Here is a 72,089-nt window from a genome sequence, read left to right as displayed (position 1 = left end):
ATAAGTGAATCTAGCCTGCACATTAATTAAACTTATCAGATGACAAGAGCATGGTTGTTGTAAGGTTTGTAAGATTTACCTGCAGCTTAATGTATTAGTGTGAATACTGGCTTAATAGTCGTTGTTTTACCATATTTAGGTATAAAATATATTTCATAATTAAACTACACTGACTGCCTAGTTGCAGTATGTGTTAGCCTGTTGTTTTGGCATTGTCTTGCAATGATAAATTAGGCATTTGGCAATTTTAATAGTTTGTTACAATTTGGCCTAATCTGCAGGTCAATTCCACATACAGTTATACATTGCTATCATGTGTTAGTTTCTGTCATGTTTTGCATGGCCAATATGAAGTGAATTTATGGATTCGATTAGGCTCATTGTAGGACAGATGATTAAAAAAGGCACTAGGGATATTTTCATGATCTCAAAATATTCTAACAAGTACACTCTCACTTTTCCAAGATACATATAACAATCAAAAAGGGAAATCCCTGCCCGAATTGAAGAGATGCACCACATGCTGCAAGGACTTTCACTTTTCATATATATATATATATATATATATATATATATTCCAGTTGAATATGTTAAACAAATGTTTCTTATTTATTTCTCTCTGTCTCTCGCTCTCTCTTTCTCTAGAGTTGAAGCCTACAGCCATTCTATCCATGCAGCAACCGATGGAAAAGGGGTTCACTTTGGTGCTGTTGTGATTTTGTCACAAAAATGACATGTATATACTGTACAGACTAAGAGTTTGGACACACCTTCTCATTCAAAGAGTTTTCTTTATTTTCATGACTATGAAAATTGTAGATTCACACTGAAGGTATCAAAACAATGAATTAACACATGTGGAATTATATATGGAATTATATACATAACAAAAAAGTGTGAAACAACTGAAAATATGTCATATTCTAGGTTCTTCAAAGTAGCCACCTTTTGCTTTGATTACTGCTTTGCACACTCTTGGCCTTCTCTTGATGAGAGATGCTTAGCACTTGTTGGCCCTTTTGCCTTCTGTCTGCGGTCCAGCTCACCCCTAAACCATCTGGATTGGGTTAAGCTCCGGTGACTGTGGGGGCCAGGTCATCTGGTGCAGCACCCCATCACTCTTGGTCAAATAGCCCTTGATGCCTTCAGTGCGACTCTAAAATTTTCATAGTAATGAAAATAAAGAAAACTCTTTGAATGAGAAGGTGTGTCCAAACTTTTGGGCTGAACTATAATATATATATATATATATATATATATATATATATATATATATATATATATATATATATATATATATATATATATATATATGTGTGTGTGTGTGTAATATGTATATATGTATATAAATAAACATTCTTGAATCATTCTTGTGTCTTGTCTTGCCTCTCAACAACTTTTAAAATATTGGCAGTAATTTAGTGACTCCATATGCTGATTCCAACTTTAACTTACCTGATAATGAGCTAATTCACCTTAAGGAAGTGAATCAATATACTGTATAATTCAAGAGACAATTCAAGACTTTTAAGGTTCTTCATTTTTTACAATTGTTTTAACATTGATATACATCAATTTTACAAAATTGATATTTATATTTTGTGTAAATTCATGTTTAGATTTAAAATTGTGACTCAAAGCACACTTAGTAATTTAACTCTGCTGCATTTTGAATCAAAAATCACATTTAAAAACATGCTACTGAGATTAATATATTGATGCTATATACAAAGTAACGTGACTGCAAACTAAACCAACAGGATACTAGAACTGCGTTCCTGAAACTGCAGCCATCGCTATATTGGCCAGTACGGTAGGTTGCGCTGTCAGGAAAAACTAGGGTCCTAGAACTGCGGCCCAGATCTGCAGTCCTGAATCTGCAGCCTCCGGTTGTGCAGGAACATACTATTGAGATTAACACCTATTCTGCCTACACCTTTAATTTTAACCCGGTCTGGTCCGAGAGGAGCACTCGAAACACACTCAAGAGCAGGAATTACAAAAGAATAACAGTTACACTTTTTAATAACAACAGTAGCAGTCATTTGGCATCATCTCACTTAAATATCCTGATTACTTACACTGGTCATATTATTTCATTAAACCGTGACACACATTTAAAAGAGAACCCAAGTACTCATTCCAAATTCACAGCAAACAATAAATAGCGTGAAATCTCATGCACAGCACACTTAATTAGAAACTCCAAGCCTAAATCACATGCCCTACGTGTAATAACAAGCACAGGCAATCAACATACAATTTGGGAGGACAGTAATCACCAATGGCTGAGCATAACAACAACAACAACAACAACATACAACTCTATAATGAAATCATTTCGGACTTCCCTATCCATGTCCGACGTACGGTGTACATTTTAGGACTTCCTCAGACCACAGTCATCAAATAAAAAGGCGTCATGCCTCAGACTAAAAGGCTTCAGTCATTGGACAAAACGGCATCACGCCTCTGACTGAAAAGCTTCAGGTCTCAGGAAAAACAACGTCAGGGTGTCAGGTCTCATACAATTAACATTAGATATCAGACGAAAAGGACTCGGACAAAAAGTCATCAGACGAAACGGACTCAGAAAAAAAGTCATCAGACGAAACCAAGTATAGGTCTCTGCAGGAAAGTAAAGGAAGTTACCAGATCAGGGTGTTTTTACACCATGATACCTGATTGGTTAACATCATAGTGACGTTAGGTTTAGGGGTGGGTTTGGGTAAGTTGGATCATTTAGATTGCATGATTTAGAAACACCCAGCAGTTTGAAAACACCCACATGGTGATAAACGGACTCAGGTGGAGGTCACATGTGACGTCACATGCACGCCGTTCAGGAAGTGGTACATAATGGTTGATTGATGGCAAAAGGAGGTAAGCAGCGTCTGATATTTATATTTTAACAGTTTTATTCATACGTTACACTAATTAAGTTATATAGGGAAGAGAACATGCTTTTCGAGAGTCTTGTGTGCACGTTTAAAAAGTTAGTTAGCCATATTGCAACTAGTGAGCTTTTATTTTGGCCAAGTAGTAAAATTATCCTTACGAAAAATAACCATGTTTTTACTATATTATATCTAAGGGAAACATTCTATTGTAAGTTAAGTGGATGCATTATATTAATTGCGTATTATAAATCATAATCTTAAATGCTACAACCACAAATAAGTAAACATTATAACACATTAAAACTGTTGTTATGATTACTCATGAGATGATATGACATATTATAAAGTTTTTTTCCCTAATACATTATGCATTCATTATAATGCCATAAGAATACTCTTATATATATATATATATATATATATATATATATATATATATTTTTTTTTTTTTTAAATACGGGCTTAATAGGAAGTGTTACCGTTAAGTTTAATCGATAATGTACTTCTTCACTGATGTTATACAATATCCTTATACAAATGAAAAGAAAATGTTTCCAGCATCTAATGCTTTTATGTTGCAGTGAAACCCATCTAAGAAGATTAATAAAATCAAGTGTGCCACAGAGATGGCATCGTCCAAGAGCACAGGCATGTATTTTTCTTTTCTGCATTGGTAAGAACACTATTAACTCAAAGAAAGTATATGTAAACATTTAAACATCAAAGACTAATAATGAACAAGAGTGCAGATTAAGTAACAAATATATAAATGAAAACCAACCAAGATCAGTAAACGATCTTTAACTTTGACTTTATTAGTTTTATATTAAGGGAGTTCATCCAGAGGCAGTGAGTGAACTTTGTGTCCTGAAGCCAGAATCAGTTGGGAAGAATGGAATCAAGTCTTCCCCATAAAAGGCTTATTCAGGTAATTCACAACTCTGTTTGTTTGTGTGTGTGCGCACAGCTATAGCTTAATGTCTTCACAACTCATAATTTGTGTTCATTTCTTTAGGTCCCCTTCCAGATGCTGATGTCTTGGCTTCTGGTGCAAAACTAAGTCAGATTAATCCCAAGCCTTTGCTGCCACACATACTTGAGGGCATGTCAAAAGTAGAGTTGTACCTCTTGGCAGTCCACTTTCATACCAATGCCCCCCTATAGCTGCAGGTGTTCCTGATCTTAATTTTCCCCCACTACCTGTGCTTGGTTTTCAGTTTGGCTGTAATTTTAAAATAGTCCAGACGGATGAGTGCATGATCCATCTGAAATATTCCAGTTTGGACTAGTGGAGGTAAAAAGCACATCTGCTGAAAACATTGCTCAGGTTCCATTTGTGAAAATTCAAAGAGGACTAGCCAAACTTAAAGAGACCCATAAGTACTACTGGCAGGTACAAGGTCAGACTGCAGTCACTAGTCTACACTGGTCTGGCTTTGTGACTGACACAAAATCAGATTTCATAATACAGATGATCTGGTGAGATGATGCCTTCATAGCATCAATGAAAGTACTATTATAACGTTTACCTGGATGTGTATCTTTCAGTGTTATGAATGGACAGATTCTGTTCATATTATAGTATGAACCTAAGATTTATTTTTACATTCATTGTAAATATATACTTTATGTAGTTGAGTAGTATGTAGCATACTTTGTAGTAGATCTTTTGTAACATATTAGATACATCACAAATTATAACAATAATTAAAGCTGCAAGGAGCGATGAACGGACCCTCGCACACGGGCTCACCGGCAGCGAGTGGCTTTAGTAAATAGGTGAACGGTGAGAAACATGCATTTAAACTTATAAATATAAGTGGAATATATCAAAGTTTACTCCATATTTGTGCCAATCTTTGTGTTGCCAGCAGGTGGTGCTCTCATTATAATGGACTATTGGCCTTCAGATGTGTTCAGGGCAGGACTCTTATCGAACATGTGAAGTTTGGGGAAGATCGAACAAATTATGCCTGAGTTACAACAACTTCTCTTGCTGTGGCGAGACATCAAAATTTGTCATGACGCCATGGACATGCCCTTTAACAAAAACTCAAGATCTCCACAAGTTAACATTGCACAGGCCTTTAGATTAGACTGACTACAAAAAATACATTAATCTCAAAAAAATTCTAGGAGTAGTTTGTCACAGCATACAACATGTCACTTCCTGTTGCCAGCAGGTGGCGCTATGACAATAACTGAATATGGGCATGTAGATCTGTTAAGGGCAGAAGTCTTATCTAACATGTGAAGTTTGGGGCAGATTGGACATTGTAAGTCTGAGTAACAGCAACTTCCTTTTTCATGGCGAAACATCAAATTTTGTCAGGCCGCCATGGACACGCCCTTTAACGAAACCTCAAAATCTTCGCAATTTAACATCGCAAACGCCTTTAGATTTAACTGATCAAGTTTGGTGTTGATCTGAATATATCTCTAGGAGTAGTTGTCAAAGTACAACCCCTGAAAATGGCAAAAACAACGCCAATTTTGCAGAGAAAATTCTAAATAACCGACTTCCTGATGGGATTCGGATTTCGTAACATGGGACTTTTTTGTAGGTATTGGTGTTGTTACATGTGTGTACCGATTTTTGTACATGTACGTGAAAAATAGCTTGAGGCGCAGTCCATTGAATGTGCATATGCACTCCGTTGAAAGTTTATAGGTGGCGCTATCGAGCCATTTTGCCACACCCAATGGAATATTGGCCTTCAGATCTGTTCAGGCCAGGACCCTTATCACACATGTGAAGTTTGGGCAAGATCGGACACTTTATGCCGGAGTTATAACATCTTTTATTCCCATGGCGAGACATCGAAATTCGTGACGGCGCAATGGACACGCCTTTTAACGAAAACTCAAGATCTTCACAACTAAACATCACACAGCTCTTTAGATTAGACTGACCACAAAAAAGACATTGATGTCATAAAATTTCTAGGAGTAGTTCATCGCAGTGTAAAATATGTCACTTCCTGTTGCCAATAGGTGGCGCTATGACTATAACTGAATATGGGCATGTCAATCTGTTCAGGTTCAGAGTCTCATCAAACATGTGAAGTTTGGGGCAGATTGGTCATTGTATGTCTGAGTTATAGCAACTTCCTGTTTCATGGCGAATCATCAAAATTTGCCAGGCCGCCACGGACACGCCCATTAACGAAAACTCAAAAGCTTCGCAATTTAACATCGCAAAGGTCTTCAGATTAGGCATACCAAATTTGGTGTTGATCTGAATGAATCTCTAGGAGGAGTTTGTTAAAATACAACGCATGGAAATGATAAAAATGACACAAAATTTGCTCATAATATTAGAAATAACCGACTTCCTGTTGGGTTTCGGATTTTGCTCCAAGAGACTTTTTTGTAGGTATTGGAGAGTTACATGTGTATACCGATTTTCATACATGTACATGAAACGTAGCTCGAGGCGCACACCGTTGAACGTGTATAGGTGGCGCTGTTGAGCCATTTTGCCACACCCACTTCTGAAACCCATATCAGACGTAAATTTTCGCCAGTTCTGAGGTGTGTGCAAAGTTTCATGACTTTTCGAGCATGTTTAGGCCCTCAAAAATGCGATTCATTTCGGAGAAGAAGAAGAATAATAATAATTAAAGCTGCAAGCAGCGATGAACGGGCCCTCGCACCCGGGCTCACCGCCATAGTGTGGCTTTAGTAAAAAGGTGAACGTTGAGAAATATGCATTTAATGTCCTAAATATAAGTGGAATATATCAAAGTATATCCCATATATGTGCCAATCTTACCGTTGCCAGCAGGTGGCGCTATCATTATAATGGAATATTGGCCTTCAGATGTGTTCAGGCCAGGACTCTTATCAAACATGTGAAGTTTGGGGAAGATTGAACATTTTATGCTTGAGTTACAACAACTTCTCTTGCTGTGGCAAGACATCAAATTTTGTCATGGCGCCATGGAAACGCCCTTTAACAAAAACTCAAGATCTCCAAAAGTTAACATTGCACAGGCCTTTAGATTAGACTGACCACAAAATATATGTTAATCTCAAAAAAATTATAGGAGTAGTTTGTCGCAGCGTAAAACATGTCACTTCCTGTTGCCAATAGGTGGCGCTATGACTATAACTGAATGTGGGCATGTAGATCTGTTAAGGGCAGAAGTTTTATCTAACATGTGAAGTTTGGGGCAGATTGGACATTGTATGTCTGAGTTACAGCAACTTCCTTTTTCATGGCGAAACATCGAAATTTGTCAGGCCGCCATGGACACGCCCTTTAACGAAATCTAAAGATCTTCGCAATTTAACATCGCAAAAGGCTTAAGATTACACTGACCCGGTTTGGTGTTGATCTGAATAAATCTCTAGGAGGAGTTCGTTAAAGTACAACCCCTGAAAATGGCAAAAACAACGCCAATTTTGCAGAGAAAATTCTAAATAACCGACTTCCTGTTGGGATTCGGATTTCATACCAAGAGACTTTTTTGTAGGTATTGGTGTGTTACATGTGTATACCGATTTTTGTACATGTACGTGAAACATAGCTCGAGGCGCACTCTGTTGAAAGTGTATAGGTGGCGCTATCGAGCCATTTTGCCACACCTGATGGAATTTTGGCCTTCAGATGTGTTCAGGCCAGGACTCTTATCACACATGTGAAGTTTGGGGAAGATCGGACATTTTATGCCTGAGTTATAACATCTTTTATTCCCATGGCGAGACATCGAACTTCGTGACGGCGCCATGGACACGCCTTTTAACGAAAACTCAAGATCTTCACAACTTAACATCGCACAGGGCTTTAGATTAGACTGACCACAAAAAATACATTGATGTCATAAAATTTCTAGGAGTAGTTCATCGCAGTGTAAAATATTTCACTTCCTGTTGCCAATAGGTGGCGCTATGACTATAACTGAATATGGGCATGTCAATCTGTTCAGGTCAGGAGTCTCATCAAACATGTGAAGTTTGGGGCAGATTGGTCATTGTATGTCTGAGTTATAGCAACTTCCTGTTTCATGGCGAATCATCGAAATTCGCCAGGCCGCCAAGGACACGCCCAATAACGAAAACTCAAAAGCTTCGCAATTTAACATCGCAAAGGCCTTCAGATTAGGCATACCAAATTTGGTGTTGATCTGAATGAATCTCTAGGAGGAGTTCGTTAAAATACAACGCATGGAAATGACAAAAATGACACAAAATTTGCTCATAATATTAGTAATAACCGACTTCCTGTTGGGTTTCGGATTTTGCTCCAAGAGACTTTTTTGTAGGTACTGGAGAGTTACATGTGTATACCGATTTTCATACATGTACATGAAACGTAGCTCGAGGCGCACACCGTTGAACGTGTATAGGTGGCGCTGTTGAGCCATTTTGCCACACCCACTTCTGAAACCCATATCAGACGTAAATTTTCGCCAGTTCTGAGGTGTGTGCAAAGTTTCATGACTTTTCGAGCATGTTTAGGCCCTCAAAAATGCGATTCATTTTGGAGAAGAATAATAATAATAATAATAATAATAATAATAATAATAATAATAATAATAATAATAATAATAAACGGAGCAATTCCAAGAGGGTCCTCACACCATCGGTGCTCGGGCCCTAAATATAGCTGCAAGCAGCGATGGCGGGCTCAAGCCACCAATGCCATAACCCCCCCGTGGCATCAGGTAAACTGTGCCCAGCGGGCACATGCATCCACAATATCCCTCTGGCAGTGAGGTTTTAAAGGATACGGCAGTTAAAGGGTTAATCCGAATCATCTAGACTTTAAAATCACATTCACAGAACAATGTATATATATATATATATATATATATATATATATATATATATATATATATATATATATATATGTATATATATATATATATATATATATATATATATATATATATATATATATATATATATATATATATAACTTTAGTAACACTGTACAATAAGATTTTATTTATAAACATTATGTTAACATGAACAATATTTATATAGCATTCATTCATGTCAGTTAATATTCCAAACTTAAACATTAAAACATTGTTTTATTGTGATTTTTTTCCAAGTACATTTTACCAATTCCAAACCATATCAATCTTAATAACTACCATTATTTTTTATTTAATCATTTATGAGTGCTATACAATAGTCCAGGAAAGCTGGAAGAGAAAAACTCCTTATATTCATGTGTGCAGAATTATTAGGCATGTTTTCTTTTACAGATGAAATGCGCTAAAATAGAGTTTTAACTCAAACTGTAAGGTCGAAAATTATGAAATAGCCATGAGAAATATCAAACACAAATGCAATACAGAAATGGATAAGTTAAGACTTGACCATTGTACAAAAAATGCTGACTGGGTCATGAGGTCAGAAAAGAAGAAGAAAAAAGCAGGTCAAGAAGAACTGACAAAAAGAATTGCAAAATAATTAGGAATTAATGTGAAGATTAATTTTTTGTCAATTCTGCAAGACAGACTTTTCAGGAAAGGAGGTGGAATAAAAATGAGCTCCTAAATCTTAATCCCAGATTCTGGAAGATATATTCCTCAAACCATCGAACAAGAGGAGGTGGTGCTGGTCCTTCACGAGTCACTCTAATCTGTTCATAAAGCCGATATATAAAGCCGATATATATAGTATTTCACAATACTTCATGGTATTCTAATTAAATAATTTTTTGGAATCTTAAGTCTCTCAGAGCCTGACACCGAGTAATTCTGGAGACTCCAGGAAAGTGGCAGTTCTGTAAAATGTTGGCGCTGGAGACTAAATGCTCAAGAATGCTCTAAACCTTCAAGAGTCACTCAAAACGTATCTGTCCATAAAGCCTATAAAGAATTATTCTTAATATACAGTTCACAATACTTCAGCTTGTTATTCTAATTAAGTGAGGGTCATTTTATCAGTAAAATTCCTAAAATACATATTATTTAATTTGAAAGATTTCTATAAATTATTTAAATCATACTCGTTTCTACAATAATTATTTAAAAGTAATCCTATAGCTCCCTCTGGTGACCATTATTGGTACTAAGAATTGCAAGCTTGATTTATAAGTTATGATAGTTTTAATTTTAGGCTGGCTCTTGAAAATGAAAAAGCTATGAAACTTACTGTGCTTCCTTCAAATGAGAACTTCTACTTAAATAAAAAATTATGAAGAGTTAGAATGAAAAATTTTAAAGATATAGTAAAATAACTATTGTATTTTTTTATGTTACATTAATAAATCTATATGGCAACACCATTTAAGCTATCCTAAACCCATTCACAATTTAACATCTCAGTATATTGGCATCATGTTGAAAAAGGAGTATGGAGTAGTATGAGGAGGAGTATGAATTCATTTACAGGCTGATTTTATCATAAATCCACAATAAAATTTATTTTTCTGTTCTGTATCAATCTGTGTTGTTGTTTGTTTATTTTTATCTTTTATTTTTCATAGGAAGATAACTGATCCTTTACTCTCCCTTTTAATAAATGTGCTTATAAACCAAAAACAAGCTATTTATAGCTGTATTTATAAACTGCTTACTACTGACTATTAATATTGGGACAAGGCTTTATAAAGCATGAACTGACTATTTACTTTTTGAGTTTGAAATTATTATTTGCAGCACAAATTAGGGTTTTTTAGGATTTTTAAAAATCCCTAAAACTGTCAGAAAAGGATAAGGCCTAAGATTTCTATGTGAGTGGCTACATTTATTTGTTTTATAACTATAATGCATAAACTATGAAATTATACAAAATGTATAAAAAAGTACAACAGTCGTTGTTTTCCAATGTTTTTTTTTTTTTTTTTTTTTTTTCAAATTAGCCTACTGCAATCATTCTAAACAGCTTGAATAAAACCTGTTAATATTTATTATAGACCACTGTAACTGTGTATAATCTAACAAACAAGTTTATTATGAAAATAAAAGTGTGTACACCAGATAAATTGGACGATAAAGAAATTGCTAACAATAGTATAATAGAGCATGTTTTAGGTTTTTAGGCATTTAGATGCAGAAATGGACAAATCAAATGTAAAATAAAATGTAATTGATTTAATTAAATATAGATTAATTCTTGTTAGAGCAAAATAATAAATAAATACGTACACACATTAAAAAAGCCGCCAAGATGAATGAGTTTCCTTTTTAATATGTAGATTAAAATTGAAGACAGAAGCAGCTGGTATATGCGGTCACTTAATATTCAAATCCAGTAGATCCACTTCAGATTTATTTCTCAACAGTTTATGTCTACGTGGCTGTTTTCGTTTATATTCGCCAAGCTATTATGTATTTTGAAATAATCTTGTCCGTGATGTGTTCGTTCTTACGACGAAAGGCAGAATCCTGCAGCTCGAGAGATATATGTTATTCTGCCAGTCGCGCTTTCAAATAGTCTTGCACACTTAAACGGGTCACAAACACCTGCATTTAGCTCGTGTTGTGTTATAATGGATGTATTGTGTGCATTTATGGCAATAATTTATTTTGAAAAGCTCTTAAACAAGAATAAATTCGTTTGTTTTGAACTTGTGACACTGTGCGCGCTGATCGGAGGCAGTGATTTCAGATTCAGATTTCATTTTCACACAAACAGTTCAAAAACATCTTAATTTAGCCCTTGGTGTGCTCTTATTGGTGAATTGTGTGATATCGCTGGAATACTTTATTTTTAATAGCTATAAAACAATAATAAACTCGTTTTTTCTGAGCTCATCATTCCACACGCTCCTGCTCAGAGCGGTGATTCATCTCTCGTGTTTCTCACGTATCACTGACCACACATCAATTATTAATGAGCAATGACCTTATAATAATCATATATGTTGGTTTAGCTTGTCAGTGTGAATTAAATCCAAGTATTTATTTGTATTTTAACCGATTTAAAATCGAAACCAAAAGACAGTCTCCTCCCTTTTTTATTCCGGTAACTGCACCTGTAGGGGCGCTATTTCTCTCAGACAATGGAAGTCTAAGCACACACACTCAAACAGATGGACAGAGTGATATGAGATGTCTGACAGTTTTTTAATTTTCTGTTATCCATACAGTGTTGTAAAGTCATGAAACTATGCATATTTACTCAGAATAACTTTTTTTCTGTATGAAAAAAGGTTTTGAAGTGTTTGGAATTTAAAAATGCAGGAAAATTAATAATTCCATCTTTATTGTCATTTTAAAAAATCCCCACGACAAAACCATCCAAGCTATCCAAAACCCATTCACAATTTAAGTTCCTCAATGTTTTTTCAACATGTACACCAAGTTTGGTGTGTATAGTGTTACTCTCCTCTGAGCAGTATGCATTAATTCACAGCTAAATGTAAAAAACAATCCACATTCAAATCAAAATAGCCAGCTTCCTGTTGGTCGTAGCTGATGACTGTGAATTAGAAAGTTGTCCGTCTTGATAAGAACAATTTTTGTACTGAGTTTGGTGTCTGTAGCTAAAACTAACCCCCCCACTTTTGACAAAAGGTGGCGCTATAGAGTGCCTCTTCCACGCCCTCTTATGAAATTTTGCCAGTGTCTAGCTGTCACTAATACTGATATGTGTTCTGAGTTTGATGAAATTCTAAGCATGTTATATGCCTCAAAATCACCTGAGAAGTATTCCAGTTTGACATGTTGCCACGGCAACAATATTTTTAGATATCAATATCCCCCCAGCAGATTTATATCGGCTGTGTTTTAACATTATTCTGATGAAGTTTGAAGCAAATCGAGTAAAAATAAGATGCTAAATTCAAAGCATTTTGAAAATGACACACTTCCTGCTGCCACTTGGTGGCGCTATAACTTTGACTCCTAATAGTCACATATATGCGATCGACATCATACAATGAATAATCTGATGAAGTTTGATTAAAATTAGGAAATGTATGTGGATGGTATTAGACACTTCCTGTTTCTCATTTCTCGCCATAATTTCAAAGCCTCGCCACGAGCAAACCGTTTGAGATATCAAAAATCCCCTGGCAATTTTTCATCCCCAATGTCTTGAGATCATGTTGACCGAGTTTGGCGGCAATCGAGTAAAAAACCTATGACAAGTATTTCAAATTCCAGAGCATGCGCTTTTTACATAACTCTAAATAGCTGACTTCCTGTTGGGCGGAGCCTATGATATGCAATACGAAAGTTGTTCGGCACGATGAGATCTATATGTGTACTGAGTTTCATATTAATACGTGCATGTATGTGTGAGCTATACATCAACATTTATAACTGTGATCCAGGGGGCGCCGTAGAGCCCCTGTGCCACGCCCAGGTCTCAGCCTCTGCAGGCTCCTTCAGGCCACAGATTCCAAAGTGTGCGCAAATTTTCAAGAGTTTTTGAGTATGTTAAGGACCCCAAAAGCCCCCACAACTTTGACGACAAATATGAATAATAAACCCCAAATAGCCAACTTCCTGTTGGGCGGAGCCTATGATATGCAATACGAAAGTTGTTTGTATTGATGAGTTCTATATGTGTACCGAGTTTCGTATGTCTATGTGCAAGTATGTATGATATATGGCCCTCCATATTCCAGGGGGCGCTGTAGAGCCCCTGTGCCACGCCCGTGTATCAGTCTCTGCCCGGCCCTAATGGCCGCAGGTTCCAATGTGTGTGCCAATTTTCAAGACTTTTTAAGCATGTTAAGGGCCCCAAAAGCCCCCGAAACCTTGAAGAAAAATAATAATAATAAATAATAATAATAAATATAGCTGCAAGCAGCGATGGCGGGCTCAAGCCGTCAGTGCAACGCCACCCCGGTGGCATCGGGAAAACTGTGCCCAGCGGGCATAAGCATTTATAAAAAATGTATGCATTTGAAAATTAGTGCATTGTAGCTGACACCTAAATTAACACATTAAAATTGTTTTGTGACTGCAAGTCTTTCTCCTCAAATGCTATTGAGCTTCAAATTTGCATTTGAGCCCATGTGAAAAAGTAGCATAATTTACATTTGACTTACAGTTTGTTTTAATAAACATAAAACATTCAATTTAATTGTGCATTATAGCTGTCACCTAGATGAACAATTACAGTTGTTTTTATGACTGTAAGTCATTCTCTTCAAATGCTACTGACGTTAGAAAAGTGTATAACAATATCACATGTAACTTTAGAGACGGTCCCTAAATTTGAGACTCTCGAATGTCCAATGTCAAGCCAAATTTATGCCTGTTTTTTTTGTTGTTTTTTTTTTTACTTTCTTTAGTTTTCTTTTCTCTGTCAATTACGAACATTCAGCCGCAAACATGAGGTGTGAGTGATTACGAGCGCAGATGGGAGAATGGTGCAGGTTTTTTTTTGTTTGTTTTTTTTAGCAACTGGGATGGTGTCCCCTCTGGAAGTTGGTGCCCTATGAAGACTGCATACTCTGCATATAGGGAGTCACGGTACTATCTGGAAGATATATTCCTCAAATTGTCGTACAAGAGGAGGGGATGCTAGTCCTTCAAGAATCACTCAAAATATTCTGTTCATAAAGCCAATATATAAAGTCTTAATATATAGTATTCCACAATACATCATGCTATTCTAATTAAGTCATTTTTTGGGATCTTTTACGTCTCTCAGAACCTGACACATTGTAATTCTGAGACTCCAGGAAAGTTGCAGTTCTGGAAAATGGTGGCACTGTAGACTAAATGCTCCCTGATAGTGTCACACCTAATTCTTCACTTTAATTCTTAATTCTTTTGCAGTTTAGGTGTTTCTGTTCTTCTCCACCTGTTTTTTTATCTTTCTGACCCTTCTGACCCAGTGAGCATTTTGCTGTCCAGTGGTCATGTCTTTACTTTGTAATTACTGTAGTGATCTAATTTTGAATATTTCTCATGAGGATCTAATAATTTTGGGTTTTTTTCAGTCTGAGTGAAATGTCTTTTTTTTGGCTCATTTTATCAGTAAAGGAAAAGTGCCTTTATAGTTATTTTTTTCTCTTCCAGTCTTCATGGTCAACTACGTATATATCACACTCGTTGCATTCTCTAGTGCAGCTCAACCAATTCACATCCCATTCGTCAATATTTGTGATTTCACAAATCCCGGAAAATGCTTGTTGTAGTCCAAACAATTCTTGTTGTAGTTTTTAAAAAGTGATTTTTGTATAATTGCGCATGTTTATATTACACATATATATATATATATATATATATATATATATATATATATATATATATATATATATATATATATAGCTTTCCAATGCCGTTGCTGTTGATAATAGGATTAAGCAAGTGTAGAACACGTACAAAGACAGACGTAGATGCATAACAAATGTCTTTCTTTATTTCTTGAGCTCCATTAAACATGATCTCAAACTTCTTGTGGCCTCTCCTTATTCACATGTACACACAAAGCCATACCTTATGGACCGAATACAACTAGAATCCACCTTACGGGCTAATATGCCATGTGCTCAAAAACTGTGCTTCCCAGTTACCAACACTGCAACACACACAGTTCTTGCTTAGGTGCTCTAATTAAACATAACCACAGCACCACCAAGTGGACAAAACCTTTACCATCCCCAAAATGTCTCCTACTATATATATATATATATATATATATATATATATATATATATATATATATATATATATATATATATATATATATATATATATATATACACACTTGATAAAAAAATGAAATATAGACGTATGCAGATATATATATATATATATATATATATATATATATATATATATATATATATATATATATATATATATAATTAAAGTGTACAGTTTACTTTTATTGCATATTGAAATAAATATTTCTGAGTTCTGTATCAATATGTGTTGTTGTTTGTTTATTTAAATTTTTCTTAGGAAGATAACTGACCTTTTCCTTTGTAATAGATGTGCTGTTAATGTTAAGACAAGACTTTATAAAGCATAAACTGACTATTTACTAATGAGTGCAGTTATTATAAAGTGTTACCAATGCATTTACTAATGTTAACAAATTAGACATTATTTTACAGTGTGATCAAATCCTTAAATGATTTATATGTGTTTTGTAATGATTTTATTGACCTATAAGCATTTGTGAACGTTCTGCTTGCATTGCAGCTTACTCTTCATCTGTGAGCTGAACAGATTTACTGTTACATCCATGAGATTATGTAAATTCAAATAATATCATGTCACAGGATGTCATAGGTCAGTATCAAATGAGTTTGAAATTATTATTTGCAGCACAAATAAGGTTTTTTAGGATTTTTAAAAATCCCCTAAAACTGTCAGAAAAGGATAAGGCCTGAGATATTTCTATGTAAGTGGCTAAATGTATTTATGTTTTTATAATTATAATACATAAACTATGAAATTATACAAAATGTATAAAAAAGTAAATAAATAAATACGGCACACACATTTAAAAAAAGCAGCCAAGACAAATTAATTTCCTTTTTTATATGTATAGATTAAAATTGAAGACCGAAGCAGGTAAATGCGGTCACTTAATATTCTCAACAGTTTATGTTCACGTGGCTGTTTTCGTTTATATTCGCCAAGCTATTATGTATTTTGAAATAATCTTGTCCGTGAAGTGTTCGTTCTTACGACGAAAGGCAGAATCCTGCAGCTCGAGAGATCAATGTTATTCTGCCAGTCGCGGTGTCAAATAGTCTTGCACACTTAAACGGGTCACAAACACCTGCATTAAGCTCTAGTTGTGTTATAATGGGTGCATTGTGTGCATTTGTGGCAATATTCTATTTTAAAAAGCTCTTAAACAAGAATAAATTCGCTTGTTTTGACATCGTGACACTGTACGCGCTGATCGGAGCGGTGATTTCAGATATAGGCAGCCGCAAATATTTCATTTTCACACAAACAGTTCAAAAACATCTGAATTTAGCTCTTGGTGTGTTCTAATTGGTGAATTGTGTGATATCGCTTTAATATTTTAATTTGAAAAGCTATAAAACAAGAATAAACTCGTTTTTTTCTGAGCTCGTCATTCCACACGCTCATCCTCAGAGCGGTGATTAATCTCTCGTATTTCTCACGTATCACTGACCACACATCCATTATTAATGAGCCATGACCTGGTAATAATCATTTATGTTGGTTTAGCTTGTCAGTGTGAATTAAATCTAAGTATTTATTTGTATTTTAACCGATTTAAAAGTGAAAATAAAAGAGAGTCTCCTCCCTTTTTTTTTCTTTTTTTTTTGCGGGAATTGCACCTGTAGGGGCGCTATTTCTCTCAGACAATGGAAGTCTAAGCACACACACTCAAACAGAGGGACAGAGTGAGATGAGATGTCTGACAGTTTTTTTAATTTTCTGTTATCCATACAGTGTTGTAAAGTCATGAAACTATGCATATTTCCTCAGAATGACATTTCCATCTGTATGAAAAAAAGTTTTGAAGTGTTTGGAATTTAAAAATGCAGGAAAATTAATAATTCCATTTTTACTGTCATTTAAAAAAATCACCACGACAAAACCGTTCAAGCTATCCAAAATCCATTGGCAATTTAAGTTGTTTAAAATGTTTTGGCATCATGTAGACAAAGTTTGGTGTGTATAGTATTACTCTTCTCTGAGCAGTATGCATTAATTCACAGCTAAATGTAAAAAAAAATCCACATTCAAATCAAAATAGCTGACTTCCTGTTGATCGTAGCTGATAACTGTGAATTAGAAAGTTGTCCGTCTTGATAAGAACAATTTTTGTACCGAGTTTGGTGTCTGTAGCTAAAACTAACCCCCCCACTTTTGACAAAAGGTGGCGCTATAGAGTGCCTCTTCCACGCCCTCTTATGAACTTTTGCCAGTGTCTAGTTATCATAAATACTGATATGTGTTCTGAGTTTGATGAAATTTTAAGCATGTTATATGCCTCAAAATCACCTGAGAAGTATTCCAGTTTGACATGTTGCCACGGCAACAATATTTTTAGATATCAATATCCCCCCAGCAGATTTATATCGGCTGTGTTTTAACATTATTCTGATGAAGTTTGAAGCAAATCAAGTAAAAATAAGATGCTGAATTCAAAGCATTTTCAAAATGACACACTTCCTGCTGCCAGTTGGTGGCGCTATAACTTTGACTCCTAATAGTCACATATATGCGATCGACATCATATAACGAATAATCTGATGAAGTTTGATTAAAATCAGGAAATGTATGTGGATGGTATTAGACACTCCCTGTTTCTCATTTCTCGCCATAATTTCAACGCCTCGCCACGAGCAAACCGTTCGAGATATCAAAAATCCCCTGGCAATTTTTCATCCCCAATGTCTTGAGATCATGTTGACCGAGTTTGGTGGCAATCGACAAAAAAACCTATGACAAGTATTTCAAATTCCAGAGCATGCGCTTTTTACATAACTCTAAATAGCTGACTTCCTGTTGGGCGGAGCCTATGACATGCAATACGAAAGTTGTTCGGCACGATGAGATCTATATGTGTACTGAGTTTCATATTAATACGTGCAAGTATGTGTGAGCTATACATCAACATTTATAACTGTGATCCAGGGGGCGCCGTAGAGCCCCTGTGCCACGCCCAGGTCTCAGCCTCTGCAGGCTCCTTCAGGCCACAGATTCCAAAGTGTGCGCAAATTTTCAAGAGTTTTTGAGTATGTTAAGGACCCCAAAAGCCCCCACAACTTTGACGACAAATATGAATAATAAACCCCAAATAGCCAACTTCCTGTTGGGCGGAGCCTATGATATGCAATACGAAAGTTGTTTGTATTGATGAGTTCTATATGTGTACAGAGTTTCGTATGTCTATGTGCAAGTATGTATGATATATGGCCCTCCATATTCCAGGGGGCGCTGTAGAGCCCCTGTGCCACGCCCGTGTATCAGTCTCTGCCCGGCCCTAATGGCCGCAGGTTCCAATGTGTGTGCCAATTTTCAAGACTTTTTAAGCATGTTAAGGGCCCCAAAAGCCCCCGAAACCTTGAAGAAAAATAATAATAATAAATAATAATAATAATAATAATAATAATAATAACAAATAATCCTAAGGAAAACAATAGGGCTCTCGCCCTCCAGGCTTGAGCCCTAATAATAATAATAATAATAACAAATAATCCTAAGGAAAACAATAGGGCTCTCGCCCTCCAGGCTTGAGCCCTAAATATAGCTGCAAGCAGCGATGGCGGGCTCAAGCCACCAATGCCATCACCACCCCGGTGGCATCAGGTAAACTGTGCCCAGCGGGCACATGCATTCACAATATCCCTCTGGCAGTGAGGTTTTAAAGGATAGAGGGGAGCGTAGAGGGGAGCGTGCATTTGCAGTGGCTGGGCCACGACTCTGGAATACCCTGCCTTTAGAGATCAGACTGGCCCCTTCCTTGTCTATTTTTAAATCTTTGCTAAAAACTTTTTTATTTTCCTTAGTGTACTGACTACTGTGTTATGCTACATTTTGAAATGGGTGGTTTTAAATTTTTTGTCTGGTCTATTTTTATGTATGTGTAATATTCTTGCTCTTATGTTAAAGCACTTTGGTCAGCCAGGAGGCTGTTGTAAATGCGCTATACAAATAAATTGAACTTGAACTAGAACTTTAGTAACACTTTACAATAAGATTTCATTTATAAACATTATGTTAACATGAACAATATTTATATAGCATTCATTCATGTCAGTTAATATTCCAAACTTAAACATTAAAACATTGTTTTATTGTGATTTTTTTCCAAGCACATTTTACCAATTCCAAACCATATCAATCTTAATAACTACCATTATTTTTTATTTAATCATTTATGAGTGCTATACAATAGTCCAGGAAAGCTGGAAGAGAAAAACAGGTCAAGAAGAACTGACAAAAGAATTGCAAAAGAATTAGGAATTAATGTGAAGATTAATTTTTAGTCAATTCTGCAAGACAGACTTTCAGGAAAGGAGGTGGAATAAAAATGAGCTCCTAAATCTTAATCCCAGATTCTGGAAGATATATTCCTCAAACCATCGGACAAGAGAAGGTGGTGCTGGTCCTTCACGAGTCACTCTAATCTGTTCATTAAGCCTATATATAAAGTCTTAATATATAGTATTTCACAATACTTCATGGTATTCTAATTAAATAATTTTTTGGAATCTTAGATCTCTCAGAACCTGACACATTGTAATTCTGAGACTCCAGGAAAGTGGCAGTTCTGTAAAATGTTGGCGCTGGAGACTAAATGCTCACTGATAGTTTCACACCTAATTCACTTAAAACACACACAAACACACACACACAGTGACAGAGGGACAGAGTGACATCAGATGTATGTTTTTTAATTTTCTGTCATCCATATAATGTTGTATAGTCATGAAACTATGCATATTTCCTCAGAATGACTTGTCTTCTATGTGTACATTTTTTTGAAGTGTTTAGAAGCTGCACTTTTTTTTACTGGTTCCTTTTTTACTATTATTTCAAAAAATCACCACGACAAAACCATTCAAGCTATCCAAAATTCATTCACACCTGTTCTGTAAGATTAATTCTTTAAACAGTGGTAAAAGAGGATGTGGTGCTGAACCTTCAAGAGTCACTTAAAACGTATCTGTCCATAAAGCCTATTAAGAATTATTCTTAATATACAGTTCACAATACTTCAGCTTGTTATTCTAATTAAGTGAGGGTCATTTTATCAGTAAAATTCCTAAAATACATATTATTTTATTTGAAAGATTTCTATAAATTATTTAAATCATACTCGTTTCTCCAATAATTATTTAAAAGTAATCCTATAGCTCCCTCTGGTGGCCATTATAGGTACTAAGAATTGCAAGCTTGATTTATAAGTTATGATAGTTTTAATTTTATGGTGGCTCTTGAAAATGATAAAGCTATGAAACTTACTGTGCTTCCTTCAAATGAGGACTTCTACTTATATAAAAAATTATGAAGAGTTAGAATGAAAAATTTTAAAGATATAGTAAAATAACTATTGTATTTTTTATGTTACTTTAATAAATCTCTATGGCAACACCATTTAAGCTATCCTAAACCCATTCACAATTTAACATCTCAGTATATTGGCATCATGTTGAAAAAGGAGTATGGAGTAGTATGAGGAGGAGTATGAATTCATTTACAGGCTGATTTTATCATAAATCCACAATAAAATTTCTGAGTTCTGTATCAATCTGTGTTGTTGTTGTTTGTTTATTTTTATATTTTATTTTTCATAGGAAGATAACTGACCCTTTACTCTCCTTTTTAATAAATGTGCTTATAAACCAAGGACAAGCTATTTATAGCTGTATTTATAAACTGCTTACTACTGACTATTAATATTGGGACAAGGCTTTATAAAGCATGAACTGACTATTTACTAATGAGTGCAGTTATTATAAAGTGTTATCAATGAATTTGCTAATGTTAACACATTAGACATTATTTTACAGTGTTATCAAATCCTTAAATGACTCATAAGCATTTGTGAAAGTTCTGCTTGCATTACAGCTTAGTATTGATCTGTGAGCTGAACAGATTTACTGTTACATCTATGAGATTATGTAAATTCAAATAAATATAATGTCACAGGATGTCATAGGTCAGTATCAAATGAGTTTGAAATTATTATTTGCAGCACAAATAAGTTTTTTTTAGGATTTTTAAAAATCCCTAAAACTGTCAGAAAAAGGTTAAGGCCTAAGCTATTTCTATATGAGTGGCTAAATTTATTTTTGTTTTCATAATTGTAATACACAAACTATGAAATTATACAAAATGTATAAAAAGGTAAATAAATAAATACGCACACATTAAAAAAGCAGCCAAGTCGAATGAGTTTCCTTTTTTATATAGATTAAAATTGAAGACAGAAACAAGTGGTAAATGTGGTCACTTTAATATTCAAATCCAGTAGATCCAGTTTATGTTCACGTGGCTGTTTTCGTTTATATTCGCCAAGCTATTATGTATTTTGAAATAATCTTGTCCGTTATGTGTTCGTTCGTACGACGAAAGACAGAAACCTGCAGCTCGAGAGATATGTTATTCTGCCAGTCGCGCTTTCAAATAGTCTTGCACACTTAAACAGGTCACAAACACCTGCATTTAGCTCTTGTAGTGTTACAATGGGTTTATTGTGTGCATTTGTGGTAATATTTTATTTAAAAAAGCTCTTAAACAAGAATAAATTCGTTTGTTTTGAGCTCGACACTGTACGCGCTGATCGGAGGCGTGATTTCAGATAGGCAGCCACAAATATTTCATTTTCACACAAACAGTTCAAAAACATCTGAATTTAGCTCTTGGTGTGTTCTAATTGGTTGATTGTGTGATATCGCTGTAATAATTTATTTTTAAAAGCTTTAAAACAGGAATAAATTCGTTTTTTCTGAGCTCTTTACTCCAGACGCTCGTGGTCACAGCGGTGATTCATCTCTCCTATTTCTCACGTATCTCTGGCCAGAAATAATTTATCCATGAGCCCTGAACCGGTAATAATCAGATATGTTGGTTTAGCTTGTCAGTGTGAATTAAATCTAAGTATTTATTTGTATTTTTAACCGATTTAAAAGTGAAAGTAAAAGTTCGGGAATTGAACCTGTAGGGGCGCAATTTCTCTCAGACAATGGAAGTCTGAAGCACATATACTAAAACAGAGGGACAGAGTGAGATGAGATGTCTGACAGTTTTTTAATTTTCTGTTATCCATACAGTGTTGTAAAGTCGTTAAACTATGCATATTTCCTCAGAATGACTTTTTCATCTGTATGAAAAAATTCTTTGACGTGTTTGGAAGCTGCAATTTAAAAATACAATAATGATTCCCTTTGTAAGGTCATTTAAAAAAATCACCACGGCAAAACCATTCAAGCTATCCAAAATCCATTCACAATTTAAGTTCCTATCAGAAATACTGATGTGTGTTCAGAGTTTTGTGAAATTCTAAGTATGTTATTTGCCTCAAAATCACCTGAGAAGTATTCCAGTTTGACATGTTGCCACGCCAACAATTTTTTAGATATCAATATCCCCCTTGCAGATTTATATCGGCTGTGTTTTAACATTATTCTGATGAAGTTTGAAGCAAATCGAGTAATAGTAAGATGCTGAATTCAAATCATTTTGAAAATGACACACTTCCTGCTGCCAGTTGGTGGCGCTATAACTTTGACTCCTAATAGTCACATATATGAGATCGACATCATACAACGAATAATCTTATGAAGTTTGATTAAAATCAGGAAATGTATGTGGACGGTATTAGACACTTCCTGTTTCTCATTTCTCGCCATAATTTCAACGCCTCGCCACGAGCAAACCGTTCGAGATATCAAAAATCCCCTGGCAATTTTTCATCCCCAGTGTCTTGAGATCATGTTGACCAAGTTTGGCGGCAATCGAGAAAAAAACCTATGACAAGTATTTCAAATTCCAGAGCATGCGCTTTTTACATAACTCTAAATAGCTGACTTCCTGTTGGGTGGAGCCTATGACATGCAATACGAAAGTTGTTCGGCACGATGAGATCTATGTGTGTACTGAGTTTCATATGAATATGTGCAAGTATGTGTGAGCTATACATCAACATTTCTGACTGTGTTCCAGGGGGCGCCGTAGAGCCCCTGTGCCACGCCCGGGTCCCAGCCTCTGCAGGCTCCTAAAGGCCACAGATTCCAAAGTGTGCGCAAATTTTCAAGAGTTTTTGAGTATGTTAAGGACCCCAAAAGCCCCCACAACTTTGAAGAAAAATTTGAATACTAAACCCTAGATAGCCAACTTCCTGTTGGGCGGAGCCTATGATATGCAATACAAAAGTTGTTTGGATTGATGAGATTTATATGTGTACCGAGTTTCATTCGTCTACGAGCAAGAATGTATGATATATGGCCCTCCATATTCCAGGGGGCACTGTAGAGCCCCTGTGCCACGCCCGTGTATCAGTCTCTGCCCGGCCCTAATGGCCGCAGGTTCCAATCTGTGTGCCAATTTTCAAGACTTTTTAAGCACGTTAAGGGCCCCAAAAGCCCCCGAGACGTTGGAAAAAAAATAAATAATAATAATAATAATAAATATAGCTGCAAGCAGCGATGGCGGGCTCAAGCCACCAATGCCATCGCCACCCCGGTGGCATCAGGTAAACTGTGCCCAGCGGGCACATGCATTCACAATATCCCTCTGGCAGTGAGGTTTTAAAGAATATGGCAGTTAAAGGGTTAATTCGAATCATCTAGACTTTAAAATCACATTCACAGAACAATATATATATATATATATATATATATATATATATATATATATATATATATATATATATATATATATATATATATAAAACTTTAGTAACACTTTACAATAAGATTCCATTTATAAACATTATGTTAACATGAACTATATTTATATATCATTCATTCATGTCAGTTAATATTCCAAACTTAAACATTAAAACATTGTTTTATTGTGATTTTTTTCCAAGCACATTTTACCAATTCCAAACCATATCAATCTTAATAACTACCATTACTTTTTATTTAATCATTTATGAGTGCTATACAATACTCCAGGAAAGCTGGAAGAGAAAAACAGGTCAAGAAGAACTGACAAAAGAATTGCAAAAGAATTAGGAATTAATGTGAAGATTAATTTTTAGTCAATTCTGCAAGACAGACTTTCAGGAAAGAAGGTGGAATAAAAATGAGCTCCTAAATCTTAATCCCGGATTCTGGAAGATATATTCCTCAAACCATCGGACAAGAGGAGGTGGTGCTGGTCCTTCACGAGTCACTCTAATCTGTTCATTAAGCCTATATATAAAGTCTTAATATATAGTATTTCACAATACTTCATGGTATTCTAATTAAATAATTTTTTGGGAATCTTAGATCTCTCAGAACCTGACACATTGTAATTCTGAGACTCCAGGAAAGTGGCAGTTCTGTAAAATGTTGGTGCTGGAGACTAAATGTTTCCTGATAGTTTCACACCTAATTCACTTAACACACACACACACACACACACACACACACATTAACCACAGTGACTGAGGGACAGAGTGACATCAGATGTATGATAGTTTTTTAATTTTCTATCATCCATATAATGTTGTATAGTCATGCAACTATGCATATTTCCTCAGAATGACTGGTCTTCTATGTGTAAATTTTTTTGAAGTGTTTAGAAGCTGCACTTTAAAAAAATAAAAGACATTTACTGGTTCCTTTTTTACTGTTATTTCAAAAAATCACCACGACAAAACCATTCAAGCTATCCAAAATTCATTCGCACCTGTTCTGTAAGATAAATTCTTTAAACAGTGGTAAAAGAGGATGTGGTGCTGAACCTTCAAGAGTCACTCAAAACGTATCTGTCCATAAAGCTTATAAAGAATTATTCTTAATATACAGTTCACAATACTTCAGCTTGTTATTCTAATTAAGTGAGGGTCATTTTATCAGTAAAATACATAAAATACATATTATTTTTCTTTGAAAGATTTCTATAAATGATTTAAATCATACTTGTTTTACAATAATTATTTAAAAGTATTCCTATAGCTCCATCTGGTGGCCATTATTGGTAGTAAGAATTGCAAGCTTGATTTATAAGTTATGATAGTTTTAATTTTATGCTGGCTCTTGAAAATGATAAAGCTATGAAGCTTACTGTGCTTCCTTCAAATGATGACTTCTACGTATATAAAAAATTATGAAGAGTTGGAATGAAAAATTTTAAAGATATAGTAAAATAACGATTGTATTTTTTTTTTTGTTACTTTAATAAATCGCTATGGCCACACCATTTAAGGTATCCTAAACCCATTCGCAATTTAACATCTTCAGTATATTAGCTTCATGTTAAAAAAGTTTGGTGTGAACTACTTGTGTCTTCTTGGAGGAGTATGAATTCATTTACAGGCTGATTTTATCATAAATCCACAATACAATTTCTGAGTTCTGTATCAATCTGTGTTGTTGTTTGTTTATTTTTATTTTTTTATTTTTCATAGGAAGATAACTGACCCTTTACTCTCCTTTTTAATAAATGTGCTTATAAACCAAGAACAAACTTTTTATAGCTGTATTTATAAACTGCTTACTACTGACTATTAATATTGGGACAAGGCTTTATAAAGCATGAACTGAATATTTACTTTTTGAGTTTGAAATTATTATTTGCAGCACAAATAAGGTTTTTTAGGATTTTTAAAAATCCCTAAAACTGTCAGAAAAGGATAAGGCCTTTAAGATTTCTATGTGAGTGGCTAAATGTATTTGTTTTTATAACTATAATGCATAAACTATGAAATTATACAAAATGTATAAAAATGTACAACAGTTATTGTTTTCCAATGTTTTTTATTTATTTAATTAATTTTTTTAATTTTATTTTATTTACATTTAAAAAAATTGGCCTACTGCAATCATTCTAAACAGCTTGAATAAAACCTGTTAATATTTATTATAGACCACTGTAACTGTGTATAATCTAACAAACAAGTTTATTATGAAAATAAAAGTGTACACCAGATAAATTGGACGATAAAGAAATTGCTAACAATAGTATAATAGAGCATGTTTTAGGTTTTTAGGCGTTTAGATGCAGAAATGGACAAATCAAATGTAAAATAAAATGTAATTGATTTAATTAAATATAGATTAATTGTTGTTAGAGCAAAATAATAAATAAATAAATAAATAAATAAATACGTTCACACATTAAAAAAAGCAGCCAAGATGAATGAATTTAATTTTTTATATAGATTAAAATTGAAGACAGAAGCAGCTGGTATATGCGGTCACTTAATATTAAAATCCAGTAGATCCACTTCAGATTTATTTCTCAACAGTTTATGTTCACGTGGCTGTTTTCGTTTATATTCGCCAAGCTATTATGTGTTTTGAAATAATCTTGTCCGTGATGTGTTCGTTCGTACGACGAAAGCCAGAATCCTGCAGCTCAAGAGATATATGTTATTCTGCCAGTCACGCTTTCAAATAGTCTTTCACACTTAAACGGGTCACAAACACCTGCATTTAGCTCTTGTTGTGTTACAATGGGTTTATTGTGTGCATTTGTGGTAATATTTTATTTAAAAAAGCTCTTAAACAAGAATAAATTCGTTTGTTTTGAGCTCGACACTGTACGCGCTGATCGGAGGCAGTGATTTCATATAGGCAGCCACAAATATTTCATTTTCACACAAACAGTTCAAAAACATCTGAATTTAGCTCTTGGTGTGTTCTAATTGGTTGATTGTGTGATATCGCTGTAATAATTTATTTTTAAAAGCTTTAAAACAGGAATAAATTCGTTTTTTCTGAGCTCTTTACTCCAGACGCTCGTGATCACAGCGGTGATTCATCTCTCCTATTTCTCACGTATCTCTGGCCAGAAATAATTTATCCATGAGTCCTGAACCGGTAATAATCAGATATGTTGGTTTAGCTTGTCAGTGTGAATTAAATCTAAGTATTTATTTGTATTTTTAACCGATTTAAAAGTGAAAGTAAAAGTCCGGGAATTGAACCTGTAGGGGCGCAATTTCTCTCAGACAATGGAAGTCTGAAGCACATACTCAAACAGAGGGACAGAGTGAGATGAGATGTCTGACAGTTTTTTAATTTTCTGTTATCCATACAGTGTTGTAAAGTCGTGAAACTATCCATATTTACTCAGAATGACTTTTTTTCTGTATGAAAAAAGGTTTTGAAGTGTTTGGAATCTAAAAATGCAGGACAATTAATAATTCCATTTTTACTGTCATTTAAAAAAATCACCACGACAAAACCGTTCAAGCTATCCAAAATCCATTGGCAATTTAAGTTGTTTAAAATGTTTTGGCATCATGTAGACAAAGTTTGGTGTGTATAGTGTTACTCTCCTCTGAGCAGTATGCATTAATTCACAGCTAAATGTAAAAAAAAAATCCACATTCAAATCAAAATAGCTGACTTCCTGTTGATCGTAGCTGATGACTGTGAATTAGAAAGTTGTCCGTCTTGATAAGAACAATTTTTGTACCGAGTTTGGTGTCTGTAGCTAAAACTAACCCCCCCACTTTTGACAAAAGGTGGTGCTATAGAGTGCCTCTTCCACGCCCTTTTAAAAGCTTTTTCCATTGTCTAGCTATCAAGAATACTGATATGTGTTTTGAGTTTCATGTAAATCTGAGGTTGTTATCTGCCTCAAAATCACCATAACAGAATATTCAAGTTTGACACGTTGCCATGGCAACAATATATAAGATATCAATATCCCCACAACAGATTTACATCGGCCATGTTTTGACATTATTCTGATGAAGTTTGAAGCAAATCGAGTAAAAATAAGATGCTGAATTCAAAGCATTTTGAAAATGACTCACTTCCTGCTGCCAGTTGGTGGCGCTATAACGTTGACTCTTAATAGTCACATATATACGATCGGTATCATACATCGAAAAAAACGATGAAGTTTGATCAAACTCAGGCAATGTATGTGGATGTTATTAGGCATTTCCTGTTTCTCACTTTTTGCCCTAATTTCAACGCCTCGCCACGGGCAAACCGTTCGAGATATCAAAAATCCCCTCGCAATTTTTCATCCCCAATGTCTTGAGATCATGTTCACCGAGTTTGGTGGCAAACAAGTAAAAAACCTATGACAAGTATATCAAATTCCAGAGCATGCTTTTTTTAAACAGCCATGAATAGCTGACTTCCTGTTGGGCGGAGCCTTTGACATAGAGCGCGAAAGTTGTTAAGCTCAATGAGATCTACAAGTGTACTGAGTTTCATATAAATATATGCAAGTGTGTGTGAGCTATGGTTCAAGATTTCTGACTGTGTTCCAGGGGGCGCTGTAGAGCCCCTGTGCCACGCCCGGGTCCCAGTCTCTGTGGCGTCCTAATGGCCGCAGATTCCAATGTGTGTGCCAATTTTCAAGAGTTTTTGAGCATGTTAAGGCCCCCAAAAACCCCCGGAAGGTTTAATAAAAAATAAAAAAAATAATAATAATAATAAGAAAAAGAATAATCCTTAGGGGAACAATAGGGCTCTTCGCCCCTTCGGGCTTGAGCCCTAATAATAAAAAATAATCCTAAGGAAAACAATAGGCCTCTCGCCCTTTGGGCTTGAGCCCTAAATATAGCTGCAAGCAGCGATGGCGGGCTCAAGCCACCAATGCCATCGCCACCCCGGTGGCATCAGGCAAACTGTGCCCAGCGGGCACATGCATTCACAATATCCCTCTGGCAGTGAGGTTTTAAATGATATGGCAGTTAAAGGGTTAATCCGAATCATCTAGACTTTAAAATCACATTCACAGAACAATATATATATATATATATATATATATATATATATATATATATATATATATATATATATATATAACTTTAGTAACACTTTACAATAAGATTTCATTTATAAACATTATGTTAACATGAACAATATTTATATAGCATTCATTCATGTCAGTTAATATTCCAAATTAAACATTAAAACATTGTTCTATTGTGATTTTTTTCCAAGCACATTTTACCAATTCCAAACCATATCAATCTTAATAACTACCATTATTTTTTATTTAATCATTTATGAGTGCTATACAATAGTCCAGGAAAGCTGGAAGAGAAAAACAGGTCAAGAAGAACTGACAAAAAGAATTGCAAAATAATTAGGAATTAATGTGAAGATTAATTTTTAGTCAATTCTGCAAGACAGACTTTCAGGAAAGGAGGTGGAATAAAAATGAGCTCCTAAATCTTAATCCCGGATTCTGGAAGATATATTCCTCAAACCATCGGACAAGAGGACGTGGTGCTGGTCCTTCACGAGTCACTCTAATCTGTTAATTAAGCCTATATATAAAGTCTTAATATATAGTATTTCACAATACTTCATAGTATTCTAATTAAATAATTTTTTGGAATCTTAGATCTCTCAGAACCTGGCACATTGTAATTCTGAGACTCCAGGAAAGTGGCAGTTCTGTAAAATGTTGGCGCTGGAGACTAAATGCTCCCTGATAGTTTCACACCTAATTCACTTAACACACACACAAACACACACACACACACACACATTAACCACAGTGACAGAGGGACAGAGTGACATCAGATGTATGATAGTTTTTTAATTTTCTATCATCCATATAATGTTGTATAGTCATGGAACTATGCATATTTCCTCAGAATGACTTGTCTGCTATGTGTACATTTTTTTTAAGTGTTTAGAAGCTGCACTTTAAAAAAATAAAAGACATTTACTGGTTACTTTTTTACTGTTATTTCAAAAAATCACCACGCAAAATCATTCAAGCTATCCAAAATTCATTCACACCTGTTCTGTAAGATAAATTCTTTAAACAGTGGTAAAAGAGGATGTGGTGCTGAACCTTCAAGAGTCACTCAAAACGTATCTGTCCATAAAGCTTATAAAGAATTATTCTTAATATACAGTTCACAATACTTCAGCTTGTTATTCTAATTAAGTGAGGGTCATTTTATCAGTAAAATACATAAAATACATATTATTTTTCTTTGAAAGATTTCTATAAATGATTTAAATCATACTTGTTTTACAATAATTATTTAAAAGTAATCCTATAGCTCCATCTGGTGGTCATTATTGGAACTAAGAATTGCAAGCTTGATTTATAAGTTATGATAGTTTTAATTTTATGCTGGCTCTTGAAAATGATAAAGCTATGAAACTTACTGTGCTTCCTTCAAATGATGACTTCTACGTATATAAAAAATTATGAAGAGTTGGAATGAAAAATTTTAAAGATATAGTAAAATAACGATTGTATTTTTTTATGTTACTTTAATAAATCGCTATGGCCACACCATTTAAGCTATCCTAAACCCATTCGCAATTTAACATCTTCAGTATATTAGCTTCTTGTTAAAAAAGTTTGCTGTGAACTTGTGTCTTCTTGGAGGAGTATGAATTCATTTACAGGCTGATTTTATCATAAATCCACAATAAAATTTCTGAGTTCTGTATCAATCTGTGTTGTTGTTTGTTTTTTTTTTTGTTTTTTTTTTTATTTTTCATAGGAAGATAACTGACCCTTTACTCTCCTTTTTAATAAATGTGCTTATAACCCAAGAACAAGCTTTTTATAGCTGTATTTATAAACTGCTTACTATTGACTATTAATATTGGGACAAGGCTTTATAAAGCATGAACTGAATATTTACTGTTTGAGTTTGAAATTATTATTTGCAGCACAAATAAGGTTTTTTAGGATTTTTAAAAATCCCTAAAACTGTCAGAAAAGGATAAGGCCTATAAGATTTTATGTGAGTGGCTAAATTTATTTGTTTTTATAACTATAATGCATAAACTATGAAATTATACAAAATGTATAAAAATGTACAACAGTTATTCTTTTCCAATGTTTTTTATTTATTTATTTATTTAAATTTTTTTTATTTTATTTACATTTCAAAACATTTGCCTACTGCAATCATTCTAAACAGCTTGAATAAAACCTGTCAATATTTATTATAGACCACTGTAACTGTGTATAATCTAACAAACAAGTTTATTATGAAAATAAAAGTGTACACCAGATAAATTGGACGATAAAGAAATTGCTAACAATAGTATAATAGAGCATGTTTTAGGTTTTTAGGCGTTTAGATGCAGAAATGGACAAATCAAATGTAAAATAAAATGTAATTGATTTAATTAAATATAGATTAATTCTTGTTAGAGCAAAATAATAAATAAATAAATAAATAAATAAATACGTACACACATTAAAAAAAGCAGCCAAGATGAATGAGTTTCATTTTTTATATGGATCAAAATTGAAGACAGAAGCAGCTGGTATATGCGGTCACTTAATATTAAAATCCAGTAGATCCATTTCAGATTTATTTCTCAACAGTTTATGTTCACGTGGCTGTTTTCGTTTATAGTCGCCAAGCTATTATGTATTTTGAAATAATCTTGTCCGTGATGTGTTCGTTCGTACGACGAAAGGCAGAATCCTGCAGCTCGAGAGATATATGTTATTCTGCCAGTCGCGCTTTCAAATAGTCTTGCACACTTAAACGGGTCACAAACACCTGCATTTAGCTCTTGTAGTGTTACAATGGGTTTATTGTGTGCATTTGTGGTAATATTTTATTTAAAAAAGCTCTTAAACAAGAATAAATTCGTTAGTTTTGAACTTGTGACACTGTGCGCGCTGATCGGAGGCGGTGGTTTCAGATAGGCAGCCGCAAATAATTCATTTTCACACAAACAGTTCAAAAACATCTGAATTTAGCTCTTGGTGTGTTCTAATTGGTTGATTGTGTGATATCGCTGTAATAATTTATTTTTAAAAGCTTTAAAACAGGAATAAATTCGTTTTTTCTGAGCTCTTTACTCCAGACGCTCGTGATCACAGCGGTGATTCATCTCTCCTATTTCTCACGTATCTCTGGCCAGAAATAATTTATCCATGAGCCCTGAACCGGTAATAATCAGATATGTTGGTTTAGCTTGTCAGTGTGAATTAAATCTAAGTATTTATTTGTATTTTTAACCGATTTAAAAGTGAAAGTAAAAGTCCGGGAATTGAACCTGTAGGGGCGCTATTTCTCTCAGACAATGGAAGTCTGAAGCACATATACTCAAACAGAGGGACAGAGTGAGATGAGATGTCTGACAGTTTTTTAATTTTCTGTTATCCATACAGTGTTGTAAAGTCGTGAAACTATCCATATTTACTCAGAATGACTTTTTTTCTGTACGAAAAAAGGTTTTGAAGTGTTTGGAATTTAAAAATGCAGGAAAATTAATAATTCCATTTTTACTGTCATTTAAAAAAATCACCACGACAAAACCGTTTAAGCTATCCAAAATCCATTGGCAATTTAAGTTGTTTAAAATGTTTTGGCATCATGTAGACAAAGTTTGGTGTGTATAGTGTTACTCTCCTCTGAGCAGTATGCATTAATTCACAGCTAAATGTAAAAAAAAAATCCACATTCAAATCAAAATAGCTGACTTCCTGTTGATCGTAGCTGATGACTGTGAATTAGAAAGTTGTCCGTCTTGATAAGAAAAATTTTTGTACCGAGTTTGGTGTCTGTAGCTAAAACTAACCCCGCCACTTTTGACAAAAGGTGGCGCTATAGAGTGCCTCTTCCACGCCCTCTTATGAACTTTTGCCAGTGTCTAGTTATCATAAATACTGATATGTGTTCTGAGTTTGATGAAATTCTAAGCATGTTATATGCCTCAAAATCACCTGAGAAGTATTCCAGTTTAACATGTTGCCACGGCAACAATATTTTTAGATATCAATATCCCCCCAGCAGATTTATATCGGCTGTGTTTTAACATTATTCTGATGAAGTTTGAAGCAAATCGAGTAAAAATAAGATGCTGAATTCAAATCATTTTGAAAATGACACACTTCCTGCTGCCAGTTGGTGGCGCTATAACTTTGACTCCTAATAGTCACATATATGCGATCGACATCATACAACGAATAATCTGATGCAGTTTGATTAAAATCAGGAAATGTATGTGGATGGTATTAGACACTTCCTGTTTCTCATTTCTCGCCATAATTTCAACACCTCGCCACGAGCAAACCGTTCGAGATATCAAAAATCCCCTGGCAATTTTTCATCCCCAATGTCTTGAGATCATGTTGACCGAATTTGGTGGCAATCGGCAAAAAAACCTATGACAAGTATTTCAAATTCCAGAGCATGCGCTTTTTACATAACTCTAAATAGCTGACTTCCTGTTGGGCGGAGCCGAATGACATGCAGTACGAAAGTTGTTCAGCACGATGAGATCTATATGTGTACTGAGTTTCATATTAATACGAGCAAGTATGTGTGAGCTATACATCAACATTTATGACTGTGTTCCAGGGGGCGCCATAGAGCCCCTGTGCCACGCCCGGGTCCCAGCCTCTGCAGGCTCCTAAAGGCCACAGATTCCAAAGTGTGCGCAAATTTTCAAGAGTTTTTGAGTATGTTAAGGACCCCAAAAGCCCCCACAACTTTGACGAAAAATATGAATACTAAACCCTAAATATCCAACTTCCTGTTGGGCGGAGCCTATGACATGCAGTACAAAAGTTGTTTGGTTTGATGAGATCTACATGTGTACCGAGTTTCGTGTGTCTACGTGCAAGTATGTATGATATATGGCCCTCAGTATTCCAGGGGGCGCTGTAGAGCCCCTGTGCCACGCCCGTGTATCAGTCTCTGCCCGGCCCTAATGGCCGCAGGTTCCAATGTGTGTGCCAATTTTCAAGACTTTTTAAGCATGTTAAGGGCCCCAAAAGCCCCCGAAACCTTGAAGAAAAATAATAATAAATATAGCTGCAAGCAGCGATGGCGGGCTCAAGCCACCAATGCCATCGCCACCCCGGTGGCATCAGGTAAACTGTGCCCAGCGGGCACATGCATTCACAATATCCCTCTGGCAGTGAGGTTTTAAATGATATGGCAGTTAAAGGGTTAATCCGAATCATCTAGACTTTAAAATCACATTCACAGAACAATATATATATATATATATATAACTTTAGTAACACTTTACAATAAGATTTCATTTATAAACATTATGTTAACATGAACAATATTTATTTAGCATTCATTCATGTCAGTTAATATTCCAAATTAAACATTAAAACATTGTTTTATTGTGATTTTTTTCCAAGCACATTTTACCAATTCCAAACCATATCAATCTTAATAACTACCATTATTTTTTATTTAATCATTTATGAGTGCTATACAATAGTCCAGGAAAGCTGGAAGAGAAAAACAGGTCAAGAAGAACTGACAAAAAGAATTGCAAAATAATTAGGAATTAATGTGAAGATTAATTTTTAGTCAATTCTGCAAGACAGACTTTCAGGAAAGGAGGTGGAATAAAAATGAGCTCCTAAATCTTAATCCCGGATTCTGGAAGATATATTCCTCAAACCATCAGACAAGAGGAGGTGGTGCTGGTCCTTCACAAGTCACTCTAATCTGTTCATAAAGCCTATATATAAAGTCTTAATATATAGTATTTCACAATACTTCATGGTATTCTAATTAAATCATTTTTTGGAATCTTTGATTTCTCAGAACCTGACACATTGTAATTCTGAGACTCCAGGAAAGTGGCAGTTCTGTAAAATGTTGGCACTGGAGACTAAATGCTCCCTGATAGTTTCACACCTAATTCACTTAACACACTTACAAACACACACACACACATTACCCACAGTGACAGAGGGACAGAGTGACATCAGATCTATGATAGTTTTTTAATTTTCTATCATCCATATAGTGTTGTATAGTCATGAAACTATGCATATTTCCTAAGAATGACTTGTCTTCTATGTGTACATTTTTTTGAAGTGTTTAGAAGCTGCACTTAAAAAAATAAAAGACATTTACTGGTTACTTTTTTACTGTTATTTCAAAAAATCACCACGACAAAACCATTCAAGCTATCCAAAATTCATTCGCACCTGTACTGTAAGATACATTCTTTAAACAGTGGTAAAAGAGGATGTGGTGCTGATCCTTCAAGAGTCACTCAAAACTTATCTGTCCATAAAGAATTATTCTTAATATACAGTTCACAATACTTCAGCTTGTTATTCTAATAAAGTGAGGGTCATTTTATCAGTAAAATACATAAAATTCATATTATTTTTCTTTGAAAGATTTCTATAAATGATTTAAATCATACTTGTTTCTACAATAATTATTTAAAAGTGATCCTATAGCTCCATCTGGTGGCCATTATTGGTACTAAGAATTGCTAGCTTGATTTATATGTTATGATAGTTTTAATTTTATGCTGGCTCTTGAAAATGATAAAGCTATGAAACTTACTGTGCTTCCTTCAAATGATGACTTCTAGGTATATAAAAATTTATGAAGAGTTGGAATTAAAAATTTTAAAGATATAGTAAAATAACTATGGTATTTTTTTATGTTACTTTAATAAATCTCTATGGCCACACCATTTAAGGTATCCTAAACCCATTCGCAATTTAACATCTTCAGTATATGGCTTCATGTTAAAAAAGTTTGGTGTGAACTACTTGTGTCTTCTTGGAGGAGAATGAATTCATTTACAGGCTGAGTTTATCATAAATCCACAATAACATTTCTGAGTTCTGTATCAATCAGTGTTGTTGTTTGTTTATTTTTATTTTTTTTTATTTTTCATAGGAAGATAACTGACCCTTTACTCTCCTTTTTAATAAATGAGCTATTTATAGCTGTATTTATAAACTGCTTACTACTGACTATTAATATTGGGACAAGGCTTTATTAAGCATGAACTGACTATTTACTAATGAGTGCAGTTATTATAAAGTGTTATCAATGCATTTGCTAATGTTAACAAATTAGACATTATTTTACAGTGTTATCAAATCCCTTAAATGATTTGTAAGTGTTTTGTAATGATTTTATTGACCTACAAGCATTTGTGAAAGTTCTGCTTGCATTACAGCTTAGTCTTGATCTGTGATCTGAACAGATTTACTGTTACATCCATGAGATTATGTAAATTCAAATAAATACCATGTCACAGGATGTCAAAGGTCAGTATCAAATTAGTTTGAAATTATTATTTGCAGCACCAATAAGGTTTTTTAGGATTTTTAAAAATCCCTAAAACTGTCAGAAAAGGATAAGGCCTAAGATTTCTATGTGAGTGGCTAAATTTGTTTGTTTTTATAACTATAATGCATAAACTATGAAACTATACAAAATGTATAAAAAATTACAAGTTATTCTTTTCCAATGTTTTTTATTTATTTACAATTTTTTTTTTTTTTTTGGGATTTACATTTTTAAAAATTTGCCTACGGCAATCATTCTACACAGCTTGAATAAAACCTGTCAATATTTATTATAGACCACTATAACTGTGTATAATCTAACAAACAAGTTTATTATGAAAATAAAAGTGTACACCAGATAAATTGGACGATAAAGAAATTGCTAACAATAGTATATAGAGCATGTTTTAGGTTTTTAGGCGTTTAGATGCAGAAATGGAAAAATCAAATGTAAAATCAAATGTAATTGATTTAATTAAATATAGATTAAGTCTTGTTAGAGCAAAATAATAAATAAATACGTACACACATTAAAAAAGCAGCCAAGATGAATGAGTTTAATTTTTTTATATAGATTAAAATTGAAGACAGAAGCAGCTGGTATATGCGGTCACTTAATATTAAAATCCAGTAGATCCACTTCAGATTTATTTCTCAACAGTTTATGTTCACGTGGCTGTTTTCGTTTATATTCGCCAAGCTATTATGTATTTTGAAATAATCTTGTCCGTGATGTGTTCGTTCTTACGACGAAAGGCAGAATCCTGCAGCTCGAGAGATATATGTTATTCTGCCAGTCGCGCTTTCAAATAGTCTTGCACACTTAAACGGGTCACAAACACCTGCATTTAGCTCTTGTTGTGTTATAATGGATGTATTGTGTGCATTTATGGCAATAATTTATTTTGAAAAGCTCTTAAACAAGAATAAATTCGTTAGTTTTGAACTTGTGACACTGTGCGCGCTGATCGGAGGCAGTGATTTCAGATAGGCAGCCGCAAATATTTCATTTTCACACAAACAGTTCAAAAACATTTTAATTTAGCTCTTGGTGTGCTCTAATTGGTGAATTGTGTGATATCGCTGCAATACTTTATTTTAAATAGCTATAAAACAAGAATAAACTCGTTTTTTTCTGAGCTCATCATTCCACACGCTGGTGCTCAGAGCGGTGATTCATCTCTCCTGTTTCTCACGTATCACTGACCACACATCAATTATTAATGAGCCCTGACCTGATAATAATCATATATGTTGGTTTAGCTTGTCAGTGTGAATTAAATCCAAGTATTTATTTGTATTTTAACCGATTTAAAAGTGAAACAAAAAGACAGTCTCCTCCCTTTTTTAGTCCGGTAACTGCACCTGTAGGGGCGCATTTTCTCTCAGACAATGTAAGTCTAAGCACATAATACTCAAACAGAGGGACAGAGTGAGATGAGATGTCTGACAGTTTTTTAATTTTCTGTTATCCATACAGTGTTGTAAAGTCGTGAAACTATCCATATTTACTCAGAATGACTTTTTTTCTGTATGAAAAAAGGTTTTGAAGTGTTTGGAATTTAAAAATGCAGGACAATTAATAATTCCATTTTTACTGTCATTTAAAAAAATCTCCACGACAAAACCGTTCAAGCTATCCAAAATCCTTTGGCAATTTAAGTTGTTTAAAATGTTTTGGCATCATGTAGACAAAGTTTGTTGTGTATAGTGTTACTCTCCTCTGAGCAGTATGCATTAATTCACAGCTAAATGTAAAAAAAAAAATCCACATTCAAATCAAAATAGCTGACTTCCTGTTGATCGTAGCTGATGACTGTGAATTAGAAAGTTGTCCGTCTTGATAAGAACAATTTTTGTACCGAGTTTGGTATCTGTAGCTAAAACTAACCCCCCCACTTTTGACAAGAGGTGGCGCTATAGAGTGCCTCTTCCACGCCCTCTTATGAACTTTTGCCAGTGTCTAGTTATCATAAATACTGATATGTGTTCTGAATTTCATGAAATTCTAAGTATGTTATATGCCTTAAAATCACCTGAGAAGTATTCAAGTTGGACATGTTGCCACGCCAACAATATTTTTAGATATCAATATCCCCCTAGCAGATTAATATAGGCTGTGTTTTAACATTATTCTGATGAAGTTTGAAGCAAATCGAGTAAAAATAAGATGCTGAATACAAAGCATTTTGAAAATGACACACTTCCTGCTGCCAGTTGGTGGCGCTATAACTTTGACTCCTAATAGTCACATATATGCGATCGACATCATACAAATAATAATCTGATGAAGTTTGATTAAAATCAGGAAATGTATGTGGATGGTATTAGACACTTCCTGTTTCTCATTTCTCGCCATAATTTCAACGCCTCGCCACGAGCAAACCGTTTGAGATATCAAAAATCCCCTGGCAATTTTTCATCCCCAGTGTCTTGAGATCATGTTGACCGAGTTTGGCGGCAATCGAGTAAAAAACCTATGACAAGTATTTCAAATTCCAGAGCATGCGCTTTTTACATAACTCTAAATAGCTGACTTCCTGTTGGGCGGAGCCTATGACATGCAATACGCAAGTTGTTCGGCACGATGAGATCTATATGTGTACTGAGTTTCATATTAATACGTGCAAGTATGTGTGAGCTATACATCAACATTTATGACTGTGTTCCAGGGGGCGCTGTAGAGCCCCTGTGCCACGCCCGTGTCCCAGCCTCTGCAGGCTCCTAAAGGCCACAGATTCCAAATTGTGCGCAAACTTTCAAGAGTTTTTGAGTATGTTAAGGACTCCAAAAGCCCCCACAACTTTGACGACAAATATGAATAATAAACCACAAATAGCCAACTTCCTGTTGGGCGGAGCCTATGATATGCAATACGAAAGTTGTTTGTATTGATGAGTTCTATATGTGTACCGAGTTTCGTACGTCTACGTGCAAGTATGTATGATATATGGCCCTCCATATTCCAGGGGGCGCTGTAGAGCCCCTGTGCCACGCCCGTGTATCAGTCTCTGCCCGGCCCTAATGGCCGCAGGTTCCAATGTGTGTGCCAATTTTCAAGACTTTTTAAGCATGTTAAGGGCCCCAAAAGCCCCCGAAACCTTGAAGAAAAATAATAATAATAAATAATAATAATAATAAATATAGCTGCAAGCAGCGATGGCGGGCTCAAGCCACCAATGCCATCACCACCCCGGTGGCATCAGGTAAACTGTGCCCAGCGGGCACATGCATTCACAATATCCCTCTGGCAGTGAGGTTTTAAAGGATAGAGGGGAGCGTAGAGGGGAGCGTGCATTTGCAGTGGCTGGGCCACGACTCTGGAATACCCTGCCTTTAGAGATCAGACTGGCCCCTTCCTTGTCTATTTTTAAATCTTTGCTAAAAACTTTTTTATTTTCCTTAGTGTACTGACTGACTGTGTTATGCTACATTTTGAAATGGGTGGTTTTAAATTTTTTGTCTGGTCTATTTTTATGTATGTGTAATATTCTTGCTCTTATGTTAAAGCACTTTGGTCAGCCAGGAGGCTGTTGTAAATGCGCTATACAAATAAATTGAACTTGAACTAGAACTTGAACTTGATATGGCAGTTAAAGGGTTAATCCGAATCATCTAGACTTTAAAATCACATTCATAGAACAATATATATATATATATATATATATATATATAACTTTAGTAACACTTTACAATAAGATTTCATTTATAAACATTATGTTAACATGAACAATATTTATATAGCATTCATTCATGTCACTAACTTAAACATTAAAACATTGTTTTATTGTGATTTTTTTCCAAGCACATTTTACCAATTCCAAACCATATCAATCTTAATAACTACCATTATTTTTTATTTAATCATTTATGAGTGCTATACAATAGTCCAGGAAAGCTGGAAGAGAAAAACAGGTCAAGAAGAACTGACAAAAGAATTGCAAAAGAATTAGGAATTAATGTGAAGATTAATTTTTAGTCAATTCTGCAAGACAGACTTTCAGGAAAGGAGGTGGAATAAAAATGAGCTCCTAAATCTTAATCCCAGATTCTGGAAGATATATTCCTCAAACCATCGGACAAGAGAAGGTGGTGCTGGTCCTTCACGAGTCACTCTAATTTGTTCATTAAGCCTATATATAAAGTCTTAATATATAGTATTTCACAATACTTCATGGTATTCTAATTAAATAATTTTTTGGAATCTTAGATCTCTCAGAACCTGACACATTGTAATTCTGAGACTCCAGGAAAGTGGCAGTTCTGTAAAATGTTGGCGCTGGAGACTAAATGCTCACTGATAGTTTCACACCTAATTCACTTAACACACACACACACACACACACACACACACACACACACACATTACCCACTGTGACAGAGGGACAGAGTGACATCAGATGTATGACAGTTTTTTAATTTTCTATCATCCATATAGTGTTGTATAGTCATGAAACTATGCATATTTCCTCAGAATGACTTGTCTTCTATGTGTACATTTTTTTGAAGTGTTTAGAAGCTGCACTTTTTTTTACTGGTTCCTTTTTTACTATTATTTCAAAAAATCACCACGACAAAACCATTCAAGCTATCCAAAATTCATTCACACCTGTTCTGTAAGATTAATTCTTTAAACAGTGGTAAAAGAGGATGTGGTGCTGAACCTTCAAGAGTCACTTAAAACGTATCTGTCCATAAAGCCTATTAAGAATTATTCTTAATATACAGTTCACAATACTTCAGCTGGTTATTTTAATTAAGTGAGGGTCATTTTATCAGTAAAATTCCTAAAATACATATTATTTTATTTGAAAGATTTCTATAAATTATTTAAATCATACTCGTTTCTCCAATAATTATTTAAAAGTAATCCTATAGCTCCCTCTGGTGGCCATTATAGGTACTAAGAATTGCAAGCTTGATTTATAAGTTATGATAGTTTTAATTTTATGCTGGCTCTTGAAAATGATAAAGCTATGAAACTTACTGTGCTTCCTTCAAATGAGGACTTCTACTTATATAAAAAATTATGAAGAGTTAGAATGAAAAATTTTAAAGATATAGTAAAATAACTATTGTATTTTTTATGTTACTTTAATAAATCTCTATGGCAACACCATTTAAGCTATCCTAAACCCATTCACAATTTAACATCTCAGTATATTGGCATCATGTTGAAAAAGGAGTATGGAGTAGTATGAGGAGGAGTATGAATTCATTTACAGGCTGATTTTATCATAAATCCACAATAAAATTTCTGAGTTCTGTATCAATCTGTGTTGTTGTTTGTTTATTTTTATCTTTTATTTTTCATAGGAAGATAACTGACCCTTTACTCTCCTTTTTAATAAATGTGCTTATAAACCAAGGACAAGCTATTTATAGCTGTATTTATAAACTGCTTACTACTGACTATTAATATTGGGACAAGGCTTTATAAAGCATGAACTGACTATTTACTAATGAGTGCAGTTATTATAAAGTGTTATCAATGAATTTGCTAATGTTAACAAATTAGACATTATTTTACAAGTGTTATCAAATCCTTAAATGACTCATAAGCATTTGTGAAAGTTCTGCTTGCATTACAGCTTAGTATTGATCTGTGAGCTGAACAGATTTACTGTTACATCTATGAGATTATGTAAATTCAAATAAATATAATGTCACAGGATGTCATAGGTCAGTATCAAATGAGTTTGAAATTATTATTTGCAGCACAAATAAGTTTTTTTTAGGATTTTTAAAAATCCCTAAAACTGACAGAAAAAGGTTAAGGCCTAAGCTATTTCTATGTGAGTGGCTAAATTTATTTTTGTTTTCATAATTGTAATACACAAACTATGAAATTATACAAAATGTATAAAAAGGTAAATAAATAAATACGCACACATTAAAAAAGCAGCCAAGTCGAATGAGTTTCCTTTTTTATATAGATTAAAATTGAAGACAGAAGGAAGTGGTAAATGTGGTCACTTTAATATTCAAATCCAGTAGATCCAGTTTATGTTCACGTGGCTGTTTTCGTTTATATTCGCCAAGCTATTATGTATTTTGAAATAATCTTGTCCGTGATGTGTTCGTTCGTACGACGAAAGGCAGAATCCTGCAGCTCGAGAGATATGTTATTCTGCCAGTCGCGCTTTCAAATAGTCTTGCACACTTAAACAGGTCACAAACACCTGCATTTAGCTCTTGTAGTGTTACAATGGGTTTATTGTGTGCATTTGTGGTAATATTTTATTTAAAAAAGCTCTTAAACGAGAATAAATTCGTTTGTTTTGAGCTCGACACTGTACGCGCTGATCGGAGGCGTGATTTCAGATAGGCAGCCACAAATATTTCATTTTCACACAAACAGTTCAAAAACATCTTAATTTAGCTCTTGGTGTGTTCTAATTGGTTGATTGTGTGATATCGCTGTAATAATTTATTTTTAAAAGCTTTAAAACAGGAATAAATTCGTTTTTTCTGAGCTCTTTACTCCAGACGCTCGTGGTCACAGCAGTGATTCATCTCTCCTATTTCTCACGTATCTCTGGCCAGAAATAATTTATCCATGAGCCCTGAACCGGTAATAATCAGATATGTTGGTTTAGCTTGTCAGTGTGAATTAAATCGAAGTATTTGTTTGTATTTTTAACCGATTTAAAAGTGAAAGTAAAAGTTCGGGAATTGAACCTGTAGGGGCGCAATTTCTCTCAGACAATGGAAGTCTAAGCACACATACTCAAACAGAGGGACAAAGTGAGATGAGATGTCTGAGAGTTTTTTAATTTTCTGTTATCCATACAGTGTTGTAAAGTCGTTAAACTATGCATATTTCCTCAGAATGACTTTTTCATCTGTATGAAAAAATTCTTTGACGTGTTTGGAAGCTGCAATTTAAAAATACAATAATGATTCCCTTTGTAAGGTCATTTAAAAAAATCACCACGGCAAAACCATTCAAGCTATCCAAAATCCATTCACAATTTAAGTTCCTATCAGAAATACTGATGTGTGTTCAGAGTTTTGTGAAATTCTAAGTATGTTATTTGCCTCAAAATCACCTGAGAAGTATTCCAGTTTGACATGTTGCCACGCCAACAATTTTTTAGATATCAATATCCCCCTTGCAGATTTATATCGGCTGTGTTTTAACATTATTCTGATGAAGTTTGAAGCAAATCGAGTAATAATAAGATGCTGAATTCAAATCATTTTGAAAATGACACACTTCCTTCTGCCAGTTGGTGGCGCTATAACTTTGACTCCTAATAGTCACATATATGCGATCGACATCATACAACGAATAATCTGATGCAGATTGATTAAAATCAGGAAATGTATGTGGACGGTATTAGACACTTCCTGTTTCTCATTTCTCGCCATAATTTCAACGCCTCGCCACGAGCAAACCGTTCGAGATATCAAAAATCCCCTGGCAATTTTTCATCCCCAGTGTCTTGAGATCATGTTGACCAAGTTTGGCGGCAATCGAGAAAAAAACCTATGACAAGTATTTCAAATTCCAGAGCATGCGCTTTTTACATAACTCTAAATAGCTGACTTCCTGTTGGGTGGAGCCTATGACATGCAATACGAAAGTTGTTCGGCACGATGAGATCTATATGTCTACTGAGTTTCATATGAATATGTGCAAGTATGTGTGAGCTATACATCAACATTTCTGACTGTGTTCCAGGGGGCGCCGTAGAGCCCCTGTGCCACGCCCGGGTCCCAGCCTCTGCAGGCTCCTAAAGGGCACAGATTCCAAAGTGTGCGCAAATTTTCAAGAGTTTTTGAGTATGTTAAGGACCCCAAAAGCCCCCACAACTTTGACGAAAAATTTGAATACTAAACCCTAAATAGCCAACTTCCTGTTGGGCGGAGCCTATGATATGCAATACAAAAGTTGTTTGGATTGATGAGATTTATATGTGTACCGAGTTTCATTCGTCTACGAGCAAGAATGTATGATATATGGCCCTCCATATTCCAGGGGGCGCTGTAGAGCCCCTGTGCCACGCCCGTGTATCAGTCTCTGCCCGGCCCTAATGGCCGCAGGTTCCAATCTGTGTGCCAATTTTCAAGACTTTTTAAGCACGTTAAGGGCCCCAAAAGCCCCCGAGACGTTGGAAAAAAAAAAAAATAATAATAATAATAATAATAATAATAAAAAATAATCCTAAGGAAAACAATAGGCCTCTCGCCCTTTGGGCTTGAGCCCTAATAATAATAATAATAATAATAATAACAAATAATCCTAAGGAAAACAATAGGGCTCTTGCCCTCCAGGCTTGAGCCCTAAATATAGCTGCAAGCAGCGATGGCGGGCTCAAGCCACCAGTGCCATCGCCACCCCGGTGGCATCAGGTAAACTGTGCCCAGCGGGTACATGCATTCACAATATCCCTCTGGCAGTGAGGTTTTAAAGGATATGGCAGTTAAAGGGTTAATCCGAATCATCTAGACTTTAAAATCACATTCACAGAACAATATATATATATATAACTTTAGTAACACTTTACAATAAGATTCCATTCATAAACATTATGTTAACATGAACAATGTTTATATAGCATTCATTCACGTCAGTTAATATTCCAAACTTAAACATTAAAACATTGTTTTATTGTGATTTTTTGCCAAGCATTTTTTACCAATTCCAAACCATATCAATCTTAATAACTACCATTATTTTTTATTTAATCATTTATGAGTGCTATACAATAGTCCAGGAAAGCTGGAAGAGAAAAACAACTGACAAAAAGAATTGCAAAATAATTAGGAAATAATGTGAAGATTAATTTTTAGTCAATTCTGCAAGACAGACTTTCAGGAAAGGAGGTGGAATAAAAATGAGCTCTTAAATCTTAATCCTGGATTCTGGAAGATATACTCCTCAAACCATCGAACAAGAGGAGGTGGTGCTGGTCCTTCACGAGTCACTCTAATCTGTTCATAAAGCCTATATATAAAGCCTTAATATATAGTATTTCACAATACTTCATGGTATTCTAATTAAATCATTTTTTGGGATCTTAAGTCTCTCAGAGCCGGACACCGAGTAATTCTGGAGACTCCAGGAAAGTGGCAGTTCTGTAAAATGTTGGCGCTGGAGACTAAATGCTCCCTGATAGTTTCACACCTAATTCACTTAACACACACACAAACACACACACACACACACACTACCCACAGTGACAGTGGGACTGAGTGACATTAGATGTATGATAGTTTTTTTATTTTCTATCATCCATATAGTGTTGTATAGTCATGAAACTATTGTCATGAGACCAGTCATTCTGAGGAAATATGCATCAGAATGACTTGTCTTTTATGTGTACATTTTTTTTAAGTGTTTAGAAGCTGCACTTTAAAAAAAATAAAAAGACATTTACTGGTTCCTTTTTTTACTATTATTTCAAAAAATCACCACGACAAAACCATTCAAGCTATCCAAAATTCATTCACACCTGTTCTGTAAGATTAGTTCTTTAAACAGTGGTAAAAGAGGATGTGGTGCTGATCCTTCAAGAGTCACTCAAAACGTATCTGTCCATAAAGCCTATAAAGAATTATTCTTAATATACAGTTCACAATACTTCAGCTTGTTATTCTAATTAAGTGAGGGTCATTTTTATCAGTAAAATTCCTAAAATACATATTATTTTATTTGAAAGATTTCTATAAATTATTTAAATCATACTCGTTTCTACAATAATTATTTAAAAGTAATCCTATAGCTCCCTCTGGTGACCATTATTGGTACTAAGAATTGCAAGCTTGATTTATAAGTTATGATAGTTTTAATTTTAGGCTGGCTCTTGAAAATGAAAAAGCTATGAAACTTACTGTGCTTCCTTCAAATGAGGACTTCTACTTATATAAAAAATTATGAAGAGTTAGAATGAAAAATTTTAAAGATATAGTAAAATAACTATTGTATTTTTTTATGTTACATTAATAAATCTCTATGGCAACACCATTTAAGCTATCCTAAACCCATTCACAATTTAACATCTCAGTATATTGGCATCATGTTGAAAAAGGAGTATGGAGTAGTATGAGGAGGAGTATGAATTCATTTACAGGCTGATTTTATCATAAATCCACAATAAAATTTATTTTTCTGTTCTGTATCAATCTGTGTTGTTGTTTGTTTATTTTTATCTTTTATTTTTCATAGGAAGATAACTGATCCTTTACTCTCCTTTTTAATAAATGTGCTTATAAACCAAAAACAAGCTATTTATAGCTGTATTTATAAACTGCTTACTACTGACTATTAATATTGGGACAAGGCTTTATAAAGCATGAACTGACTATTTACTTTTTGAGTTTGAAATTATTATTTGCAGCACAAATTAGGGTTTTTTAGGATTTTTAAAAATCCCTAAAACTGTCAGAAAAGGATAAGGCCTAAGATTTCTATGTGAGTGGCTACATTTATTTGTTTTATAACTATAATGCATAAACTATGAAATTATACAAAATGTATAAAAAAGTACAACAGTCATTGTTTTCCAATGTTTTTTTTTTTTTTTTTTTTTTTTTTTTTTGTTTTTTTTTTTTGGATTTACATTAAAAAAAATTAGCCTACTGCAATCATTCTAAACAGCTTGAATAAAACCTGTTAATATTTATTATAGACCACTGTAACTGTGTATAATCTAACAAACAAGTTTATTATGAAAATAAAAGTGTGTACACCAGATAAATTGGACGATAAAGAAATTGCTAACAATAGTATAATAGAGCATGTTTTAGGTTTTTAGGCGTTTAGATGCAGATATGGACAAATCATATGTAAAATAAAATGTAATTGATTTAATTAAATATAGATTAATTCTTGTTAGAGCAAAATAATAAATAAATAAATAAATACGTACACACATTAAAAAAGCAGCCAAGATGAATGAATTTCATTTTTTATATAGATTAAAATTGAAGACAGAAGCAGCTGGTATATGCGGTCACTTAATATTAAAATCCAGTAGATCCACTTCAGATATATTTCTCAACAGTTTATGTTCACGTGGCTGTTTTCGTTTATAGTCGCCAAGCTATTATGTGTTTTGAAATAATCTTGTCCGTGATGTGTTCGTTCGTACGACGAAAGCCAGAATCCTGCAGCTCGAGAGATATGTTATTCTGCCAGTCTCGCTTTCAAATAGTCTTGCGCACTTAAACGGGTCACAAACACCTGCATTTACCTCTTGATGTGTTACAATGGGTTTATTGTGTGCATTTGTGGTAATGTTTTATTTAAAAAAGCTCTTAAACAAGAATAAATTCGTTTGTTTTGAGCTCGACACTGTAAGCGCTGATCGGAGGCGTGATTTCAGATAGGCAGCCACAAATATTTCATTTTCACACAAACAGTTCAAAAACATCTGAATTTAGCTCTTGGTGTGTTCTAATTGGTTGATTGTGTGATATCGCTGTAATAATTTATTTTTAAAAGCTATAAAACAGGAATAAATTAGTTTTTTCTGAGCTCTTTACTCCAGACTCTCGTGATCACAGCGGTGATTCATCTCTCCTATTTCTCACGTATCTCTGGCCAGAAATAATTTATCCATGAGCCCTGAACCGGTAATAATCAGATATGTTGGTTTAGCTTGTCAGTGTGAATTAAATCTAAGTATTTATTTGTATTGTTAACCGATTTAAAAGTGAAAGTAAAAGTCCGGTAATTGCACCTGTAGGGGCGCAATTTCTCTCAGACAATGGAAGTCTGAAGCACACATACTCAAACAGAGGGACAAAGTGAGATGAGATGTCTGAGAGTTTTTTAATTTTCTGTTATCCATACAGTGTTGTAAAGTCTTGAAACTATGCATATTTCCTCAGAATGACTTTTTCATCTGTATGAAAAAATTCTTTGACGTGTTTGGAAGCTGCATTTTAAAAATACAATAATGATTCCCTTTGTAAGGTAATTTCAAAAAATCACCACGGCAAAACCATTCAAGCTATCCAAAATCCATTCACAATTTAAGTTCCTATCAGAAATACTGATGTGTGTTCAGAGTTTTGTGAAATTCTAAGTATGGTATTTGCCTCAAAATCACCTGAGAAGTATTCCAGTTTGACATGTTGCCACGCCAACAATTTTTTAGATATCAATATCCCCCTTGCAGATTTATATCGGCTGTGTTTCAACATTATTCTGATGAAGTTTGAAGCAAATCGAGTAATAATAAGATGCTGAATTCAAATCATTTTGAAAATGACAAACTTCCTTCTGCCAGTTGGTGGCGCTATAACTTTGACTCCTAATAGTCACATATATGCGATCGACATCATACAACGAATAATCTGATGAAGTTTGATTAAAATCAGGAACTGTATGTGGATGGTATTAGACACTTCCTGTTTCTCATTTCTCGCCATAATTTCAACGCCTCGCCACGAGCAAACCGTTCGAGATATCAAAAATCCCCTGGCAATTTTTCATCCCCAGTGTCTTGAGATCATGTTGACCGAGTTTGGCGGCAATCGAGAAAAAAACCTATGACAAGTATTTCAAATTCCAGAGCATGCGCTTTTTACATAACTCTAAATAGCTGACTTCCTGTTGGGTGGAGCCTATGACATGCAATATGAAAGTTGTTCGGCACGATGAGATCTATATGTGTACTGAGTTTCATATGAATATGTGCAAGTATGTGTGAGCTATACATCAACATTTATGACTGTGTTCCAGGGGGCGCCATAGAGCCCCTGTGCCACGCCCGGGTCCCAGCCTCTGCAGGCTCCTAAAGCCCACAGATTCCAAAGTGTGCGCAAATTTTCAAGAGTTTTTGAGTATGTTAAGGACCCCCAAAGCCCCCACAACTTTGACGAAAAATTTGAATACTAAACCCTAAATAGCCAACTTCCTGTTGGGCGGAGCCTATGATATGCAATACAAAAGTTGTTTGGATTGATGAGATTTATATGTGTACCGAGTTTCATACGTCTACGAGCAAGAATGTATGATATATGGCCCTCCATATTCCAGGGGGCGCTGTAGAGCCCCTGTGCCACGCCCGTGTATCAGTCTCTGCCCGGCCCTAATGGCCGCAGGTTCCAATCTGTGTGCCAATTTTCAAGACTTTTTAAGCACGTTAAGGGCCCCAAAAGCCCCCGAGACGTTGGAAAAAAAAAATAAATATAGCTGCAAGCAGCGATGGCGGGCTCAAGCCACCAATGCCATCGCCACCCCGGTGGCATCAGGTAAAGTGTGCCCAGCGGGCACATGCATTCATAATATCCCTCTGGCAGTGAGGTTTTAAAGGATATGGCAGTTAAAGGGTTAATCCGAATCATCTAGACTTTAAAATTACATTCACAGAACAATATATATATATATATATATATATATATATATATATATATATATTTATAACTTTAGTAACACTTTACAATAAGATTTCATTTATAAACATTATGTTAACATGAACAATATTTATATAGCATTCATTCATGTCAGTTAATATTCCAAACTTAAACATTAAAACATTGTTTTATTGTGATTTTTTTCCAAGAACATTTTACCAATTCCAAACCATATCAATCTTAATAACTACCATTATTTTTATTTAATCATTTATAAGTGCTATACAATAGTCCAGGAAAGCTGGAAGAGAAAAACACTTTATATTCATGTGTGTAGAATTATTAGGCATGTTTTCTTTTGCAGATGGAATGCGCTAAAAAAGAGTTTTAACTCAAACTGTAAAGTCGAAAATTATGAAATACCCATGAGAAATATCAAACACAAATGCAATACAGAAATGGATAAGTTAAGACTTGACCATTATACAAAAAATGCTGACTGGGTCATGAGGTCAGAAAAGAAGAAGAAAAAAACAGGTCAAGAAGAACTGACAAAAAGAATTGCAAAATAATTAGGAATTAATGTGAAGATTAATTTTTAGTCAATTCTGCAAGACAGACTTTCAGGAAAGGAGGTGGAATAAAAATGAACTCCTAAATCTTAATCCCGGATTCTGGAAGATATATTCCTCAAACCATCGGACAAGAGTAGGTGGTGCTGGTCCTTCACGAGTCACTCTAATCTGTTCATGAAGCCTATATATAAAGTCTTAATATATAGTATTTCACAATACTTCATGGTATTCTAATTAAATCATTTTTTGGAATCTTAGATTTCTCAGAACCTGACACATTGTAATTCTGAGACTCCAGGAAAGTGGCAGTTCTGTAAAATGTTGGCACTGGAGACTAAATGCTCCCTGATAGTTTCACACCTAATTCACTTAACACACACACACACACACACACACATTACCCACAGTGACAGTGGGACTGAGTGACATCAGATTTATGATAGTTTTTTAATTTTCTATCATCCATATAGTGTTGTATAGTCATGAAACTATGCATATTTCCTCAGAATGACTTGTCTTCTATGTGTACATTTTTTTGAAGTGTTTAGAAGCTGCACTTTAAAAAAATAAAAGACATTTACTGGTTACTTTTTTACTGTTATTTCAAAAAATCACCACGACAAAACCATTCAAGCTATCCAAAATTCATTCGCATCTGTTCTGTAAGATAAATTCTTTAAACAGTGGTAAAAGAGGATGTGGTGCTGAACCTTCAAGAGTCACTCAAAACGTATCTGTCCATAAAGCCTATAAAGAATTATTCTTAATATACAGTTCACAATACTTCAGCTTGTTATTCTAATTAAGTGAGGGTCATTTTATCAGTAAAATACATAAAATTCATATTATTTTTCTTTGAAAGATTTCTATAAATGATTTAAATCATACTTGTTTCTACAATAATTATTTAAAAGTGATCCTATAGCTCCATCAGGTGGCCATTATTGGTACTAAGAATTGCAAGCTTCATTTATAAGTTATGATAGTTTTAATTTTTTGCTGGCTCTTGAAAATGATAAAGCTTTGAAACTTACTGTGGTTCCTTCAAATGATGACTTCTACGTATATAAAAAATTATGAAGAGTTTGGAATTAAAAAAATTAAAGATATAGTAAAATAACTATTGTATTTTTTTATGTTACTTTAATAAATCGCTATGGCCACACCATTTAAGGTATCCTAAACCCATTCGCAATTTAACATCTTCAGTATATTGGATTCATGTTAAAAAAAAAGTTTGGTGTGAACTACTTGTGTCTTCTTGGAGGAGTATGAATTCATTTACAGGCTGATTTTATCATAAATCCACAATAGAATTTCTGAGTTCTGTATCAATCTGTGTTGTTGTTTGTTTATTTTTATTTTTTTATTTTTCATAGGAAGATAACTGATCCTTTACTCTCCTTTTTAATAAATGTGCTTATAAACCAAAAACAAGCTATTTATAGCTGTATTTATAAACTGCTTACTACTGACTATTAATATTGGGACAAGGCTTTATAAAGCATGAACTGACTATTTACTTTTTGAGTTTGAAATTATTATTTGCAGCACAAATAAGGTTTTTTACGATTTTTTAAAATTCCTAAAACTGTAAGAAAAGGATAAGGCCTAAGATTTCTATGTGAGTGGCTAAATTTATTTGTTTTTATAACTATAATGCATAAACTATGAAATTATACAAAATATATAAAAAAGTACAACAGTTATTGTTTTCCAATGTTTTTTAGCCTACTGCAATCATTCTAAACAGCTTGAATAAAACCTGTTAATATTTATTATAGACCACTGTAACTGTGTATAATCTAACAAACAAGTTTATTATGAAAATAAAAGTGTGTACACCAGATAAATTGGACGATAAAGAAATTGCTAACAATAGTATAATAGAGCATGTTTTATGTTTTTAGGCGTTTAGATGCAGAAATGGACAAATCAAATGTAAAATAAAATGTAATTGATTTAATTAAATATAGATTAATTCTTGTTAGAGCAAAATAATAAATAAATAAATACGTACACACATTAAAAACGCAGCCAAGATGAATGAATTACATTTTTTATATAGATTAAAATTGAAGACAGAAGCAGCTGGTATACGCGGTCACTTAATATTCAAATCCAGTAGATCCACTTCAGATATATTTCTCAACGGTTTACGTTCACGTGGCTGTTTTCGTTTATATTCGCCAAGCTATTTTGAAATAATCTTGTCCGTGATGTGTTCGTTTGTACGACGAAAGACAGAAACCTGCAGCTCGAGAGATATATGTTATTCTGCCAGTCGCGCTTTCAAATAGTCTTGCACACTTAAACGGGTCACAAACACCTGCATTTAGCTCTTGTAGTGTTACAATGGGTTTATTGTGTGCATTTGTGGTAATATTTTATTTAAAAAAACTCTTAAACAAGAATAAATTCGTTTGTTTTGAGCTCGACACTGTACGCGCTGATCGGAGGCGTGATTTCATATAGGCAGCCTCAAATATTTCATTTTCACACAAACAGTTCAAAAACATCTTAATTTAGCTCTTGGTGTGTTCTAATTGGTGAATTGTGTGATATCGCTGCAATACTTTATTTTTAATAGCTATAAAACAAGAATAAACTCGTTTTTTCTGAGCTCATCATTCCAGATGCTCATGCTCAGAGCGGTGATTCATCTCTCCTGTTTCTCACGTATCACTGACCACACATCCATTATTAATGAGCCCTGACCTGATAATAATCATATATGTTGGTTTAGCTTGTCAGTGTGAATTAAATCCAAGTATTTATTTGTATTTTAACCGATTTAAAAGAGAAACTAAATCTCCGGTAATTGCACCTGTAGGGGCGCAATTTATCTCAGACAATGGAAGTCTGAAGCACACACACTCAAACAGAGGGACAGAGTGATATGAGATGTCTGACAGTTTTTTAATTTTCTATTATCCATACAGTGTTGTAAAGTCGTGAAACTATCCATATTTACTCAGAATGACTTTTTGTCTGTATGAAAAAAGGTTTTGAAGTGTTTGGAATTTAAAAATGCAGGAAAATTAATAATTCCAGTTTTACTGTCATTAAAAAAAATCACCACGACAAAACCGTTCAAGCTATCCAAAATCCATTGGCAATTTAAGTTGTTTAAAATGTTTTGGCATCATGTAGACAAAGTTTGGTGTGTATAGTGTTACTCTCCTCTGAGCAGTATGCATTAATTCACAACTAAATGTAAAAAAAAATCCACATTCAAATCAAAATAGCTGACTTCCTGTTGATCGTAGCTGATGACTGTGAATTAGAAAGTTGTCCGTCTTGATAAGAACAATTTTTTTACCGAGTTTGGTGTCTGTAGCTAAAACTAACCCCCCCACTTTTGACAAAAGGTGGCGCTATAGAGTGCCTTTTCCACGCCCTCTTATGAACTTTTGCCAGTGTCTAGTTATCATAAATACTGATATGTGTTCTGAGTTTGATGAAATTCTAAGCATGTTATATGCCTCAAAATCACCTGAGAAGTATTCCAGTTTGACATGTTGCCACGGCAACAATATTTTTAGCTATTCAATTTCCCCCAGCAGATTCATATCGGCTGTGTTTTAACATTATTCTGATGAAGTTTGAAGCAAATCGAGTAAAAATAAGATGCTGAATTCAAAGCATTTTGAAAATGACACACTTCCTGCTGCCAGTTGGTGGCGCTATAACTTTGACTCCTAATAGTCACATATATGTGATCGACATCATACAATGAATAATCTGACGAAGTTTGATTGAAATCAGGAAATGTATGTGGATGGTATTAGACACTTCCTGTTTCTCAATTCTCGCCATAATTTCAACGCCTCGCCACAAGCAAACCGTTCGAGATATCAAAAATCCCCTGGCAATTTTTCATCCCCAATGTCTTGAGATCATGTTGACCGAGTTTGGTGGTAAACGAGTAAAAAACCTATGACAAGTATATCAAATTCCAGAGCATGCGCTTTTTACATAACTCTAAATAGCTGACTTCCTGTTGGGCGGAGCCCAATGACATGCAATACGAAAATTGTTCGGCACAATGAGATCTATATGTGTACTGAGTTTCATATGAATATGTGCAAGTATGTGTGAGCTATACATCAACATTTATGACTGTGTTCCAGGGGGCGCCATAGAGCCCCTGTGCCACGCCCGGGTCCCAACCTCTGCAGGCTCCTAAAGGGCACAGATTCCAAAGTGTGCGCAAATTTTCAAGAGTTTTTGAGTATGTTAGGGACCCCAAAAGCCCCCACAACTTTGACCAAAAATATGAATAATAAACCCTAAATAGCCAACTTCCTGTTGGGCGGAGCCTATGACATGCAGTACGAAAGTTGTTTGGTTTAATGAGATCTACATGTGTACCGAGTTTCATGTGTCTACGTGCAAGTATGTATGATATATGGCCCTCAGTATTCCAGGGGGCGCTGTAGAGCCCCTGTGCCACGCCCGTGTATCAGTCTCTGCCCGACCCTAATGGCCGCAGGTTCCAATCTGTGTGCCAATTTTCAAGAGTTTTCGAGCATGTTAAGGACCCCAAAAGCCCCCGTAACGTTAGAAAAAAAAAAAAAAATAATAATAATAATAAAAAATAATCCTAAGGAAAACAATAGGGCTCTCGCCCTCCAGGCTTGAGCCCTAATAACAATAAAAAATAATCCTAAGGAAAACAATAGGGCTCTCGCCCTCCAGGCTTGAGCCCTAATAATAATAATAATAATAAATATAGCTGCAAGCAGCGATGGCGGGCTCAAGCCACCAATGCCATCGCCACCCCGGTGGCATCAGGTAAACTGTGTCCAGCGGGCACATGCATTCACAATATCCCTCTGGCAGTGAGGTTTTAAAGGATATGGCGGTTAAAGGGTTAATCCGAATCATCTAGACTTTAAAATCACATTCACAGAACAATATATATATATATATAACTTTAGTAACACTTTACGATAAGATTTCATTTATAAACATTATGTTAACATGAACAATATTTATATAGCATTCATTCATGTCAGTTAATATTCCAAACTTAAACATTAAAACATTGTTTTATTGTGATTTTTTTCCAAGCACATTTTACCAATCCCAAACCATATCAATCTTAATAACTACCATTATTTTTTATTTAATCATTTATGAGTGCTATACAATAGTCCAGGAAAGCTGGAAGAGAAAAACTCCTTATATTCATGTGCAGAATTATTAGGCATGTTTTCTTTTACAGATGAAATGCACTAAAAAAGAGTTTTAACTCAAACTGTTTTAACTCAAAGTCGAAAATTATGAAATACCCATGAGAAATATCAAACACAAATGCAATACAGAAATGGATAAGTTAAGACTTGACCATTGTACAAAAATGCTGACTGGGTCATGAGGTCAGAAAAGAAGAAGAAAAAAAAAAAAACAGGTCAAGAAGAACTGACAAAAATAATTGCAAAATAATTAGGAATTAATGTGAAGATTAATTTTTAGTCAGTTCTGCAAGACAGACTTTCAGGAAAGGAGGTGGAATAAAAATGAGCTCCTAAATCTTAATCCCGGATTCTGGAAGATATATTCCTCAAACCATCAGACAAGAGGAGGTGGTGCTGGTCCTTCACGAGTCACTCTAATCAGTTCATAAAGCCTATATATAAAGTCTTAATATATAGTATTTCACAATACTTCATGGTATTCTAATTAAATCATTTTTTGGAATCTTTGATTTCTCAGAACCTGACACATTGTAATTCTGAGACTCCAGGAAAGTGGCAGTTCTGTAAAAAATTCTATGTGTACATTTTTTTGAAGTGTTTAGAAGCTGCACTTAAAAAAATAAAAGACATTTACTGGTTACTTTTTTACTGTTATTTAAAAAAATCACCACGACAAAACCATTCAAGCTATTCAAAATTCATCCGCACCTGTTCTGTAAGATACATTCTTTAAACAGTGGTAAAAGAGGATGTGGTGCTGATCCTTCAAGAGTCACTCAAAACGTATCTGTCCATAAAGCCTATGAAGAATTATTCTTAATATACAGTTCACAATACTTCGGCTTGTTATTCTAATAAAGTGAGGGTCATTTTATCAGTAAAATACATAAAATTCATATTATTTTTCTTTGAAAGATTTCTATAAATGATTTAAATCATACTTGTTTCTACAATAATTATTTAAAAGTGATCCTATAGCTTCATCTGGTGGCCATTATTGGTACTAAGAATTGCAAGCTTGATTTATATGTTATGATAGTTTTAATTTTATGCTGGCTCTTGAAAGTGATAAAGCTATGAAACTTACTGTGCTTCCTTCAAATGAGGACTTCTACTTATATAAAAAATTATGAAGATTTAGAATGAAAAATTGTAAAGATATAGTAAAATAACTATTGTATTTTTTTATGTTACTTTAATAAATCTCTATGGCAACACCATTTAAGCTATCCTAAACCCATTCACAATTTAACATCTCAGTATATAGGCATAATGTTGAAAAAGGAGTATGGAGTAGTATGAGTAGGAGTATGAATTCATTTGCAGGCTTTATCATAAATCCACAATAAAATTTCTGAGTTCTGTATCAATCTGTGTTGTTGTTTGTTTATTTTTATCTTTTATTTTTCATAGGAAGATAACTTACTCTCATTTTTAATAAATGTGCTTATAAACCAAGGACAAGCTATTTATAGCTGTATTTATAAACTGCTTACTACTGACTATTGATATTGGGACAAGGCTTTATAAAGCATGAACTGACTATTTAATAATGAGTGCAGTTATTATAAAGTGTTATCAATGAATTTGCTAATGTTAACAAATTAGACATTATTTTACAGTGTTATCAAATCCTTAAATGACTCATAAGCATTTGTGAAAGTTCTGCTTGCATTACAGCTTAGTATTGATCTGTGAGCTGAACAGATTTACTGTTACATCCATGAGATTATGTAAATTAAAATAAATATAATGTCACAGGATGTCATAGGTCAGTATCAAATGAGTTTGAAATTATTATTTGCAGCACAAATAAGGTTTTTTTAGGATTTTTAAAAATCCCTAAAACTGTCAGAAAAAGGTTAAGGCCTAAGCTATTTCTATGTGAGTGGCTAATTTTATTTTTGTTTTTATAATTGTAATACACAAACTATGAAATTATACAAAATGTATAAAAAGATAAATAAATAAATACGCACACATTAAAAAAGCAGCCAAGTCGAATGAGTTTCCTTTTTTATATAGATTAAAATTGAAGACAGAAACAAGTGGTAAATGTGGTCACTTTAATATTCAAATCCAGTAGATCCAGTTTATGTTCACGTGGCTGTTTTCGTTTATAGTCGCCAAGCTATTATGTGTTTTGAAATAATCTTGTCCGTTATGTGTTCGTTCGTACGACGAAAGGCAGAAACCTGCAGCTCGAGAGATATGTTATTCTGCCAGTCGCGCTTTCAAATAGTCTTGCACACTTAAACAGGTCACAAACACCTGCATTTAGCTCTTGTTGTGTTACAATGGGTTTATTGTGTGCATTTGTGGTAATATTTTATTTAAAAAAGTTCTTAAACAAGAATAAATTCGTTTGTTTTGAGCTGGACACTGTACGCGCTGATCGGAGGCGGTGATTTCAGATAGGCAGCTGCAAATATTTCATTTTCACACAAACAGTTCAAAAACATCTTAATTTAGCTCTTGGTGTGTTCTTATTGGTTGATTGTGTGATATCGCTGTAATAATTTATTTTTAAAAGCTTTAAAACAGGAATAAATTCGTTTTCTCTGAGCTCTTTACTCCAGACGCTCGTGATCACAGCGGTGATTCATCTCTCCTATTTCTCACGTATCTCTGGCCAGAAATAATTTATCCATGAGCCCTGAACCGGTAATAATCAGATATGTTGGTTTAGCTTGTCAGTGTGAATTAAATCTAAGTATTTGTTTGTATTTTTAACCGATTTAAAAGTGAAAGTAAAAGTCCGGGAATTGAACCTGTAGGGGCGCTATTTCTCTCAGACAATGGAAGTCTAAGCACACACACTCAAACAGAGGGACAGAGTGAGATGAGATGTCTGACAGTTTTTTTAATTTTCTGTTATCCATACAGTGTTGTAAAGTCGTGAAACTATGCATATTTCCTCAGAATGACTTTTTCATCTGTATGAAAAAATTCTTTGACGTGTTTGGAAGCTGCAATTTAAAAATACAATAATGATTCCCTTTGTAAGGTCATTTAAAAAAATCACCACGGCAAAACCATTCAAGCTATCCAAAATCCATTCACAATTTAAGTTCCTATCAGAAATACTGATGTGTGTTCAGAGTTTTGTGAAATTCTAAGTATGTTATTTGCCTCAAAATCACCTGAGAAGTATTCCAGTTTGACATGTTGCCACGGCAACAATTTTTTAGATATCAATATCCCCCTTGCAGATTTATATCAGCTGTGTTTTAACATTATTCTGATGAAGTTTGAAGCAAATCGAGTAATAATAAGATGCTGAATTCAAATCATTTTGAAAATGACACACTTCCTTCTGCCAGTTGGTGGCGCTATAACTTTGACTCCTAATAGTCACATATATGCGATCGACATCATACAACGAATAATCTGATGAAGTTTGATTAAAATCAGGAAATGTATGTGGATGGTATTAGACACTTCCTGTTTCTAATTTCTCGCCATAATTTCAACGCCTCGCCACGAGCAAACCTTTCGAGATATCAAAAATCCCCTGGCAATTTTTCATCCCCAGTGTCTTGAGATCATGTTGACCGAGTTTGGCGGCAATCGAGAAAAAATCCTATGACAAGTATTTCAAATTCCAGAGCATGCGCTTTTTACATAACTCTAAATAGCTGACTTCCTGTTGGGTGGAGCCTATGACATGCAATACGAAAGTTGTTCGGCACGATGAGATCTATATGTGTACTGAGTTTCATATGAATATGTGCAAGTATGTGTGAGCTATACATCAAAATTTTTGACTGTGTTCCAGGGGGCGCCGTAGAGCCCCTGTGACACGCCCGGGTCCCAGCCTCTGCAGGCTCCTAAAGGCCACAGATTCCAAAGTGTGCGCAAATTTTCAAGAGTTTTTGAGTATGTTAAGGACCCCAAAAGCCCCCACAACTTTGACGAAAAATTTGAATACTAAACCCTAAATAGCCAACTTCCTGTTGGGCGGAGCCTATGATATGCAATACAAAAGTTGTTTGGATTGATGAGATTTATATGTGTACCGAGTTTCATACGTCTACGAGCAAGAATGTATGATATATGGCCCTCCATATTCCAGGGGGCGCTGTAGAGCCCCTGTGCCACGCCCGTGTATCAGTCTCTGCCCGGCCCTAATGGCCGCAGGTTCCAATCTGTGTGCCAATTTTCAAGACTTTTTAAACACGTTAAGGGCCCCAAAAGCCCCCGAGACGTTGAAAAAAAAAAAAAATAATAATAATAATAATAATAAAATATAGCTGCAAGCAGCGATGTCGGGCTCAAGCCATCAGTGCAACGCCACCCCGGTGGCATCAGGATAACTGTGCCCAGTGGGCATAAGCATTTACAGTAACCCTCTGACAATCAGTTTTAAGGGATGCGGCAGTTAAAGGGTTAATCCGACCAATCTAGACTTTGAAATCACATACACAGAACAATATATATAACTTTAGTAACACTTTATTTTAATATTTATAAAAAATGTATAAGGTGTGCATTGTAGCTGACACCTATATGAACACATTACAATTGCTTTGTGACTGCAAGTCTTTCTTCTCAAATGCTATTGAGCTTCAAATTTGCATTTGAGTCCATGTGAAAAAGTTGCATAATTTACATATGACTTACAGTTTGTTGTAATAAATATCAAACATTCAATTTAATTGTGCATTATAGCTGTCACCTAGATGAACAATTACAGTTGTTTTTATGACTGTAAGTCATTCTCTTCAAATGCTACTGACGTTAGAAAAGTGTATAACAATATCACATGTAACTTTAGAGACCGGCCCTAAATTTGAGACTCTAGAAAGTCCAATGTCAAGACAACTTTATGCCTGTTTTATTTTCTTTAGTTTTCTTTTCTCTGTGCCGGATTGCTGATGTCCTATACCCAGGCATAGATGTCCATCCATCAATTACGAACATTCAGCCGCAAACATGAGGTGTGAGCGGTCGCGAGCGCGGATGGGAGAATGACGCATGTTTTTTTTTTTGTTTTTTGTTTTTTGAGCAACTGGGATGGTGCCCCCTCTGGGAGTTGGTGCCCTACGAAGACTGCATACTATGTTATACTGCATAATGTTAACAAATTAGACATTATTTTACAGTGTTACCAAATCCTTAAATAATGTATTAGTGTTTTGTAATGATTTTAATGACCTATAAGCATTTGTGAAATAGTTTTGCTTGCATTGCAGCTTTATCTGTCAGTTGAAGAGTTTTACTGTTACATCCATGAGATTAATAAATGTCATGTCACGTCACAGGTTGTCATAGGTCAGTATCAAATGAGTTTGAAATTATTATTTGCAGCACAAATTAGGGTTCTTAGGATGTTTTTAAATCCCTAAAACTGTCAGAAAAGGATAAGGCCTAAGAGATTTCTTAACCTGTAATGAAAGGAAAAAACACCACCATTAGCAACAACAAAAACAATAACAATTTAAAATACAGATTTTTTTTTTCCTGATTATTAAAGGGATGATTAGGTCTCTCTGTCTCTCTCTCTGCCAGACAGCCCCTCCCTACAGTCCACACACACTGTCACAGTCACCAACCCCCTCACACTCCCCCTCCCTCTCCCCCTCCCTTCCCTCACACAGACAGGGTGGCCAGAGTGAGATCATGTGAGTTGAGAAGTCTGACAGTTTTTTAATTTTCTTTTATCCATACAGTGTTGTAAAGTCGTGAAACTATGCATATTTCCTCAGAATGATTTGATCTTTGTATAAAAAAATGCTTTGAAGTGTTTGGAAGCTGCAATTTAAACATACAAGACAATTAATGTTTCCCTTTTTACTGTCATTTCAAAAATTCACCACGACAAAACCGTTCAAGCTAACCAAAATCCGTTCGCAATTTAAGTTCCTCAATGGTTTTTCTTCATGTAGACAAAGTTTGGTGTGTATAGTGTACTTCCCCTGTGAGGAGTATGCATTAAATCAGAGCTCAATTTAAATATTCAAATCAAAATAGCCGACTTCCTGTTGGTCATAGCTGATGACTGTGAATTAGAAAGTTGTCCGTCTTGAAAAGAACAATTTATGTACCAAGTTTGGTGTCTGTAGCTAAAACTAACCCCCCCACTTTTGACAAAAGGTGGCGCTATAGAGTGCCTCCTTCACGCCCTTTTAAAAGCTTTTGCCATTGTCTAGCTATCACTAATACTGATATGTGTTTTGAGTTTTATGTAAATCTGAGCTTGTTGTCTGCCTCAAACTCACCATAACAGAACATTCAAGTTTGACACGTTGCCATGGCAACACTATATCAGATATCAATATCCCCACAACAGATTTACATCGGCCGTGTTTTGTCATTATTCTGATGAAGTTTTAAGTAAATAGAGTAAAAATAAGATGCTGAATTCAAAGCATTTGGAAAATGGCACACTTCCTGCTGCCAGTTGGTGGCGCTATAATGTTGACTCTTAATAGTCACATATATACGATCAGTATCATACAACGAACAAACCAATGAAGTTTGATCAAATTCAGGAAATGTATGTGGATGTTATTAGACATTTCCTGTTTCTCATTTCTCGCCATAATTTCAACGCCTCGCCACGGGCAAACCGTTCGAGATATCAAAAATCCCCTCACAATTTTTCATCCCCAATGTCTTGAGATCATGTTGACCGAGTTTGGTGGCAATCAAGTAAAAGACCTATGACAAGTATATCAAATTCCAGAGCATGCTTTTTATAAACAGCCCTAAATAGCTGACTTCCTGTTGGGCGGAGCCTATGACATAGAGTGCGAAAGTTGCTCGGCTCAATGAGATCTATAAGTGTACTGAGTTTCATATAAATACATGAAAGTGTGTGTGAGCTATGGTTCAAGATTTCTGACTGTGTTCCAGGGGGCGCTGTAGAGTCCCTGTGCCACGCCCGGGTCCCAGTCTCTGTGGCGTCCTGATGGCCGCAGATTCCAATGTGTGTGCCAATTTTCAAGAGTTTTTGAGCATGTTAAGGCCTCCAAAAACCCCCGGAAGGTTTAATAAAAAATAAAAAAAATAATAATAAGAAGAAGAATAATCCTTAGAAGAACAATAGGGCTCTTCGCCCCTTCGGGCTTGAGCCCTAAAAATAATCCTAAGGAAAACAATAGGCCTCTCGCCCTTTGGGCTTGAGCCCTAATAATAATAATAATAAAATATAGCTGCAAGCAGCGATGGCGGGCTCAAGCCACCAATGCCATCACCACCCCGGTGGCATCAGGTAAACTGTGCCCAGCGGGCACATGCATTCACAATATCCCTCTGGCAGTGAGGTTTTAAAGGATAGAGGGGAGCGTAGAGGGGAGCGTGCATTTGCAGTGGCTGGGCCACGACTCTGGAATACCCTGCCTTTAGAGATCAGACTGGCCCCTTCCTTGTCTATTTTTAAATCTTTGCTAAAAACTTTTTTATTTTCCTTAGTGTACTGACTACTGTGTTATGCTACATTTTGAAATGGGTGGTTTTAAATTTTTTGTCTGGTCTATTTTTATGTATGTGTAATATTCTTGCTCTTATGTTAAAGCACTTTGGTCAGCCAGGAGGCTGTTGTAAATGCGCTATACAAATAAATTGAACTTGAACTTGAACTTGAACTTGATATGGCAGTTAAAGGGTTAATCCGAATCATCTAGACTTTAAAATCACATTCACAGAACAATATATATATATATATATATAACTTTAGTAACACTTTACAATAAGATTTCATTTATAAACATTATGTTAACATGAACAATATTTATATAGCATTCATTCATGTCAGTTAATATTCCAAACTTAAACATTAAAACATTGTTTTATTGTGATTTTCTTCCAAGCACATTTTACCAATTCCAAACCATATCAATCTTAATAACTACCATTATTTTTTATTTAATCATTTATGAGTGCTATACAATAGTCCAGGAAAGCTGGAAGAGAAAAACAGGTCAAGAAGAACTGACAAAAGAATTGCAAAAGAATTAGGAATTAATGTGAAGATTAATTTTTAGTCAATTCTGCGAGACAGACTTTCAGGAAAGGAGGTGGAATAAAAATGAGCTCCTAAATCTTAATCCCGGATTCTGGAAGATATATTCCTCAAACCATCAAACAAGAGGAGGTGGTGCTGGTCCTTCACGAGTCAGTCTAATCTGTTCATTAAGCCTATATATAAAGTCTTAATATATAGTATTTCACAATACTTCATGGTATTCTAATTAAATATTTTTTTGGAATCTTAGATCTCTCAGAACCTGACACATTGTAATTCTGAGACTCCAGGAAAGTGGCAATTCTGTAAAATGTTGGCGCTGGAGACTAAATGCTCACTGATAGTTTCACACCTAATTCACTTAAAACACACACAAACACACACACACAGTGACAGAGGGACAGAGTGACATCAGATGTATGTTTTTTAATTTTCTGTCATCCATATAATGTTGTATAGTCATGAAACTATGCATATTTCCTCAGAATGACTTGTCTTCTATGTGTACATTTTTTTGAAGTGTTTAGAAGCTGCACTTTTTTTTACTGGTTCCTTTTTTACTATTATTTCAAAAAATCACCACGACAAAACCATTCAAGCTATCCAAAATTCATTCACACCTGTTCTGTAAGATTAATTCTTTAAACAGTGGTAAAAGATGATGTGGTGCTGAACCTTCAAGAGTCACTTAAAACGTATCTGTCCATAAAGCCTATTAAGAATTATTCTTAATATACAGTTCACAATACTTCAGCTTGTTATTCTAATTAAGTGAGGGTCATTTTATCAGTAAAATTCCTAAAATACATATTATTTTATTTGAAAGATTTCTATAAATTATTTAAATCATACTCGTTTCTCCAATAATTATTTAAAAGTAATCCTATAGCTCCCTCTGGTGGCCATTATAGGTACTAAGAATTGCAAGCTTGATTTATAAGTTATGATAGTTTTAATTTTATGCTGGCTCTTGAAAATGATAAAGCTATGAAACTTACTGTGCTTCCTTCAAATGAGGACTTCTACTTATATAAAAAATTATGAAGAGTTAGCATGAAAAATTTTAAAGATATAGTAAAATAACTATTGTATTTTTTATGTTACTTTAATAAATCTCTATGGCAACACCATTTAAGCTATCCTAAACCCATTCACAATTTAACATCTCAGTATATAGGCATAATGTTGAAAAAGGAGTATGGAGTAGTATGAGTAGGAGTATGAATTCATTTGCAGGCTTTATCATAAATCCACAATAAAATTTCTGAGTTCTGTATCAATCTGTGTTGTTGTTTGTTTATTTTTATCTTTTATTTTTCATAGGAAGATAACTTACTCTCATTTTTAATAAATGTGCTTATAAACCAAGGACAAGCTATTTATAGCTGTATTTATAAACTGCTTACTACTGACTATTAATATTGGGACAAGGCTTTATAAAGCATGAACTGACTATTTAATAATGAGTGCAGTTATTATAAAGTGTTATCAATGAATTTGCTAATGTTAACACATTAGACATTATTTTACAGTGTTATCAAATCCTTAAATGACTCATAAGCATTTGTGAAAGTTCTGCTTGCATTACAGCTTAGTATTGATCTGTGAGCTGAACAGATTTACTGTTACATCCATGAGATTATGTAAATTAAAATAAATATAATGTCACAGGATGTCATAGGTCAGTATCAAATGAGTTTGAAATTATTATTTGCAGCACAAATAAGGTTTTTTTTAGGATTTTTAAAAATCCCTAAAACTGTCAGAAAAAGGTTAAGGCCTAAGCTATTTCTATGTGAGTGGCTAATTTTATTTTTGTTTTTATAATTGTAATACACAAACTATGAAATTATACAAAATGTATAAAAAGATAAATAAATAAATACGCACACATTAAAAAAGCAGCCAAGTCGAATGAGTTTCCTTTTTTATATAGATTAAAATAAATGTGGTCACTTTAATATTCAAATCCAGTAGATCCAGTTTATGTTCACGTGGCTGTTTTCGTTTATAGTCGCCAAGCTATTATGTGTTTTGAAATAATCTTGTCCGTGATGTGTTCGTTCGTACGACGAAAGGCAGAATCCTGCAGCTCCAGAGATACATGTTATTCTGCCAGTCGCGCTTTCAAATAGTCTTGCACACTTAAACAGGTCACAAACACCTGCATTTAGCTCTTGTTGTGTTACAATTTGTGTGCATTTGTGGTAATATTTTATTTAAAAAAGCTCTTAAACAAGAATAAATTCGTTTGTTTTGAGCTGGACACTGTACGCGCTGATCGGAGGCGGTGATTTCAGATAGGCAGCCACAAATATTTCATTTTCACACAAACAGTTCAAAAACATCTTAATTTAGCTCTTGGTGTGTTCTAATTGGTTGATTGTGTGATATCGCTGTAATAATTTATTTTTAAAAGCTTTAAAACAGGAATAAATTCGTTTTCTCTGAGCTCTTTACTCCAGACGCTCGTGATCACAGCGGTGATTCATCTCTCCTATTTCTCACGTATCTCTGGCCAGAAATAATTTATCCATGAGCCCTGAACCGGTAATAATCAGATATGTTGGTTTAGCTTGTCAGTGTGAATTAAATCTAAGTATTTGTTTGTATTTTTAACCGATTTAAAAGTGAAAGTAAAAGTTCGGGAATTGAACCTGTAGGGGCGCTATTTCTCTCAGACAATGGAAGTCTGAAGCACATATACTCAAACAGAGGGACAGAGTGAGATGAGATGTCTGACAGTTTTTTAATTTTCTGTTATCCATACAGTGTTGTAAAGTCGTGAAACTATGCATATTTCCTCAGAATGACTTTTTCATCTGTATGAAAAAATTATTTGACGTGTTTGGAAGCTGCAATTTAAAAATACAATAATGTTCCCTTTGTAAGGTCATTTAAAAAAATCACCACGGCAAAACCATTCAAGCTATCCAAAATCCATTCACAATTTAAGTTCCTATCAGAAATACTGATGTGTGTTCAGAGTTTTGTGAAATTCTAAGTATGTTATTTGCCTCAAAATCACCTGAGAAGTATTCCAGTTTGACATGTTGCCACGCCAACAATTTTTTAGATATCAATATCCCCCTGGCAGATTTATATCGGCTGTGTTTTAACATTATTCTGATGAAGTTTGAAGCAAATCGAGTAATAATAAGATGCTGAATTCAAATCATTTTGAAAATGACACACTTCCTTCTGCCAGTTGGTGGCGCTATAACTTTGACTCCTAATAGTCACATATATGCGATCGACATCATACAACGAATAATCTGATGAAGTTTGATTAAAATCAGGAAATGTATGTGGACGATATTAGACACTTCCTGTTTCTCATTTCTCGCCATAATTTCAACGCCTCGCCACGAGCAAACCGTTTGAGATATCAAAAATCCCCTGGCAATTTTTCATCCCCAGTGTCTTGAGATCATGTTGACCGAGTTTGGCGGCAATCGAGAAAAAAACCTATGACAAGTATTTCAAATTCCAGAGCATGCGCTTTTTACATAACTATAAATAGCTGACTTCCTGTTGGGTGGAGCCTATGACATGCAATACGCAAGTTTTTCGGCACGATGAGATCTATATGTGTACTGAGTTTCTTATGAATATGTGCAAGTATGTGTGAGCTATACATCAACATTTCTGACTGTGTTCCAGGGGGCGCCGTAGAGCCCCTGTGCCACGCCCGGGTCCCAGCCTCTGCAGGCTCCTAAAGGCCACAGATTCCAAAGTGTGCGCAAATTTTCAAGAGTTTTTGAGTATGTTAAGGACCCCAAAAGCACCCACAACTTTGACGAAAAATGTGAATACTAAACCCTAAATAGCCAACTTCCTGTTGGGCGGAGCCTATGATATGCAATACAAAAGTTGTTTGGATTGATGAGATTTATATGTGTACCGAGTTTCATACGTCTACGAGCAAGAGTGTATGATATATGGCCCTCCATATTCCAGGGGGCGCTGTAGAGCCCCTGTGCCACGCCCGTGTATCAGTCTCTGCCCGGCCCTAATGGCCGCAGGTTCCAATCTGTGTGCCAATTTTCAAGACTTTTTAAGCACGTTAAGGGCCCCAAAAGCCCCCGAGACGTTGGAAAAAAATAATAATAATAATAATAATAATAAAAAATAATCCTAAGGAAAACAGTAGGCCTCTCGCCCTTTGGGCTTGAGCCCTAAAAATAATCCTAAGGAAAACAATAGGCCTCTCACTCTTTGGGCTTGAGCCCTAATTAAAGCTGCAAGCAGCGATGAACGGGCCCTCGCACCCGGGCTCACCGCCATCGTGTGGCTTTAGTAAAAAGGTGAACGTTGAGAAATATGCATTTAATGTCCTAAATATAAGTGGAATATATCAAAGTATATCCCATATATGTGCCAATCTTACCGTTGCCAGCAGGTGGCGCTATCATAATGGAATATTGGCCTTCAGATGTGTTCAGGCCAGGACTCTTATCAAACATGTGAAGTTTGGGGAAGATTGAACATTTTATGCTTGAGTTACAACAACTTCTCTTGCTGTGCCAAGACATCAAATTTTGTCATGGCGCCATGGAAACGCCCTTTAACAAAAACTCAAGATCTCCAAAAGTTAACATTGCACAGGCCTTTAGATTAGACTGACCACAAAATATATGTTAATCTCAAAAAAATTATAGGAGTAGTTTGTCGCAGCATAAAACATGTCACTTCCTGTTGCCAATAGGTGGCGCTAGGACTATAACTGAATGTGGGCATGTAGATCTGTTAAGGGCAGAAGTTTTATCTAACATGTGAAGTTTGGGGCAGATTGGACATTGTATGACTGAGTTACAGCAACTTCCTTTTTCATGGCGAAACATCGAAATTTGTCAGGCCGCCATGGACACGCCCTTTAACGAAATCTAAAGATCTTCGCAATTTAACATCGCAAAGGGCTTAAGATTACACTGACCAGGTTTGGTGTTGATCTGAATAAATCTCTAGGAGGAGTTCGTTAAAGTACAACCCCTGAAAATGGCAAAAACAACGCCAATTTTGCAGAGAAAATTCTAAATAACCGACTTCCTGTTGGGATTCGGATTTCGTACCAAGAGACTTTTTTGTAGGTATTGGTGTGTTACATGTGTTTACCGATTTTTGTACATGTACGTGAAACATAGCTCGAGGCGCACTCTGTTGAAAGTGTATAGGTGGCGCTATCGAGCCATTTTGCCACACCTGATGGAATTTTGGCCTGCAGATGTGTTCAGGCCAGGACTCTTATCACACATGTGAAGTTTGGGGAAGATCAGACATTTTATGCCTGAGTTATAACATCTTTTATTCCCATGGCGAGACATCGAACTTCGTGACGGCGCCATGGACACGCCTTTTAACGAAAACTCAAGATCTTCACAATTTAACATCGCACAGGCCTTTAGATTAGACTGACCACAAAAAAAAATTGATGTCATAAAATTTCTAGGAGTAGTTCATCGCAGTGTAAAATATGTCACTTCCTGTTGCGCCTGTGGCGCTATGACTATAACTGAATATGGGAATGTCAATCTGTTCATGTTAGGAGACTCATCAAACAAGCGAAGTTTGGGGCAGATTGGTCATTGTATGTCTGAGTTATAGCAATTTCCTGTTTCATGGCGAATCATCGAAATTCGCCAGGCCGCCACGGACACGGCCATTAACGAAAACTCAAAAGCTTCGCAATTTAACATCGCAAAGGCCTTCAGATTAGGCATACCAAATTTGGTGTTGATCTGAATAAATCTCTAGGAGGAGTTCGTTAAAATACAACGCATGGAAATGACAAAAATGACACAAAATTTGCTCATAATATTAGTAATAACCGACTTCCTGTTGGGTTTTGGATTTTGCTCCAAGAGACTTTTTTGTAGGTATTGGAGAGTTACATGTGTATACCGATTTTCATCACCTTTATTTATATAGTGCTTTAAACAAAATACATTGCGCCAAAGCACTGAACAACATTCATTTGGAAAACAGTGTCTCAATAATGCAAAATGATAGTTAAAGGCAGTTCATCATTGAATTCATTGATGTCATCTCTGTTCAGTTGAAATAGTGTCTGTTTTAATTTGCAATCAAGTCAACGATATCGCTGTAGATGAAGTGACCCCAACTAAGCAAGCCAGAGGCGACAGCGGCAAGGAACCGAAACTCCATCGGTGACAGAATGGAGAAAAAAACCTTGGGAGAAACCAGGCTCAGTTGGGGGGCCAGTTCTCCTCTGACCAGACGAAACCAGTAGTTCAATTCCAGGCTGCAGCAAAGTCAGATTGTGCAGAAGAATCATCTGTTTCCTGTGGTCTTGTCCTTGTGCTCCTCTGAGACAAGGTCTTTACAGGGGATCTGTATCTGGGCTCTAGTTGTCCTGGTCTCCGCTGTCTTTCAGGGCTGTAGAGGTCCTTTCTAGGTTCTGATCCACCATCTGGTCTGGATACGTACTGGATCCGGGTGACTGCAGTGACCCTCTGATCTGGACACAGACTGGATCTGGTGGCCATGGTGACCTCGGAACAAGAGAGAAACAGACAAATATTAGCGTAGATGCCATTCTTCTAATGATGTAGAAAGTACGGTGTTATGTGAAGTGTTCCGGTTCCAGTTTACCTAATTAATGCAGCCTAAAAATCCTTTAACGGATTTGGATATTAAAAGCATATTAGTATGTTATGTGTATGCCAGGTTAAAGAGATGGGTCTTTAATCTAGATTTAAACTGCAAGAGTGTGTCTGCCTCCCGAACAATGTTAGGTAGGTTATTCCAGAGTTTAGGGGCGCCAAATAGGAAAAGGATCTGCCGCCCGCAGTTGATTTTGATATTCTAGGTATTATCAAATTGCCTGAGTTTTGGGAACGTAGCGGACGTAGAGGAGTATAATGTAAAAGGAGCTCATTCAAATACTGAGGTGCTAAACCATTCAGGGCTTTATAAGTAATAAGCAATATTTTAAAATCTATACGATGTTTGATAGGGAGCCAGTGCAGTGTGGACAGGACCGGGCTAATATGGTCATACTTCCTGGTTCTAGTAAGAACTCTTGCTGCTGCATTTTGGACTAGCTGTAGTTTGTTTACCAAGCGTGCAGAACAACCACCCAATAAAGCATTACAGTAGTCTAACCTTGAAGTCATAAATGCATGGATTAACATTTCTGCATTTGACATTGAGAGCATAGGCCGTAATTTAGATATATTTTTGAGATGGAAAAATGCAGTTTTACAAATGCTAGAAACGTGGCTTTCTAAGGGAAGATTGCGATCAAGTAGCACACCTAGGTTCTTAACTGATGACGAAGAATTGACAGAGCAACCATCAAGTCTTAGACAGTGTTCTAGGTTATTACAAGTAGAGTTTTTAGGCCCTATGATTAACACCTCTGTTTTTTCTGAATTTAGCAGTAAGAAATTACTCGTCATCCAATTTTTTATATCGACTATGCATTCCATTAGTTTTTCAAATTGGTGTGTTTCACCGGGCTGCGAGGAAATATAGAGCTGCGTATCATCAGCATAACAGTGAAAGCTAACACCATGTTTCCTGATGATATCTCCCAAGGGTAACATATAAAGCGTGAAGAGTAGCGGCCCTAGAACTGAGCCTTGAGGTACTCCATACTGCACTTGTGATCGATATGATACATCTTCATTCACTGCTACGAACTGATGGCGGTCATATAAGTACGATTTAAACCATGCTAATGCACTTCCACTGATGCCAACAAAGTGTTCAAGTCTATGCAAAAGAATGTTGTGGTCAATTGTGTCAAACGCAGCACTAAGATCCAATAAAACTAATAGAGAGATACACCCACGATCAGATGATAAGAGCAGATCATTTGTAACTCTAAGGAGAGCAGTTTCAGTACTATGATACGGTCTAAATCCTGACTGGAAATCCTCACATATACCATTTTTCTCTAAGAAGGAATATAATTGTGAGGATACCACCTTTTCTAGTATCTTGGACAGAAAAGGGAGATTCGAGATTGGTCTATAATTAACTAGCTCTCTGGGGTCAAGTTGTGGCTTTTTTATGAGAGGCTTAATAACAGTCAGTTTGAAGGTTTTGGGGACATGTCCTAATAACAATGAGGAATTAATAATAGTCAGAAGAGGACCTATGACTTCTGGAAGCACCTCTTTTAAGAGCTTAGATGGTATAGGGTCTAACATACATGTTGTAAGTTTAGATGATTTAACAAGTTTATACAATTCTTCCTCTCCTATAGTAGAGAATGAGTGGAACTGGTCCTCAGGGGGTCTATAGTGCACTGTCTGATGCGAAACTGTAGCTGACGGCTGAATGGTTGCAATTTTATCTCTAATAGTATCGATTTTAGAAGTAAAGTAGTTCATAAAGTCATTACTGCTGTGGTGTTGGGAAATGTCAACACTTGTTGAGGCTTTATTTTTCGTTAATTTAGCCACTGTATTGAATAAATACCTGGGGTTATGTTTGTTTTCTTCTAAAAGAGAAGAAAAGTAATCAGATCTAGCAGTTTTTAATGCTTTTCGGTAGGATATGCTACTTTCCCGCCAAGCAATACGAAATACCTCTAGTTTTGTTTTCCTCCAGCTGCGCTCCATTTTTCGGGCTGCTCTCTTTAGGGTGCG

General features: G+C 35.0%; 2 long non-coding RNA genes across 3 annotated transcripts; one reads left to right on the top strand and one right to left on the bottom strand.

The window, feature by feature from the left end:
• Positions 1–21,568: 21,568 nt before the first annotated feature.
• LOC127946288 (uncharacterized) lies at positions 21,569–43,720 on the bottom strand. The gene is made up of 3 exons (XR_008151055.1): positions 43,465–43,720; positions 32,395–33,064; positions 21,569–22,430 (listed from the first exon to the last, which is right to left on the bottom strand). It is a non-coding gene; the product is annotated as an uncharacterized LOC127946288 (long non-coding RNA).
• Positions 43,721–49,805: 6,085 nt separating this feature from the next.
• Positions 49,806–64,747, top strand: LOC127946290 (uncharacterized). 2 transcript variants are annotated; one of them, XR_008151057.1, is made up of 2 exons: positions 49,806–50,358; positions 63,524–64,747. It is a non-coding gene; the product is annotated as an uncharacterized LOC127946290 (long non-coding RNA). The 2 variants fall into 2 exon arrangements; XR_008151058.1 differs by lacking the exon at positions 63,524–64,747 and adding an exon at positions 55,813–56,872.
• The last annotated feature ends 7,342 nt before the right edge of the window (positions 64,748–72,089 follow it).

Source organism: Carassius gibelio, chromosome A24 (genome assembly GCF_023724105.1).
Source record: "Carassius gibelio isolate Cgi1373 ecotype wild population from Czech Republic chromosome A24, carGib1.2-hapl.c, whole genome shotgun sequence".
NCBI lineage: Eukaryota > Metazoa > Chordata > Actinopteri > Cypriniformes > Cyprinidae > Carassius > Carassius gibelio.
This window is presented reverse-complemented; position numbering and strand designations above follow the sequence as displayed.